This window comes from Antedon bifida, chromosome 8 (assembly GCF_963402885.1).
Source record: "Antedon bifida chromosome 8, ecAntBifi1.1, whole genome shotgun sequence".
In the NCBI taxonomy this organism is placed as follows: domain Eukaryota; kingdom Metazoa; phylum Echinodermata; class Crinoidea; order Comatulida; family Antedonidae; genus Antedon; species Antedon bifida.
This window is the reverse complement of record NC_136233.1, coordinates 3,709,897-3,770,844: the sequence shown is the minus strand read 5'-3', so window position 1 is coordinate 3,770,844 and position 60,948 is coordinate 3,709,897. Positions and strand designations below refer to the sequence as shown.

Below are 60,948 nucleotides of genomic sequence, written 5' to 3'. Positions count from 1 at the left end.
ATCAAATGAGTATAAATAATATGTAGATACAAATAATATACTGTGTACATAAACCACGTCATGTTTGCGAAATGCATTGTGGGTTGTAGGCCTATGGATTCCATTGCGGTTAAAGACTATTGCCTGAGGGCGTGTCCCTCCAAATATTACTATTATTGAAGGATTTTATCCAGAAATCCGGTCTTTCAGGAAAATTGATAATTATACTCGGTCCTGAATTATCAATGCACGTTGAACAGTGAATACACTTAGTTTGTGAGCCGACTGTTTGTGAACATTGGCTATTATTTGAAACGAAAATTTCGAAGGCAGACGACAAAATTAAATTAAAATAATTGACAGCAGACTAAAAGTTTAGTGCAAGATTGTTTTTCTTCAATTTTTGGTGTGATTCAGGTGTGAACGATTGTGTTAGTAGGTGTGTATAAAGTCGTTGGAAAGACAGTGAGATGAGTAAGAATCGTCATTTAAAAAAATCGAATTTTGTAATAAACAATTGTTAGGTTCAAATTCAAATCATTTATTTACTTTCTTTTAATATTTAAACAATGGAATAAATAAGAAAAGAGACAATAACAATAAATCTGCGGGGGGGGGGGGGGGGGGGGCTGTGAGAAGAAAAAGAAAGGATCCCAGAAAGATGTAGTATCCTGAGCCGAGTCTGCCTGGGACACAACAAGAAGGGAAATATAATATAATTGCAATAATGATTGAATGTGATCCAGGCTTGGGCATTTAATGAGCAGATACTTTGTATTTTGCTTACTGTAACAATATTATTAACTTTTTATTATTAATATATTTGATAACAACAATGATGATCATTACCGAATTAGTATGGCTAATGTTAATTTCCTTGTACCAGTTGATTTTACATTATTTACTGCAGCCATCTAATTTATAAGAAAATGAAATTTAATATGTATTTTATTTTCTATAGCACCAGGCGTTTTGCCTACAGGCATTTAATACTCTCAACTGTAGAGTCCCATTATTTCATATTATAAATCGCAGGTAAGTTGATTTGACCTTGTAACAATAATACACATTGGGATTTTCAGTAAGTCCTCTAAAATAATTCCTAAAAATAGACCCATACAATTTCATAATTATGCATAACAATGTTACAGAAATGTGACTCTGATAGGCCCACATGATCTATTTTAACAGTGACTATTTGGGACGATGGAAAGAGCCAGGAAATGGAAACGTAAAAGGTAAGAATAATAACATAACATTCATGCAACTAGAAATAGTTACAGATTATTTGTTGAAGTTGAAGAACTACTGTATACCTCAGTATGCAAGCAATCGTGCGAAGTTAATCTCATTTCTTTTATTCATAACTTTCTTCATCTGGTCTTATTGATAAAAGTTTATTAGTGGAATGGGGAGAAGAATTTATGAGTTGACACATTTAGGCCTACTGGCAGAGAAGCCAAGTTGAATACTATGTAAGCTTGTAGCGAATGGAATTATTCTTTCCGAATAGAAAACATTTATTATTTTGTTTTATAACAATCTATTTTTGTAGATTAAATTAACATTCTTAAATACTTATTCGTTCCACGGTTTGAAAAGAAAAATACAGTCATTCTACGAGTCAAACCATCGGTTTTAGTAGATAAACACATACAAAAAAAAAGGAAAATTACATCTATATTAAGTGAGAGAGTTTGTACGTCTGTCTCTCTGTCTGTCTGTCTGTTTGTTCGTTATATACAAATTGTTGTTACTGCACGTAATCTTACATATGGGGTATCAAAATGACCGCAATTGTACCGGGAATGTTCTAAGCTATATTTCAACATCATCCGCCACCTAGGATCCAAGTTAGGGACCAAAATGTGGTAAAACCCCCACTTTCGATGTTTGTTCGTTATACAAATTTCTGTTTCTGCACGTAACCATACGTATGAGGTATCAAAATGATGGCAATTGTACCCGGAAGGTTTTAAACTACATTAAAAAAAATCCCTCGACTCCTGGGGTTTTTGTGGGAGGGGGTGGTTTGTGATGTCATTTTTGCTTGGGCTCGGGGTTGTAGGCTATCGAATTGTAAAATTATACTACAAATGTTTTACAGTTTTTAATTATACTTAGGAAGGCGTTTGGGGAAATATAGATATAGATATACATATTTTAATCATTAACCAATATGACACCAATTCATTTACATATTTAGCAAAGTACTTTAACCATATCCAGCTACGTATCGGTCTCTTGGATATCCATTCCTGTGTTAACATATACACGTTCTTTACTGTTACTGTGTTCTACTACTATATTTGTACATCATCTGCCATCTAGGATCCAAGTTAGGGGTCACAATGTGGTCAAAATGGGCCACTTTCGATGTTTGTTTGTTATACAAATTTCTGTTTCTGCATGTAAGAAGATGTTAAAGTATTTTAATTATCCCTGGAAAGTGGCTGTGAGTTTGGGGTGAGGATGTATAGAGGCCTATCACCAAGACCGAAACAGTATTGGGAATGTTTTAAACTACTTTCGAAAACAGCCACTGAGGGATTATGGGTTAGGAGTGATGGCTAACATAATTTTTACTGGAACCTTCTTAAACATATCACCCAGTATCTTGGGGGAGGAGGAGGACTCAAAATACTGGCGTAATGGAGTAGCCTATATGATTTGAATTGTAATACGAAAGTTACTACATTTGAACTGTCCAGAGGAGGAGTTACGGTTTGTTGATTGTGGCTTGGATGGTGAGAGGAGAATGAAGGCTAGGGGGCCGCAGTATAAAAATTAGATATTTTAATTATCAGCCAATATGACACCTATTTATTTACACAGTTTACAACGTACTTAAACCATATCGTAGCTATGTATACCCTCTCAATTTGAAGTTGAATTGAATTTGTACTGAGAAGAATTTGTTTTTAGAAAGGAGTGTGAGGTGTTATTGAAGAGGGGTGTGGGGTGTTATTGAAGAGGGGTGGGGGTTGGTGAGTATGGGAGGTAGGCCTACTGGCGTCGGGTGTTATTTACTAAGAAGGCTTTAAACTAATTTTAAAACCCGCCCTGGGGCGGGTATAATTGCTAGTCTTATTTATTTAATATTTGAACATCATCCGCCACCTAGGATCCAAGTTAGGGACCAAAATGTGGTCAAAACCCCCACTTTCGATGTTTGTTCGTTATACAAAGGGGATAGTGGGGATTTTGCTTAGGCTAGGAATAGTAGGCTATCAAATTGACCAGAATTGTAGATGGAAAATGTTACAGTATTTAATTTAATGGGAGGAGGAGCAAAAATACTGGCGTAATGAAGTAGCCTAGGCCTATATGATTGAATTGTACAACGAAAACTTACTAGGCCTACATTTGAACTGTCCAGGGGAAGAGGTAAGGTTTGTTGATTGCGGCTGCGATGGTGAGAGGAGAAAGAAGGCCGGGGGACCACAGTATCAACATATATATTTCAATTATCAGCCAATATGACACCTACTCATTTACACAGTTTACAACGTACTTAAGCCATAGGCCCATCAAAGCTATGTATGCCCTCTCAATTTGAAGCTAAAGTTTAATTGAATTTGTCCTCCACTGGAAAGAGTGTGGGGTGTTATTGTGGGGTGTTATTAAGGGGTGGGGGTTGGTGCGTATACGGAGATACTGGCGTCGGGTGTTATGTACCGAGAAGGCTTTAAGCTAATTTTGAAATTGTTGGGGCGGGTACAATTGCTAGTATACAATATATGGGTTTATACTAAAAAAGAAAAGGATGCCACCAGTTATTTATTTATTGTTTAACGGAGCTGCACCACATGTTAACCTCACGCGGCATTACAAGATACATACCGCAATATTTTGCAATACAATAATCATCGCAAAAAAGTGCTTTGCTTATAAGTATGAAAAAGTAATATGTAAAAATGCAATTTAAACTATATATTCCAATAAGTTAAATCAGGGAAGAGTTAAATTATTAACTCTTCCCTGGTTAAATAATATTAATATTTTAATTTTACAGTAATGCTGATTATAGGCTTAGAGACTTTTGTCAAGAATTCAGTAATGCTTATCCAGGGAATAAAAGACACGAGTTAAGATTTCTTTTACATGATCATCTACCGGTTGGTGTATTGGCAAATGAACACTACACGGGAATGGATTTATTTAATGAACTTAAGGATAAAGGCAAAATCTCATACGAGGATGTTAAAATAATGTCAGAAATTGCAGAGGTGTCAGCAAATGCCAAAGCAAAAGACAGTGTAAAGAAATATAAACGAGACGTCAGTAAACAGTATGACAATACCGGTCCGTGTAAAGCAAGTTTGTCTTCAAAGCGTAAAAAATTTTATAACGCTATGAGTGAAATCACGGAAGATGCCGAAGGTGATTTGCACAACTTGATTGCGTACTACAAATTGGCTCCACGTGGATTTAAAAATAAATGGGATTTAGTATTTCATCTAGAGAAAGAACATCAATTAAACACAAAGCTGCAATTGGTAAAATTTGCCAATCTGTTGAATGTAGGTGCAAATAGAATATTATTGAGTAAGTATTCAAAACTATACTACTGTAAAATTATTTCCACATGTCATTTGTTGTTGTCTCCACTATACTGCTACATGTCTGAAACAAATACTTATTAATAGAAGAGACGTACTTAAGTACTAGAGTTGTCTCGCACTAGTGATCATGACTGTGCTCTTAACAGTACGTAAACCCAGAAAAGGGTAGAGCTTTCTGACATTTCGACAATGAAAGTTTTAAGTCTGATCTAGCGGGTGCACCCTCTTCAAAAACCCTCTTCCGGCTCTATTATTTTAATTCTATTTTTTATCAAATCAAAATCACACTGCAACCTATGAAACAAGTCTATTCATTTTGTCTCTTCGACAGAAAGCTAAATATCTCAAAGGCAAACGTAGGACTTCATCTACTCTCTATTGCAAATTTTATCGCTCAATTTGGCATCGTGGTCTATAAAAATCGAGTGACCAGCTACATTATAATTTTCGGCTACAGGTTGATAAAGCTTTAATGTTTTGATCGCTGCCATTCTCATCATACGGAGTGTTTTCTTGGTTTCTCCCACGTACTGTTTTACACACACGTAAACGGTGGTTGCCCAAAGAACACGTATACCATTACGATAACAAGTTGGGTTGTTATTTCATTTCATATATTCAATTAAATCTCTACTAAAATAAAAATAAAAATATTCTTTATTGGTTTATTATATTATTGTACAGGTAGACCACAAGTTCGTAAGGATAAAATTGAAGACTTTAAATTATATATACCTTCAAATACAAAAACAGGTATGTTAGAAATTTTTTTGACTGACCATATCAAGTAACCTAAACTGATATAAATCAATTGCAGTGTGGATTTAGGGCCAGTTTAATGGGGCTTTAAATATTAAAATGAATTAAATACCTAAAAATATTTCACGTTAGTCTAGTAATAAATATTATGTTTTTCTGCAAATTTCTTCATTATTATTGATTATGCTGAATTTGATTTCGTTACTGTAGCCCTTTTTATCGATTTTGGCAACATTCAACAGCAAGGACGCGTTCATTTCAGTTGAAGCAAACTCATGAGTTTTTAACCAAGTTTTCTTACCATGAGTCCAACATAGTATTGGCCGTGAGAACATCCATGGACAGATAAACGCCATATAACCGCCAAACAATTCAGTATAACTACCAAAAAAAATTGATGTTTTTGTTTCTGTATTTCTTTTTGTATATGTACATTTAATGGCTTGTAGGTTTTATAATAATCTCCTAATTCATTCGTTTTAAAGTCAACTCCATTATTATACATCGCCTGAGACTAACATGCAGTATATGGTTTGTAATGTAAAAACAACAATTGTAATAATGTCAATCATAATAGCAAATTACAACTTTCTCTTAATTTCCCTTTTGTTTCTTTATAGCATTGATTGTTGTTGTTTTCTTAATCTTGGTTCTAGACTGTATTTCAACTTAATAATAGAAAAAATATATATATTTTGGTATACATGGCGTTTCATACGTATTATAGTTGAGTTAGAAATATGTATTTAAATTTCCAGGAAAAAATCGAAACGTCGGCTGGTGGACAAACATAAAACAAAAAACACAGTCTACTGTTTGTATTGCTATCGTAGCTATCTTCATCATAGGCCTACTATATTGGTATATTTCCAGCAATCCAGAAGGTAAGTGGTATTTCAATCCAAGAGGACCTGACATGGAACAGAAGGAATCTACTTTCTGAAGCCAAGAAGCACCCAAGCACAAAGAGCGTATGGTCAATCGATAGAAAGGTGATGGCGACAGTAGTCAGAAATGACAGGGAAGTAAAATTAACCATTCTTACATTGGCTGAAGTAAACAATCTATAATAATTATGTTATTAAATCCAAAGAGAGATATACGATGGTTATGCACGGAAATTTACAATACCATTTATAACTGTTTGTAATTTAATTTTTAAAAGAAATGTATTATCATTAGGTATATTCACTAAGCACGATTTTGAAATTGAAACTAATGTGACCTCGATTATTATACCGTTAGCATCACTTTTCGATATTTTTTTGTTTCTTTTTATTTTTTCTTTTCTTTATTCTTAACAAAACAAATGAACAACATAGAAAATGAAATTAATATCTTTAATGTCAAGCATTCAGTTCAAAATGCATATAACTTTGATCAAACCTTTATGAATTAATATCGAGATAAAGCCTTTTCCGCTTCACACGTTAATATTCGCTCCTTAAGTAAAAATTACGACAATCTCAATTTATTTTATGAAACCTATATTAAATATAAATTTAATATTATTGGTATTTCAGAGGTATTGAATATTTCCCAACCTGAGCTTTACCGGCTACAGAATTATAATTTAGAAGTTGTATGTCGAGAGGATTCTCGTGGGGGCGGCGTAGGTGCCTACATTCATTCTTCTTTAAATTATAAACTTGTAAAAGCCAATGTTACCCATGCTGAGTCCTTGTGGTTAAAAGTTGCAAATAGTAATAATTCTGAAATCCTTGTAGGTGTTATCTACCGAAAACCAAATACTAATATTAAAGAATTTATACCTTAATAGAAACTTGTCTACATGCACTGACTAATTTGTTCCTATGGTTAAGTGAGCTGGTTACAGGCTTGCATATGATATAATATAGTATTACAGTTAACAATAGACTGTCCAGGAAATAGAGATGTGTTGTACTTGCTAATTAGCATACTATTGTTCACATAAACAGTTTGCCTTACAACTTCATTATAGCTTTTTGTATTCACTTGTGACTATCATTCAGAGCCAAGCACCTGAAGATTGAGTTCATACTCATGAAACAGCATGTAGTGCAATAAAATGTTCAGTTGGTAATTTACTAGCGTCTTTCATTTATTTATATATATATATATATATATATAAAGGGCTAGTGTTGCCCGAAAGCTCTGCTAACTTTTCTGGCTGTTTACTTTATCGTTTTGATTTAGCTTTTCGCTTTTTTATTTGTATCTCGATTGAGATCCAGCCACTGATACCCACAGCATTGTAATTTTTTTCAGTAATTTGCCTTTGGATTTATATATATATATATAAATCCAAAGGCAAATTACTTAAAAAAATGACAATACCGAAAACCAAATACTAATATTAAAGAATTTATACCGTAATAGAAACTTTCTCCTATGTCTACATGCACTGACTAATTTGTTCCTATGGTTAAGTGAGCTGGTTACAGGCTTGCATATGATATAATATAGTATTACAGTTAACAATAGACTGTCCAGGAAATAGAGATGTGTTGTACTTGCTAATTAGCATACTATTGTTCACATAAACAGTTTGCCTTACAACTTCATTATAGCTTTTTGTATTCACTTGTGACTATCATTCAGAGCCAAGCACCTGAAGATTGAGTTCATACTCATGAAACAGCCTGTAGTGCAATAAAATGTTCAGTTGGTAATTTACTAGCTGGATTTATATATATATATATGAATCCAAAGGCAAATTACTGAAAAAAATGACAATGCTGTGGGTATCAGTGGCTGGATCTCAATCGAGATACAAATAAAAAAGCGAAAAGCTAAATCAAAACTGTTTATGTGAACAATAGTATGCTAATTAGCAAGTACAACACATCTCTATTTCCTGGACAGTCTATTGTTAACTGTAATACTATATTATATCATATGCAAGCCTGTAACCAGCTCACTTAACCATAGGAACAAATTAGTCAGTGCATGTAGACATAGGAGAAAGTTTCTATTAAGGTATAAATTCTTTAATATTAGTATTTGGTTTTCGGTATTGTCATTTTTTTCAGTAATTTGCCTTTGGATTTATATATATATATATATATATATACACAACAGGCAAAGAACATTAATTCTAAACCGCCCGGTGATATACTGAAATTTAATTAATTAATTTGAAACGACAAAGATGAGGAAATCTGTGAGAATGAGAAAAAGTCGCCCCAACCGAGACTCGAACTCGGACCGCCTGCTTGATATGCAGATGTCCTAACCATTAGACCACTGGGGCTTTCATGGTATTGTTCGAACTCGATTGGATAGCGACTCTTTAACACTCTCAGCGTATATAAATCCAAAGGCAAATTACTGAAAACAATGACAATGCTGTGGGTATCAGTGGCTGGATCTCAATGGAGATACAAATAAAAAAGCGAAAAGCTAAATCAAAACGATAATGTAAACAGCCAGAAAAGTTAGCAGAGCTTTCGGGCAACACTAGCCCTTCATCAGTGTATATATATATATATATATAAATCAATGATGTTGCGTAGCACTGTGTAAATTATATATAAATCATACTGTAAATTATAGAAACAGTGCTCATATTCGGAACATGATCTCATGAGATCATGTTCCGAATATGAGCACTGTTTCTATAATTTACAGTATGATTTATATATATATATATATATATACATCTATTATTATTATTACTATTATACCATTATTTATTAGTAATTATATTCTATCATAATATGATTTGTTTGATTTAAATAAAATTGAAATCTTTTAGTTATACAGGGAGTAGAGCTAGATAGGCATGAAGTTGCCTTTTCTCTTCTTCCTTTTTATCCAATTATTTTAATGTTTATATTATAATGTTATGTTTATGTATTTTTTTTTGGATGAATAAAGAAAGAAATCTAAAAAAAAAAAAAACTATTTAGGACAATAAGTTCAAGATACACTTAAGAAATGGAATTACAAAACCGTTATAAAAAATACTATATTCACACATTGTCTGCAATGCTTTATATTATAGTTGTTATTTTCAGATTCCAAACATTATGAAAAAAAAAACCATATGAACAGATTAAAATAATAGAATAAAGTGTTACTGTGGAATGGGGAGGTGGGAGGAGGTCACACGGTGTACAACAGTATAATATGCTTTATTTTCAGAATCCAACATAATGTTTTCAACATTAATACCTACAATATGTGACTTTTCAATTAGTGATAAATCTAAACATTTGATTGTCAAAAATATAAATAATTTCATACTGTAATAAATATAAATCTACTTTTTCTTTTCTCTTAAAAACAAAGTCTATAAATAATTTGTTGTCAATTTTTTCTTTTATAGCATATTTCAATTAAAAAATAATTTAATTAAACATAAAACTTTCTTATTCAAATAAATAGTTGTTACTTACTAAATAATCAGATTTCAATTTTAAAAATAGCTTAAAATAATAACACTTTCTTATTAATAATAATATACAATATACATTTCTCTTAAGAACAAAATATAAATAATTTCATAATGTAATAAATATAAATCTACTTTTTCTTTTCTCTTAAAAACAAAGTCTATAAATAATTTGTTGTCAATTTTTTTTTCTTTTATAGCATATTTCAATTAAAAAATAATTTAATTAAACATAAAACTTTCTTATTCAAATAAATAGTTGTTACTTATAAATAATCATATGATAAAAGTCTATAAATAATTCGAGATTAAAAAACATTATATAAAAAACAGTACTAAGTTTTTGTTTTTTTTTAATGCAAAGTTACCAGTCAATAAGTTCATGTTTTTCCAAGAAAGGACTCCATTTGTTTAAATAAGTATGATGCTCCCCTTTAGTTTTTAAAATATATTCTTCTTGTTTAACGTGTAACCTAATCTCATTCACGAATCGAACAATATTAGGCTTAATTTTTCTCATTTTATAGCTATATATGTAGTGTCGACAGATTAGTAAAATCAGGGAAGAGTTAATAGTATTTAGGGCTTTAAATGTTTCTTTTCTAACTCCAAAAAGGCATAATTCGGGGTTAATAATTACATTTATATTAAAATATGATTTCAACCATTGTTTAATCTTTCTCCAAAATATTTTAATTTCACAGCATTGTGTTAATATGTATTAAGGTTTCTGTTTCTGCTTTACATAAAGCACATAAAGGTGAGTCAATTTTCCCAATTTTAAACAAAAAGGAGTTATTACCTAAAATTCTATGCACAATTTTATATTGAAACCAGATTAGTGGTGTGGACATAGTAAGTGAGAAAAACATGGTATTAATAATTTCCCATTCTTTATCACCATATAAAGTATCCAATGCCTTCTCCCACTTATTTTAGCTTTCGATTGTTTTTTTTTTGTAGTTGATTAGAGTATTATAAATTAGCTTTGATCCTTTTTTATTTTTAATAACTACACTAAGGTTAAAAGGTAGTAGTGGACTATTTATTTTTCCTTTTGGAGAAATTTGATTTAAAGACGTATGTTGTCTGACCGCATTTATTAGGCCTTCATATTGAAGAAAGTTGATGTTAAGGTTATGGTGTTTACTAAGTTGTTTAAATGGAGTTATTCCATGTCTATCAACTAAATCATTTATAAAATTCACCCTATGATTACTCCAGTTTTTATAATAGATACTTTCCCCGCCGACTTTAATATTGTCATTCATCCAGAGTGTTTGTCTACATATCGATTCGGTGCTCATAGGAGTGTTGTGTTTCACAAATACGCACCACGCCTTTATTACATCCAGCCAAAATGCATTGTAAGGCTTAACCTTCGCTAATTTGATTAATTTCGATGATCCGCCTTCTATGAGCCAAGTTTTATGAATATTCAACAAGAGTGGAACTAAAAGAGCCCAGCCCGTCTCATTGGACGTTACTAACCGTCTAACCCACGTGATTTTTACCGATTGAATATATGCATTTATATCGACCATTCGTAAGCCTCCAAATTTATTTTCTTGTATAAGTTGATCTCTGGATATTCTATCCACCCCTTTCCATATGAAACGATATAGTTCTGACTTAAGTGATTTTATTACATTTTCAGGGGGATCGGGTAATGTAGAAAGGATATAGGTAAGTTTGGACAGTAGTAAAGACTTAACTACCGTGATTCTTCCCAAAACAGTTAAGTTTCTTTTTGACCAATGTCTCATTGTAATTTTTATTGATTTATATGCGTCTTCATAGTTCAGATCTACCATTTTATTTAAATTTGTACTGAACCGAATACCCAATGATTCAAAGGGCTCTCCATGTTTAATCCATTTTATATTATAGTTTTCGCATATTAAGTCACCTCGGTCTTTAAACGAGCCAACCCAGACAGCATTTGTTTTGTTCACATTCACTTTTAGCCCGGACAATTTGGAAAATACATCGAGAGTCTTAAATGCTTCGTGCATTCATACTTTTCTGTCACAGATAATTCAAAACTCAACACATGTGTTACATGTACATCTATTGAAAAGACATGCACAACTGGATGTGAGACTATTTCCTCCTTTGGTATGGAAAGTGTTCTAAATTTAGGCACTTAATAAATTATTTAAAAAAATTCAAAATACCAACCCTTTGCATGGCATACCTCAAAACCATAGTGCTAATGATAGCCAGATAGCTGGATTGGATATTTTTTGCAGAGAACATTCCTCCGACTTAGAACAAATGGAAAAGTGCAAGGCAGACACATATAGGGTGGTTGTAGTTAAAAATAATTAAAAATTGTATAAAATGTTATAATTAACAATGAGAACATGCTGTTTTAAAATTATGTTGATGAGTCGTAGGGCCCCTCGGAAGAGCAGTTTTATTGTATTACTGAGAGGGCTAGCCTCTGAAAGAAAAACGAAATAAATAAATATGGGGTTAAAAACTAATGCTCCAACCCATTCTTCCAATGAATCTGGGAAAATAGAAAATGGAGATTGCACCCGGACCCATAATGGGCTTGACAAGAACTTATTCATTGTGGCTGTAAAACATGTGTAATAGTGGAAATAGTGGAAAACGAGTTCTAAACAAACTCAACTCATACAAGTATTTTTTTTTTTTGTTAACAGACAATCGAATTTGGATAAAGATGCAAAATACGATTGATTAAGTCAATTCTGCTTGATTTTTTTGATGATACCGAACACGACAATATTTTTTTTTAATGTGACATTGTGACTTTTTAAGGTCACATGACTTGTTTTATTGTACGATATCTCCGTAAATTATAATCAATTGTGTAATGCAATTATTTCCTTTTGATACCCGTACCATACATCACCATATTTGAAGATTTTTGCTGGCCATCTTGTTTTTCAAAATGGCTGATCATAATATGGGAAATCGGATGGGTCTGAACCCAATCTTTTTAAGTGCCTCTAATACCACATGTATGCCAAATCTGATGCTTTTATCACAAAATGAATGATTTTTCTGAGCTAAGAACCCCAACTAGTATTCCCAATTCTAACGTTGCACATATTACAGGAAAGAAAGATAGTATAGACAATAAATTACATTTACATACAGTGCATTTCGAGATTAAAATGGTATCCGCCGCAGCTTTTTCCCTTATACAGCTGACCCTGGGCCACGGAGTCCGTCGTGCAAAACGTGCGTATGTGAAAGCAGCGCTCGGAAAACCTAACTAGCACGGATTTTTCTCCGGCCACCGGACCGAAATCCGGGCTCAGTGTGAACGTAGCTTTAACCATTTAACGTTTGGCCCCTGTCCAATATAGTACCTAACAATTGGGTGTCTAGAAAACTCAGATTTGTCTATTGTGAGAAATAATCGATAATCTTAGATACAGTATGGCATACTATACCAAATACAGTATTGATATCATTATGTGGAGCGTGCATGAACTATCCGTTGGCATTCTAAGTCTTCATATGCAGCCCGCCCGCGATTTCTTTTTTCGTACATAAGTCGGGGACCTCTTATGTGAACTACTTCCTAAATATTACTAATACACTCTCTAAATAATTTCTATCTCACTATAAAGTTTTTAAAAAAGTTGCTCGTGGAATTCGAACCCCATACATCGACATGTATTTAATAGGTATTTATTTACTTATTCATAAAAAACACATAAATAATACAAACAGAAGGCAGCCAATGGCTGAATAATTCTGCAAACAACGTACAAAGTAAAAATTCAAAAGAATCTAACAACAATATAATATATACAAGTACACAGTAAATCAAATCATTAAAAAGCAGTTAAAATTCCTTAAAATGCCAAAAGACCCAGATTCAGTCATAAACCAAGGCATGCGGTATAATCATTAATTCGTTCATTATTATTAATGTTATAAACCTACAAAGTTTTAGTTTTAGAAGCTTCATTCATTCTATCAATGTTATGGATCTCCAACGATTAGTTTTACACAAGGGGGGCATCCAACCAATTAATATTTCTCAAATTGCGACCGCGGTTACGATAAGGGGAAGCATATCACAATAGAGTTTAGAGTGTATAGTTCATAGTTTAATTCACTCGACTACAAAGACGGCTCGACAGAAAACGTTTGCATATGTAAACAACAAGTAAAGATAATGATACTGATGGGGTTGATTATGATTGCAGTAATGAGATAATGATGACAATACTAGTAATGATATTTATTATTTTTTTAATATTGATGGTACAGTATTATGATTATTAATTTTTTTTTATTTTGTTTTTTTTAGGGTTTTATTCTCATTGCTACTGACATCAACTACACAGTAGCCATTGAATAATGCTACTTTCTAAGCAGCAGAGGAAAATTTCCACAAATATTAGTCTACAAAAAGCACAGAAATCATGATAAATACAATTTTATATGAGAAAAGAAAGTATTTTAATAGCACATACTCTTATAGTGAATGGATTTTTAGGGGACATTTATACCAAAAGCACAAGTTCTTCCAAAATATTTTTTTATTTTAACAATTGTAGATAACTGATGGTTTTCAAATTATATATTTTTTGTGAAGTAAGAAATCATGGAAAATACAATTTTATTGGAGAAATGAAAATATTTTAATGGCACATATTCTTATAGTGAATGGTTTCATATGAAGTAAATGTGTGTGTACATGCTGGTTGTGTCTTGTTTAGTATGTTTAAATAGATGTTTTGTATTGGGTATGTGGTAATAACAAAATTTAATGGGTTTTTTTAACTTCAGAGGTGCAAATAATAAATTGACATGATGTTATTTAATTAATAGTGAATATTTTATGAAGCAACATTATATATTTTTAATCTAAATTGTATATTGTTGGAATAAATAAAAACAAATATATAAATGTTAGCCTATATTTAATTTTAGACAATTGTGAATTTGGAAAAACACCTCAAGACAAAAGTTTCTGGTTACTGAAAGTTTATCGAACTTTAAATTTGCCCAGATACTAAACTAAATACAGATCTCTCTCTCCCCATTAAACTAAGTACCAAAGTCAAATAAGCACGAGTATATTTAATTAGACATAATATAATCAAGAACCTAATCTAATTTATAGGTCCATGATATAATATATACAAATCTTGATCTTAATTATGTAATTGAAGAACTCCAACTGGAGTATCACTTAATGTGTAGATAGAGGTTGAGAGGAGGGAAGAGCTAGCCAAAATTAGAGATTAGCTTAGGAAAGAAAGAGCCCCTGGAAACTTGTTAAAATTGTAACTGAGACAACAATAACTTCTCTATTGGTTAATGAAATACCGAACTGAAATTTGCTTAGAATCTAACTGGGACCGTTCTCCCTATAGCTACTTCGGATTAATGGGATTTGCTATAGGCATTATCCTTTTAATCTTCACTGCAAATGCCAAACCAATTTGATTGAGGCCCCATGAATTTCTAACTACCAGTGCACTGATCCAGATTCCTTTTGACAACACAAATAAGTTTGTTTCGATTATTCCCCATCAAACGCCGAACATTAATTTTGCCTCTAAATACTGAGCAGCAACTCTCGATCTCCAAACTAAGTACCGAATTAAATCAGCACTTAAGCATATAAATATAAACAAGTAAAATGAAACAAATATCATTCTGGTATTAAGCCTTAACTCCCTCCCCCTTCCCGTCCCCCTTTTAAATTCTTAACTAATATATAGGCCTATGCACACATTATGTACTGTGTAATTCATGGATTTTGTCGAAAAATGTACAGAATTGATGTAATTATCAAGAGGGGCTTATAGGCATAGCCTAGCCTCGACTCCGGACCCAGCACCGCTGAGCTCCGGAAACAAGTAAACAAGTGTATCTTAATCGTCTTTGATATCGCACAGATCTCATTAAAAGTTCAAAATAAGCAAAAGTAAAACAATTACAAGTGTATAGTTTTAGATACATACAATATACGGCAGCGACTGTTATTGGACAGTTCGGAAAGCACAGTTAATCCAAAAAGGAAACTTATTTACTTACCTTTATTCCATGGGTTCGTCTTTATAAATCCAGTAAGTTGTTTATAAATCCAGTAAGTTGTTTATAAATCCAGTAAGTAAAATATAAAGTGTACACAATCATCGAACAAGTTTTAGTCTGATAAAAATTACATGAAATCTCCATAATTCAAACATACAAACACAATATACACAGTACCTGTAAGATACCACACTACTACTCAACAAGTCAAACTGAACAGCTCAAACTGAACAATAGCACATACCAAAATAGTAAATAAAACAAAAGGACAACGGCGTAGTTTTGCTGGAATGCAAATTAGGAAAAATAAATTGAATATTCATTAGTAAAAGACACTTTTTCATGAGACACGAGAAGTTTGTATTCGTTATTGAACGTTGGGAAAAGGGTACAGAAAGGGGGAACGTCATTATTGCAATAACATGCTATATATTGTGATAATTAATAATCATTGACATGATAATGATTGACATGATACTGATTGACATAATAATGATTGCATAACATAGTAATTATGATGAAGATGGATTATGAAACTTAGATTAGATTATATGTAGTAATAAATATAGGCCTGTTCATTATATTTTTAGTGAATTATTTCTTGATGGAAAGAAGTTTTTTTTGCTATTATATTATTTTCTTTACTTGCTACATAAATACTGTTGTTATTCATTCTAATGAAATAAAATCCATTTAGTTTCCAGTTTCCTTATTTTCTCTTTGGCGGGTGAACCACCACATTTATTAATAAAAATATAAATATTTCTACAAAATATCATAAATAAGTATATACATAATCACGTGTTTGAAACTATTGACGATAAAATTATTAAAACATATTGCAATTATTTAGTAAGCTGAAATGTCCATTATTCTGGAGGTTTACTATATATTTCCGTTGCCTTGGAATAAAGACCATTGTGATTGTATGTAAGATGGCGGCGGTGATTCAATGGAAGACTTTATTCTATCGTCTATCATAACAGAAGCGTATGATGGGGGAAGGCCTTGAGCAGGCCCAGGGGATGATGACGTCACTACTGAGAATACGTTGGGTTGATATTGGTACACAACACCTTCGTTAACAACTCCTGTAGGCTGAGTTGTACTTGCATTGTTTGTTGCTGGTGAGGTAGGCCTATTTCTCTTCTTGGCGCGGTGGCATATGCAGACGTAAAAGCAAAAGTAAAAAGCGAAGATTGAAACAACAGTAATAATAACAACAGCCGCACTAGTTCCACTATCATCATCAACAGCAGAATTATCAGAAGTATCATCTTCGAAGAAATCTTCATCAGAAAAATCGTCATCATCATTCAATTCTAGGAATAAAGGGGATAATATATATTGTGAATACAGTATGAAGTTCATATTAAATGGCTGTCAATCAATGAATGTTGGTATTAAAGGTTTTCAATCACTTCAAATACATCCGTTACATCATGGAGAAATAATGGTTACACACATATATCCGGGTGAAATGTTCAGTTCGGTTTTTATTATAAATGCCACAACAATGGGTGTTTGTTTGTTTTTGTAAGATGTACTGTTACAGATTTAACTAACTTGATTGCACAGGTACCCTACATTTCTATTATATTGCTTAGTAATTTGGATTTTATGATGCCTAATTGACAATTTTTTGGGATAATTTCGCCAGCGTTCCAGGCGTCTTGTAAACTCATTCAACAAGGGCTTACCTTCATAACACCTTAATTTTACAGGATGGAAACAGAACGCATCGTTATACAAATTCTGCTTACAGTACTTCAGACTATCTTCAAATCCATTACATGTAAATTCAACCTTGTAGTTTACTGAACTGTCTGGCACGTAGTCGCTGTACAATTGATAACCTCTTGAGTATTGTAACGCCAAATGAAGTGACATTGCCAAATGAGGTGCGCGTGGTCTGTATCGCACAAGGCTAGGTCACTTAATTTGGCAGCACGTTTCTGGCGAGCTAATCGTGTTATTAAATATTGATATTATTTATTTCCAAATAAACACAAACTGAAAATTATTAACCTGAGTATTTCTAACCTAATAATCTTTATTCATTGTATGAAATTAAGCCATTATAACTGAAACATACGACGAAAATTTACGATTTTAGTGTAAAAAACGAAAGGTACTGCCATCGAAAAATATAGAAAACTCGACATGCATGATGGGAAGCCTACCGACCCCTTTCTAAGCAGCTGGAAAAGAAGACTACTCGTTTTAGCGCCAAAGGGAAGTGTCTGAAGTCACGTCTGCATGTTATGCGGACATGGTCTGGGACAATTTGCCTTTAGCGCTAAAACGTTGATTGTTTGAGTTATGGGACGCCATTTCTGCATTATTTCCTAGTAATATTTTGATTTGACGTTCCTTTCGTCGGTACATTATTCCCGTTACTATTTTGTTCGTTTTTATGAATTTCTATGTTTATGTTTTTAAATTAAAATGATTATTCGTTGAATATGAATGTATCCCGTTATTCTATTGATTATATTGTATATATTTTTTTGTTTAACATTGCTTAACTATACAGTTTCCTAACCTTTTAGTTTCATTTTTAATCAATTCCGTTTTTTTTAAATGTATAATGTTATTTATGTTTTTTATTTATAAGTTCTTTAAGAATATGAGTTACATGATCACTATTATTTCACTTATTATACCTACAGTATAACACTATATTTACTTTGATGTCTGAAACATTAAAACATAAATTCGGAATAATGGCGAACCTAAGTCGCAAATTGTTAGTTAGATATTTGTTATAATTTCATCATCTCATTTGTTACACGTGTGTGTGTGACCTATAATAAATAAATAAGGGATGGCAGACTACAGGTAGGCCTACTTCGAGGGGAAATTCATCAAATTGTTTCATCAAAACAATAACTCATAAGGTCGGAAACATTTAGAACATAAATAGATAATGAAACCAAATTTTGAGATATTGCGTTGTTCTCTTTTGTTATCAATCTTTTCATGTCACGTACCGTAATAGAAGGTAACAGTTGAACATGCATATCACAATAAATAAATAATGGTAATTAACTAATTAATTCACCAATCCTAATGGCATTTTCATCAAGTTTTAACAATCTTTGATGTCGGAAACATTCCCAATAATAGAGACTAATTTTGCAATATGTTAGATTTTTAATTCAGCTGGTACTTTTTACCTTGATGTCGGGAACATTTGAACATAAATTCGCAATAATGGATCATAATTGTGCAATGAAGTTGTGTCATCTTGTTCATATGATGTGGGAAAAAACTTTGGATGAGATATGGGGTGAGCGAAATTCTAAGCAAGCTAAATACATGATACTTATTTTGAGGTTGGAAAAAAGCACGTGAATTCGCAAATAATTGAACCTAATTTTGCAATGAAGTCGTCATCTCATTTGTTCATATCGATGTGAGAAAATGTTTGGACGGGAATGTGGTGAGTGAAATTCTAAGCAAGCTAAATACATGAGTTATTTTAAGGTTGGGAACACAACGTGAATTCGCAAACAATTGAACGTAATTTTGCAATAAAGTCGTTTGTTCAGATCATATTACAATGTGGGAAAAAAATTTGGATGGGAATGGGGCGTTGAGCGAAATTCTAAGCAAGTATTACTTCGAAGTCGGGGGAACAACCTTAAATTCGCAATAATGCAATGGAACCTAATTTTGCAATGAAGTCGGTCACCTTGTTTGATACGATGTTGGAAACACGTTTGGAGCGGTGGACGAAATTCTAGGAAGCTAAATACAGTTAGTTATAACACTAATTATTTTGAGGTCGGGAATATAATATTAGAATTTATACTTAAATGGAACCTAAGTTTGCAATGGAGACGGTTGTTCGTTCCATCAATTATACGTCGTACATAATGTGAAACATGCATGCACTGTTATACTTTGTGGGGTGATGAGAGTGGGATGCTACTGTAATCAAGTTAATATATTATTTATTGACATACAGTAATTTAATTAGCTATATCGATGGAATAGTAGATTAGGCCTATATTTACACATTTGCAGCCTTCACTATTTATAGAATAAATCAGCATTAAATAAGCCAGTGGGTAAATTTTTATGGAATTCATTTAAAAGCAATATGCTATATAACATTGAATCACGGTGAAACATATAACAATAAAGAAACAAGTATAGAAAAATGGGTAGATTTAAGAAATACTATTATGCTAATATAATTTCTAATTTGCTACGATTATCAGAAAAGGAATTCACTGTGATACGAGTTACAGATGGTACTGATCTGATTTTATTTCGTTTCATCTTGTATATAAATTACATTGTATAATCCGGGTTGTAAAATGAAAACAAACAAATGAAAATCTCACAAATTCTTTATGTGTAAAATATTTTAAAACGAGATATAGATGATAATGATGATCATTTTCAAGTGTATAGAAAAATATGAACATTAATGAAATAGGAGGTAATACGGAATTGATAAATGTAAAAATGTTACTGATGAATTGTAACGACATTGGGAATTAACAAATGTGGTAAATAATATGTTTGCGCCACAAAAGAGAGAAAAAAAGCTATCGATGGAATGGTGGGTACGAAATCCATGATAATTTAGCTACTTAGCTGAAATAAATTCGACGGGAACCTGATTTGACAAGAGGACCTCTTATATGAGTTTGTGAGGACTCCGTTTATAGAGGACATCTTAATATCTGTTCTAAAAACTCCTTAATATCAGTTCCAGAATTAACCTTAATATCAGTTCTTTTCTAATGAAGAATCTGGGCAATTTACAATCAAGCAACAACACCACATAATTCTACGTGAATTCTACTGTACGTGAACTAGCCTTAATACCGCCTGATTACGGTATATAGGCCTACAGTATTAGCTTCAGAATGAATGACGACGCATTCTACAGATATTAAATTGGCTTCGTCGAAATGTTGTACCTTGATAGACAGACCCCCAAGCACAGGTAAATCCTCAGATTCTGCTTGATCACAGACAATCTGCACTGCAGCATAACTAAAAAGCAGTAAAAAAAATTTGGCACACAAGGCGTATCATATAATTTGCGGACCATGACCGAAGCACTTCCGCTTCGATCTATTCGACGAAAATCAAAAAAGGATAACTATTTTCTGCTTTATATTTAATTTAATGTAATGGTGATCTAATAACAGGCGTAACAACACATAATACATATTTTAGTTTAATACTAGCTTAAATATGATTGTTTTATATAAACTGTATTTTAAAAAATGACAATAGAACTTCATTTTGCAATAGTACCTAATTTGGCGCCTTAGACGCCAAATTAAGTGCGGTACCTCATTTGGCAGCGGTACCTCATTTGGCGTGACACCTATCCAAGCTGCCTACAAGCTACTTGTGAGTTTTCAACTGTCCAATCATTTATGCAAATTCGACTCCACTCCCCTTGATACTTTATTTCTAACCAACCAATATTCGATGAATTTTCCGAGGAATCTCCAATAAGACGTATTGAATAATTTTCAAATTGCTGTTCATCTAGACCAATCAAATTCAATAACCATACATTAAAAGAAAAAAGAATTGAAATAACAGTTTACAAACATAAGCTTCAACACATTTTAATTTAATTCCCTGGTTTGTTTTAACCATGGAGGAAAATATGTTCTCCTTAATGGAAAAACGCAAGTAATTTGACAAATCACAAGCGAGTAGCCAGAATAGATATATGCCTAAAAGAGTGTTAAATGTATATGATTGGGTTTTTTTCCTCAAAATCATATCATCACTGAATTTATTTCTATACATTATTTCCTGATCGACATTACCTGAAGTAACTAAAATGATACACGACAAGGCGATTGTCCCTCTAATTGGAAGCATCTTTCACAAATAGGTCTGAAAAAGAAAAATAAATCGAACAAATGTATTATAATGCAAGTAAGTATGTTAATATCTATACATTAGTGGAGGATCTATCTTTATCTATCAATATAGGTCTTTACTAAAAAGTACTTCGAGATCTATACTTTTAGTAAATTCTTTCTAAAGTCCCAAATTCAGTGTAGCAAAACAGAGCAACGTGCATGAGGTTGATCAAGTGATTCAACCTTTCCAACGGAATGGTTCGCCCCGTTTAATATTATATGAAAACGATAAACTTAACTTACCGATGTTGTCTATAATGATCCTATCCAAGTTGTGATACGGATATTTATTAGACTAAGACTTAAAACGGTTCCTATATCAGGAAAATATTGTTTTGTATGTTGTGTAAATCATGCACGTCACTTTTACCTTGCATCCGTATTTGTGTCCGTTAATTATTTTTATCACGACTCATTGTGGTATTATATGAATTCTTTATGGAAATATCAACCTGTATATAACCATTTATTGCATTCTCTATTTCATAAATCTCTGACATTTAAAAATCTGGTATTACATTTCAAACAGGACTTAAATACCAATCAAAGAGACTTGATCAGGAAGTTAAGCATAACTCTACGTCATATTTTCAACTTCATTATCAAGACTGTGGCTACTTTAAATATACATAAACTAATTCATTCACAGTGGCTATCATGTTCACAGGACAAACATATACACAAGATACTCTGCATAAACAAAATATTGACCAGGTCTTTGGGAGTTGAGTTTAGTCACGTGTCATGAGAACAAATCCAAATATCTGACGATATTTGAACCAAAGACCCTTGGATTGGTAGCCGACCAAATTATTGCACGGTTTTTATACAGAACTGAAAAATTTGCAGTAATATCTCAAGTGAAACGCTTAAAGATGTATTGTCCCCCAAAATCATGAAAAATAAAGATTTTAAAAACGGGGGAAAAAATTATTTCACCTATAAAAAGACAAAATAAACAGTTAAATTACCAAAAAACTCATTGTCTTCCAGACAATTTGACCATTTTTTGCTTTAAATTACATTTTTCTCAGGTAAATAAATTTTTTTCAGACCCAATTTTTTGTGAGAGTGAATAACTATTATGTGACATTAAAATAACATATTCAACAAAAAAATTTAAAAAAATATGTTTTTTAGGGGGACAATATATCTTTAAAGGCCCAATTGAATAAAGAATATGCACGTGTTAGAAGATCTTCCTCGTGCTGATTTAATGAAGAAGCGAGCTCTTCGGGATGTCATGATTAAAGCATTCAATGAAGGAAAGAAACCAGTATTTAGAAAGGGTGACCTATATATTAACAGTGTTCTTTACAGAAGTCCCAATATTTAGAATGTATAACTTATAATAGAAGTTACATTATATGTTACACATATTTTTTTTTTTCTTAAATTTCTTTATTATTTAAATGCCTAATCTTTATCACTGTAAACCATCCATGGATGTCTACGTTGTTGACGCGTGCTATGCCTATTTTATGTCTATGCTATTATATTATTAACATATCCATAGCGCGTATGGTACCTAATTTGGATGTTCCGGAGTAGGTGTGTATAATACTGACGCGCACATGCTCTGTCGCAAACGTCTAAATATTTATATTTTAAGAAAGAGTTTTTCTGTTTTGTTTTATTATTGTTTTTTTGTTTATGCTACATTTAATTCATATATTTATTGTATAAGAATATGCATCTGGTCATTACTCATACTTGTATCATACCTTAAGAATTCTTCTAACAACTGATTGAAATATGTATGATTTGTAATAAGTACACTACTGCTTTAGCTCTTGAATGCCTTATCTGTAAACAGTCATTCCATAAAAATTTTTTTGTTAACAGATATTTTTTAAGATCGAATTTGGATAAAGATACAAAATACGATTGATTAAGTCAATTCTGCTTGAAAAGGGCTTTAAAATGATACCAAACACGACAATATTTGAACACCTTTTAAATGTGACCTTTTGACTTTTTAAGGTCACATGACTTGTTTTATTGTACGATATCTCCATATTATATTCAATTGTGTAATGCAATTATTTGATCGGTGTGCCTTTCCTTTTGATACCATACATTACCATATTTGAAGATTTTTGCTGGCCATCTTGTTTTTCAAAATGGCTGATCATAATATGGGAAATCGGATGGGGTCTTCCTCCAATCTTTTTAAGTGCCTCCAATACAACATGTATGCCAAATCTGATGCTTTTATCACAAAATGAATGATTTTTCTGAGCTAAGAACCCCAACTAGTATTCCCAATTCTAAAATTGCACATATTACAGGAAAGAAAGATAGTATAGACACTAAATTACATTTACATACAGTGCATTTCGAGATTAAAATGGTATCCGCCGCAGCATTTTCCCTTGTACAGCTGACCCTAGGCCACACGGAGTTCATCGTGCAAAACGTGCGTATGTGAAAGCAGCCCTCGGAAAACCTAACTAGCACGGATTTTTTTCCGGCCACCGGACCGGAATCCGGGCTCAGTGTGAACGTAGCTTTAACGTTTGGCCCCTGTCCAATATAGTACCTAATAATTTGGTATATAATAACCTAATTTGACATATTTGTCTATTGTGAGAAATAATCGATAATCTTAGATACAGTATGGCATACTATACCAAATACAGTATTGATATCATTATGTGGAGCGTGCATGAATTATTCGTTGGCATTCGAAGTCTTCATATGCGGCCCGCCCGCGATTTCTTTTTTCGTACATAAGTTGGGGATCCCTTATGTGAAAGATAGCCAAACTACTTCCTAAATATTACTAACCCTCTAAATAATCTCGATTTCACTATAAAGAATTCGAACCCCATACATCGACATGTAGAGTTCATAATAGTCTAATTCACTCGACTACACAGACGGCTCGACAGAAAGCGTTTGCATGTAATTAACTCAATTCTTACGTCACACCTTATGGATAAGACTAATGAATATTCATGTTAATTTTGTGACGTTTCATGAGGGATCCCAACTTACGTACAAAAAGAAACATCGCGGCCCGCCCTTCCTAGCAACGAGATTACATACATTAATTAATTAATTACGCCTCGAGACAGAGGAGGGAGAGATACTGCCGGTCGTCGTCGTCTTCGCGCAAGGGTGCGTAACTAATCAAACGGCTATGTTGACTGTATATTATGATTTTACGCTTAAGCGAACACAGGATATTCGTCGTCCTCCCCTAACCGTCGTGTTTCGTAAAGTCCATAATATTTAATTCCAGACGACGGTTAATTGTATTATTAGAAAGATTGTATCTAATATCTTATAAAACAAGTTTCATTGTTTATGTTGTATCTATGTTTACAATGTTACCTTTAGTGGAAATGCGTTACCATTAGTGGAAATGCGTTAATAAATCATACAAACACGTTTTTGACGTCTATAACCTTTAACATTGGCTGCAAACACCAAATCAATATGTGTAACTTACTGATTGGTTTAAACTTAATGAGATACAACGAAATATGTTGAAAGCAATACATCGTCGATGATCCAAACATAAGTGTTTGTAATTTGTCGGATACCAATATTTTATGGAGTTTAAATAAATAATAATATTATCGGACTACATCTGTTTTAATAATTTAAGCCACCAACTCGACAAATTTTCTATGAAATTAGAAGTGTATTTATTATTATCTCCGAGAGATTTAATGTACACGTATTATCAGTTTGTGGTCCATGGTCTTGTATTATTATTGTTTTGTTTTATTATGTAATTATGTATATTAGTTAAAGAGCTTTGTATCTGTAATATTGTATATGTAGGCCTACATTTGATTACGAAATAAAGAATAAATGAATGAAAATGAATTATTAATCTTTATTATTATTATTATTAGGCCTATTATTATTATTTATTATTATTATTATTATTATTATTATTTAGGCCTAGTCAATTTACTTCTTTTTCTAAAATTTAATATGGTTTTTGTTTGCTCGTCTGATTTCGCTGATGTCATCATCTGACAGGGATGAATATTTCTATTTGTACAAATAAAATAAAATATTTCGTTGAGACAAGAACTAACCGATTATTCAGGGATGTTGATAATCATTCATTCATAATAACATTCTTTCTCTTTCAAAGTGAACAAAATAACAATTTAAATATAAAAAATTAAGAGGCAAAACACAGGAAGTAATAGGGCCTAAGATTTGAAGATCTCCTTCCAAAAAAACTTGTGACGGGTAGCCAGTTAAGAAAAAAAGTTTTAATCATATTGAAGTTTGAACATATTTTGAGAAAGTGTTGCCTAACTCAATGGTAGGCCTAATCCTAAACGAATGAGTCCATCATACAAAACCGAAGTGAAAACAATTTTGACCGTATAACTGTGTTTTTTTAACCTAAAATTATATTTTAATTTATGAGTGTCCTTTTGTGCTATTAAAAACTAATTTTTTTTCCATTCATATCCAAAATTTCAACATACTAAAATTGTATTATCTAATTTATATTTAAATTGCACGTGGTCATAATTAACCCACTCCTTTGTAGATTCATCCTCACTCTAAGAGTTTTGTATTTTCAAAAAACAGTGCAAAATCCACTCACCTACAGATTCATTATAATCCCAAAAGTTTTTATTCTCAATTTCATTCCTAGAACTTTAATTACATTGCCTGATGCTCAACACTGCTTTGCTTTAAGTATAAATACTGATTTTGAATTCAGTATAACAACTAGATTCATTTCAGCCACAACAAGCGGTTTTGTTCATATTTAATTCTGAGTAACAGACGGAGGTGATGCTTCAAACTTTTTGCGTAATAAAACTATTTTCTGCAACAAGATACAAGAAACTTTATTTGTCTTCGTAAAAACAAAGGAATGTCGGTTGTCAGCAAATCCCATTAAAAATATACATATACATAAACGGACTAAAGAATGACAATTAGTTACTTAGACTACTATTTTTTTTATATGAACAATGACATCTTATTTTTATTAATTAACAAATATTGTTTGATTTAAAGATGTATTGTATTGTACCCCAAAACATAAAAAATGAAGATTAATTTTTTAAAGATTTTTAATAGGCCATTTCGCAGTGTTAATTGAGTTAATAACTTCTGTAGAAAAAAAAAGGTTATAATAAAATAATGTTTTCACATATAAAAAGACAAATTAACGGTTAAATTCAACCAAAAACCCATTGAATTCCTGTCAATTTAAAGATATATTGTCCTCTCAAATTTGTTTTGTTGAATATACCATTTTAATGTCACATAATAGTTATTCACTTTGACCAAAAACTGGATAAAAAAAATTATTTTCCTGAAAAAAATGTAATTTAAAGCAAAAAAAAATCTAAATGGCTTTGGTTACAATTAACCATTTCTTGTCTTTTTATAAGTGAAATAAATATTTTGTTGATTTGTTTTCTAAAGAAGTAAATAGCTTTATTAAAACATTTTCAGGTTTTTTTTGCCGGGGGAGGGGGGGGGGCGGGGCAATACAACTTTAACTATTTGTTTGTTTTAAATTAGGGGCCTACGGGTTTTTTCAAGTAAAAATTTTTTTTTTAGATCCAATTTTTGGAATAACTACTTTATTATGTGACATTAAAATGGCACATTCAATAAAAATATTAAACAAAATATTTTTTCAGAGAGACAATATCTTATCAAAACCGTTAGTTACAACAGTAAAATACATGGAAAAACAATGTTCAATAATTAAATCATATTTCCCACAACCTGGTCTGGTAATGTAATTTAATACACTTTAAGTGAATGTCATCTTAAAAATTAATGAAGAAAATCATGAGATAATTAGGCCTAGGCCTATGCATTATATTAGTGAGCTTTTGACAAACTAACGGTTTATTTCTATTACCGATTTGATACGTATATGTAAGAAGATGTTCATCTTTAAAGACGCAAGAATACTAGTACTAGGCCTAGTACTAGAACTATTGCCATTCTGTCTCACAAATAATGCCAGACCTGGTATGTATTAAATGCATTTACAATTTAGAATTAAAGATGTATAGTCCCCCTGAAAAAATAATTCCTACAATTTTTTTTTTAATATGCCATTTTAATATCACCTAATAGCAAAATTGATTTTATTAATATTTATTTTTCATGTTTTTGGGGGACAATACATCTTTAAGTGACTGTTTAAACATTAACTCTCATATCTATTTATTAAAGGCCTGCGTCTTAATACTCATGGGCAATGTCAGATATTGTAGAGTACTATATCTGTTCTGTGACCGTCTTCTCACAGTAGGTTAGTGATCATGGACATTCATCTATTTCTGCATTCTTATAATAACTATTATCTTTTGTTCATGTTTTATGTTTGGGTGATGTTATGAGTTTTTAATACTGTACAGTATTAAACATATTTCGGTTTTTGCCGATTGTTCTCAGGTTTTGTGAAATTGTCAAAACTGTATACGGATAAACCGCATCTCAAGGGATTCAATCTTGTTTTAAAGTGTTTTTCTGTTAGTGTTTGTGTCCACGATACAACAGTATTGACAACACGTAACATTGTGTTAGTGTTTGGTTCTGTTAGTGTCCATGTTTCCACCATACAACAGTTTTGACTAACATTTTGTTAGTGTTTGGTTCTATTAGTGTTCAAGTTCCAATTCATACATGTTGAAAACATGTAGCATTTTGTTAGTGTCCATATTTCCAACATACAACAGTGTTGAACACACGATCATTTTGTTAGTGTTTGGTTCTGTTGGTGTCCATGTTTCCACCATACAGTAGTGTTGAGAACACGTAACATTTTATTAGTGTTTGGTTCTGTTAGTGTCCATGTTTCCGCCATACAGCAGTGTTGAGAACACGTAACATTTTATTAGTGTTTGGTTCTGTTAGTGTCAATGTTTCTAACATACAGCAGTGTTGAGAACACGTAACATTTTGTTAGTGTTTGGTTCTGTTAGTGTCCATGTTTCCACCATACAGCAGTGTAACATTAATGCATTGTGTGCGTGTATGGTGAAGCCTATACGGTACCGGACACAGTCGAATACCTTGGTTTAACAACTTATTAAATTATTATTAACATGGCCATATACATGACTGCAGTCGCGTGCTCAAGTTAGTGTTTACCGATCGACCGACCGAAATTGCTGAACATGTTTAAAAACATTTATATTTTTACACGTGCTTAGCCTGTCACTTATGACGTGCTCGTATAACGTAATTTGAATTGGAAAGTGAATCAAATATGATGACATTATTAAAGAAAGGTTGTAAAACAGAAATGGGGCAAAAAGAGTGCGTATTAACGTTTAACGTGCAGCGCGCGTGCAAAAAATCTGCGCACTCATTAAAACGCTTAACATTGCCTGAAACGTACTCTAATTTCATCGAAAATAAATTTGACAATTTTTAAAATTTTGAGCGTGCGTACGCATGCGTTATATGCGCTACGCACGTAATTGTATTGCCATATGATGATATATGACCTGAAATTTATTTAATTGTGATTCATGCTTGTGAAGATATGATTACAAACGTGATTTCGTTAAATCGTGCGTAGACCGCGTAATTTTTGATTGCGCACACTGAAATTATAACCAATTCGAGTCCTGGCCATAAGGAATATACTCTGAAAAATTGACCTAGCTAGATGAAACTGATATCAAGACAAGGCCATATACAAGTTAGTGTTTACCGACCGACCGACCAACCGACCGACATAGTGAGCTGTAGAGTCGCGTTGCACGCGACTAAAACGCTAAAGCATTAAACTACTGGAATACTAAAACTCATGATACAATCCATTTCAATTGTTTATGATGATTTATTCTTTCTTTACTTTAAATTTTAGGTTGTAACCGTATGTTATGTTGAATACAAAATTATAAGAGGATAATTATTATGAAAAGTTTTGCAAATTTACCATCTATGAATTATTCTAAAAGTTGTATTCATGTAAGCATAATGTTTGATTTATACATACCTACTATACAAATTAATTTTTGATTAGTGTTTTTTATTCGTGAACATCGACTTTACATACACCATTTTCAGTTTATCCACAGGGTTGCCTTGGAGTAGGAGGATTTGATGAAGTATATTGTTGGCCATGGAACATGAATACAGTTACAGAACTCATTGAGTATAATAAACAAAGCACCATATCAGGATTGTAAGTATTGCAGTGTACATGCGGTTGCTTTTAAGTAAATACAGAATTTACTTTTTTTGGTGATAAACCGCTAGATTGGTTTATTTCTCAATGTAAAGGGTATTGCTAAACCGCAAACCTTTTAAAAAACATAGCGAACCCCATCGAACCAACATAAAAGCATGACGTTATCCAAATCAAACATGAAGATGACAATTTCGGAAAATAATGATTCGAGCTAAAAGATATATGATTTGGATGAAAATTGAACACGTAGAAGAGCGGAGCGCGCTGTTTTCTTTCTTTCTTTATTTTACTCATATATATAAATTATAAACATTGTAACATACAAATAATAATAATTATACCAAGGGAAGGGCTAAAGAATAGTTAAAACTAATCAAGTTCAGCCCCTAAACATTGAAATATAAATAGTTATATAAACAAATTAGGGCTACCTGTCTAAAACAATTAATACACATAACATTTTTCTTAAACACACTTTCTCCCAAATATCAGTATAAATCTGTTATGAAATAAATACATATCCTAAACAAATAGTATAAAAAAATTTGATTGGGGTACAACATATTTAACTTTGTACAATAAATCAGCCTTAGAACATGTTATTAACCTTATTAGAATGCACTTTCCATGTAAGTTTATTATCTATATCTACCCCAGTGTAAGTTGTAGATTCAACTTCATCTAATTTTGATCCATTTATGTATATCCCCCTTTACCTCAATTATTGTATGCTGACTACGAAATATAATATAATTTGTCTTTTTAGAATTAATTGTCAACTTATATCACACCATTCTACTATATGTTTCAACTGCTTATTTACATTTGTTAGGTCAACAATTTCATGATGATTAAACGAACAAAATAAACTAGTATATCATCTGCAAATAATCGTGTATCAAAAAAGTCAGAAAAGTTTACAATATCATTTACATAGACAAGAAACAATCTCGGTCCTAAGACCGACCCTCGCGGTACTCCATAAGTTATTGAATTCTCATTAAACTCTATTCCATTTACACTGATACATTGTTTCCTATTATATAGATAATTTTTAAATAAAGCTAATGGCAACCCTCTTATCTCATATGCACTTAACTTATCCAGTAGTATTTGATGATTGACTGTATCGAATGCTTTCTTTAGATCTAAAAATATTCCAACAACTCTTTTCTTTATCTAATTTCTCCGACAGGTTTTGTGCTAACTCAATAATAGCAAGTTTTGTGCTGTACCCTTCTCTAAATCCATACTGTTGTTGATATAATAAATCAAATTTACTTAAATAACATAAAAGTTGCTTATTTATAATTTATTCAAATACTTTACTAAATTGTGGCAATACAGATATTGGTCTATAATTCCCTGGATCCGATGGCAGACCCTTTTTAAATAATGGAAATACCTTTTCCTTTTTTTAAGTCATCAGGGAAGATTCCAGTAGACAATGACAAATTAATCCTATACGTAAAAGGTCTAGATAATAATCTGCTGCATATATGATTAATTTAGGATTAATTTGGTCCACGACTACAGCCTTATTCTTATCTAAACCCTTTAAGATATCATTTACTTCTTCATCAACAACATAATAAAAAATAATGAATTTTGGGGTACAGTTGATAAATATATATTATGATTTACATTTGGGTTATCAATACATTCTTCTACAAGATTTGTTCCAATTGAAACAAAATAATCGTTGAAACCAATAATTATTGCTGTTTGATTAGTTTCTATATTAACATTGCCATCACATGATTTAATTTCTAATTTATTAGGTAATTTCAATTTCTTCTTACCTCTTCCTAAAATATCATTAATAATTTCCCATATTTTATTTGTATTACCACACTTTTCTTCAAATTGATCTGAGTAATATTTCTGTTTTGCTGTTCTTAAGGTGTTTGTAAGACAATTTCGATATCGTTTATACTTTGCTAACATATCTACATTGTAATTACTTTTTATTACCTTTGAAAATAACCTATGTTTATGCTTAATTGATTTTTTTATACTAGAATTAATTCATGGTCTCTTTAGTTTTTTTCTTGGGTTAACAGTTTTTAAAACTATTGGTGCATGTTTATTACAAACTTCTAGAAATAACCTTTTAAACTCTGTGTAAGCAGAATTTACCTCTTGCCTATCAAATATTTCAGACCAATTTACATTCATAAGATCATGTTGGATATTAAACTTGGAAAAGTTTCTAAATTTGATTTGATCAGTCTGTTGGAAGTAGTCATTAAAGTTCTCTAACATACAAAAAATAGCCAAATGGTCTGATATATCTAATTCTATGGTTCCTGATGTTAAAAATCTAGAATGGATATTTGTATATACATGATCAATAGTTGTTCTTGAACTACTATACTGGTTATTCGTGTATATACATTAATAAGTTGTACAACGTTTAAGCAAGACAAGCTATTTTTGATACTTAAAGCATTTGCAGCGCAGCATTTAAATTACTTGCATTGATATTTAAATCCTCAATTAATATGCACTCAGTACCTTGTTGTTTAATATTTGCAAGTGACAATTCTAGGCTTTCAATAAATTCCTCAACTTTTGTATTTGGTTGCCTATATATAACGCCAACTATGAGGGATTTATTTTTATCAACATCTATTTCCAGCCATAAAGACTCAGAATGACATACATTATAATCAATAACCGTATAATTAATTGAATACTGTATATACGCTCCTACTCCACCTCCTCTTTGACTAATACGACATTTAGTTTCTAACGAGTAATTATTCATTCTAAACAAATCCTTATTTGTAACTTGCCACACTTCCGACAATGCTATAATTTTAAATTTACTTTGAACCAGTTCCTCATAAAATAATTTAAATTCTTCAAAGTTTTTGTTAAGCGATCTAATATTAATGTGAGATACTTAAAACATTGATTGAGATTTATTACAAAATTACAAAAATTAGATGACGAATATGGCTTACGGCTATTATTGATAATCTAGATTTTGGTTAGCCATTAAAACCATATAAATAAATATTTAAGTACAGAAAAGCTATTAGCATCATTATACAATTTTACCAATGTCATCTTCACTATTAATAACAATCAACAATGAACCCTGTTGTTTGCGTACATAGATGCGCCCATTGTATGTCCACATATACTTATAGTTCTTTGTCTTCCTTATATCGTTTGTTTTTCCCATAAGACTACGTTTCTTTTGAGTTAAGTTTTCATTAATATATATGTGGTTTTTACCTGTGTATCCAAGCATATCAGTAGTTGTATTCCTAATCTTTTTCCTGTCATTATAAACTTGATCACGTTTCTTTCTGCTGCAAAATTTGACAATTATTGGTCTGTTTGTTCTATCTCGGTTACCAATCCTATGTGAAGCATCTATGTCCTTTTTTTATATACTACTGTCGATTTCCTTTAGAACTTTAAGTGCAATATCTTTAGTATTTTCATTTGCAATTTGTGATACACCTCTTATTTCAATATTCTGTCGTCTGCTATATTGATTCTTCATCCTGCTCTTTTTCTAATTTCCCCAATCTTCTCGCTTGATCTTCATTATCTTTTTTCAGTTGTTTATTTTCTTGCTCAATGCTTTTCTGAAAGTTAAGCTTAAGTGAAATTACGCGATCAATGTTGTTCAAATTTGTAGGCGTAATGACGTCATCAAAATGAAATTGTTGGAACTACAAGATTCAGAAACTTTTATGTTAGTTAAATGTTTTTTGGAAGTTTGCGGGATTTTGTAATTATTTTAAACCAAAAGATAATGTTTTACCCCAAAAATAAGTAGTTAACAACAATTTTGTGTTTGTTTAATTGACACAGAAAGTGTGTAGTACACTACACGACTCAGGAACTTTTATGTTGGTTCGATAGGGTTTTCTGTGTTTATTAGGTTCGCAGGGTTTACGGAGATTAGCAATACCCAATGTATACATTTGTCAAATAAAGCAGAAATGGCCTACAGATCTGTCAAGAGCGTCAAGAAAAACAATCAGAGTTGTAAATCGTCCAAGATAGACCATGATTTATTACTGAAGTTTTTTCAAAACCCGGGTGAAATTGACTGATTCTGCTAAGTAAGAGAAATGCCTAATAAAGTCTACTTTAGTTTTATTATAAAAAAAAACATTGCATTTTTAATTCTCACACTCTAGGCCCTCAATGTTTATTTCTGTTTGTTTTTATATTTATTTAATGAATTATTTAGCAGAATAGTATAGTATAATGAATAAACTTTCTTTTACATTTAACAACTTTTAAGGAGTCTGTACGGCAATCAAATTAGTACATTGACAGAGAATGCATTCGCTGGTTTGGACTCATTAATAGTACTGTAAGTGGCGTTGTTTATGTTTACATTCATAAAGTTACTGCACAATATACACATTATTGTTTAAAAACAATACTGTAATTTAAAACTAGTACATAAATATAGGCCAATGCTTATTGTGTCATATTCTAAATTAAATTCGTCATTATTATTGTATGAAAGCAAATTTAAGCCTAAAACTGTAAAGACTTTCCGTTGCAAAATGTAAAATTAAATGGTGAGTTTAGCAATTATTTGCTGATATGCTCACATTGTATAAAAGTGTTATTGTTCGAAATCTTAATAAAGCTGATATAGTAATTGAAAAGCATCCAAATCAGTCTATTATTCATTTGAATAATTAAAAAAATGTTGATTGTCTTTTAATTGTTTAATGAATTATTTAGCAGCATATTATTATTATTCATTATATTATTACTGATATGCTCACAATGATTGTATAAATGTGTTATTGTCAGAAATCTTAATAAAGGTGATAATTCATTGCAAAGCATCCACATCAGCCTATATTTATTTATTTGAATAATTAAAAAAAACTGTTGATTGTCTTTTAATTGTTTAATGAATAATTTAGCAGTATAATATGGTATAATTAATCAAACTTTTATATTTCACAACTTTGAAGGGGGTTGCACAATAATCAAATTACTACATTGACAGCCAATGCATTTGCTGGTTTGGAATCATTGGAAAGTCTGTAAGTGACGTTGCTTATGTTTAAATACCTATAAAGTTAATCCTAATGTTATTTACTGCACAATATTCACACATTTAAAAACAATATTTTAAAACTAGTACATTAAATATAGGCCTTGAGCCTGAAAATGTAAAGGCTTTCCGTTACAAAATGTAAAATTAAATAGTGAGTTTAGCAATTATTTGCTGATATGCTCACAATGATTGTATAAATGTGTTATTGTCAGAAATCTTAATAAAAAGGTGATAATTCATTACAAAGCATCCACATCTTCTTTTAATTGTTTAATGAATTATTTAGCAGTATAATATGGTATAATTAATCAAACTTTTATATTTCACAACTTTGAAGGGGGTTGCACAATAATCAAATTACTACATTGACAGCCAATGCATTTGCTGGTTTGGAATCATTGGAAAGTCTGTAAGTGACGTTGCTTATGTTTAAATATCTATAAAGTTAACCCTAATGGTATTTACTGCACAATATACAGTCGACCTTCTCATTTACATACCACTTGGCCTGAGAGGCGTTCGTAAATGAAAAAGTTCGTAAATGAGAAGGTTCGGAAAAAGCGCCCTCTATTAAAATAAAAAGTGGTAAAAACATGTCCAAACAAATGCCCTATGTAAAACTTACTGTGCATAGTACAGTAAAAGAACAAACAGTATTACAAATACAAAAAGGTATATGGTCACGCAAAAGGTGTATGGTCATCTTGAATATCCAAATAACTATGCTAGATTATTATTTTTAGATTTTTCTGCAGCGTTCAATACAATTCAGCCTCATTTACTTACAGATAAATTATTAAAGTTGGGAATAAATCCACGATTAAATCTCTGGATTTCTGATTTCTTAAATGAAAGAACACAGATTGTTAAGTTTAGGGGTAGCGTATCTAAGCAGTTAACTTTTAATACAGGTGCACCACAGGGATGCGTTCTCTCACCCTTACTTTTTTCATTATATTCTGATTTTTATAGTGATATTGATCCAAGTAAATCATTTAATGTTAAGTTTGCAGATGATACTTGCCTAGTTGGTTTAATTTCAAATAATAATACATCCCTGTTTAATGAATATGTTGAACAATTTATAGTCTGGTGTAAACAAAATTTTCTTGAACTAAATGCCAAAAAAACTAAAGAGGTTATTGTCGATTTTAGAAGGAAAAATAAAACTAATCATGTAAATATTGAAATTGACAATGAAATTGTTGAAATAGTAGAAAGTCATAAGTACTTGGGATTAATAATTGATAATAAACTAAATTGGGAGAGCAACACTAAAGAACTCCGTACCAAGGCTAATAAGAGAATGTACTTTATATACAAAATGAAACGGTTTAATGTTAGTTCTCATCTCATTCATATGTTTTATTCCTCTGTTGTTCAATCAATCATTTCTTATTGTATTATTGTTTGGTTTTCTCATATCAATGTAAACAGTAAAAGTCAAATTCAGAGATTAGTAAATAAGGCCAGCAGAGTTATCGGTGTAGAAGTGAAACCTTTAGATGAAATGTTTAATACATTCATACTTCAAAAATTTGACACAATTATGCAAGACCCATCAAACCCATTCAGACATCATTATAAGTAGATCAGGAAGGGTTAGACTGACACAGAAACAAATATCCACAAACCGTTTCAGATTTTCACCAATGTACATAGCATGCAATTTATTTAACAAAAACTTTTCAAGATAGTCACTTGTATCATTTGTATTTATTTTTATTGTTATCACATCATATTATTTATTCTACTCAGGTACAAAACATATCTCGAAATTGTTAGCAATTTTGTATCTTGAATCAAATGCAGTTTAAAACAATTAAATTCAACATGTAAATTAACACCTTAACTGGCAAAAAGATTGATATTTCTGCTTACATTCTCTGTACCAAAATTCCATCAGTTACGGTACTTTTTATTATTGCATATTTTGATACAAACTGTACTGTACACACATTTAAAAACAATTTTTTAAACTAGTACATAAATATAGGCCAATGCTTATTGTGTCATATTCTAAATTAAATTCGTCATTATTAAACTGTATGAAAGCAAACTTGAGCCTGAAACTGTAAAGGATTTCCGTTGCAAAATGTAAATTAAATGGTGAGTTTAGCAATTATTTGCTGATATGCTCACAATGATGTAAAAAAGTGTTATTGTCAGAAATCATAATAAAGCATCACATCAGCCTATATTTATTTATTTGAATAATTAAAAAAAATGTTGATTGTCTTTTAATTTTTTAATAAATTATTTAGCAGCATAATATGGTATAATAATAAAACTATATCTTTTACATTTAACAACTTTGGAGGTGGTTGAAAGACAATCAAATTAGTACATTGACAGCCAATGCATTCGCTGGTTTGAAATCATTAAGGGAACTGTAAGTGACGTTGTTTATGTTTACCTATGACGGTAATCATAATGTTATTTACTGCACAATATACACATATTAAAAAACAATATTTTTAAACTAGTACTAGGCCAGTGCTTATTGTGTCATATTCAAAATTAAATTCTTAAATATTAAATTGTATGAAAGCAAACTTGAGCCTGAAACTGTAAAGGCTTTCCGTTGCAAAATGTAAAGTAAATAGTGAGCTGGGCAATTACTTGCTGATAAGCACACAATGATGTAAAAAAGTGTTATTGTCAGAAACCTTAATAGATGTGATATTTAATTGAAAAAATCCACATCACTCTATATTTATTCATTTGAATAATTTAAAAAAATGTTGATTGTCCTTTAATTGTTTAATGAATTACATAGCAGCATAATATGGTATAATTAATAAAACTATATCTTTTAAATTTAATAACTTTTAAGGTGGTTGTACAATAATCAAATTAGTTCATTGACAGAGAATACATTCGCTGGTTTGGAATCATTGAAAGAACTGTAAGTGACGTTGTTTATGTTTAAATATCTATGACGTTAATCCTGATGTTATTTACTGCACAATATACACATATTTAAAAACAATATTTTAAAACTAGTACATAAATATAGGCCAGTGCTTATTGTGTCATATTCTAAATTAAATTCCTCAATATTAAACTTTATGAAAGCAAACTTGAGCCTGAAAATGAAAAGGCTTTCCGTTGCAAAAATGTAAATTAAATGGTGAATGGTGAGGTTGCAAAGCAATCAAATTAGTACATTGACAGCCAATGCATTTGCTGGTTTGGACTCATTTTTCTTCATCATCCACATACCTCTTCTTCGTATTTTATTAGTTTGTTACCAAACAAATGTAACAATAGAGGAATATTTAGCAGTGTATAGCATATGAATCAAATTTAAGTAAGTAAGCTATTAGATTAAAAAATAAATTTTAATTATATTCGTATTTATTCATTCATTTTGACACACCAGCCCTGGTTTTTATTCTTACAAAGTTATTACAATTTAATCTCACTCTTATTTGGTGTGACGAAATACTTCTACTCATATGCCTACTAAAAGAATTGACGAATAAACATTAACTATTAGCTTAATTAAACAGGTATTTGCAGGACAACAATATAACTACTATTGATCAAGGCGCCTTCTTTGTTTTTGCTTCATCACTTGAACTTCTGTAAGTAATGTATTCTGAAATTCATATGCAGTTTCTCGAAATGATTAATCACTTAATTTAGGTACTTTTGTTATGTTATAAACATGTTATCCAAGAAAATAACGGTATCAACATTTCTCAGTATTATACTTTTGACAAACAACAATAATGCATACATTTTTTAAACATGGGTAAGTTTTTACATTCATTACGTGTATCTGGCTCATTCCGAGGAGTTGAACAAACAACTTAAGTGGATTTACACTAATAATTACTTTGTATCTGTAACGTTAAAATATATACCAAGGATAGGTTTAGGAAGTAAGCCTTTTATATAATTAAACATATTAGAAGAAGGATTATCGTAAGTGCCGAAGGTGATAACAATATTATTGTGAGACTACATTGCATCAGTTAGGCACTATCTTGATTGTGGTATACCTTCATAGACACGATATCACTAAAAAGACATCGGCGCTATCCAAATGAGACTCGTAGATTTTCTTTAGAGTCCACATCGTCCACGTAATCTGAACGCTTAGAGCGCCGTCACATTATTTATATTACTAATCGCAATTTTCTTTGTATGTTTGACACTAAATGGCTCTATACATTATAATATTCATTCATTCAATCTCTTATTTCGGAAACTCTGGACCATAGAAAGTAAAAATTACATATAAATGAAATAAAATAAACAAGACTAGTTACTACTACAGTACTCATCTCAGGATGGCATTCCACCTGGAGAGCATCTTCGACTTACCTAAGACTTAACTAAGAATATGATGTAAATGTTTTTAGATGTGTGTCTTTAATGGGAGCCATTCCAATCGTTTCGCTTTTCTGTTTACAATCTTTTTGTTAGACTTTAAAAAAATATCTCTTTGGAAATCCAAGATCAATTATCAATTAATTTCAACTAATTCAAACGTGGTCTTAAGAAATATTTTACTCATTTATTTGAAATTATATTATTATTCTCATGCAATTTTAACCAAAAAGATAATTTTCTTAAATAAAGTTTGATATTCGGAAAATGTTTATTTGTGGAGAGCCTCTTGACTGCTATTTTGTTTAATTATTTATTCCTGTCTCATTGATTTACTTTTGTTCAGTACGTGAATATCAGTAATTTTAAGAAGACCTGATTTCTTAAATACATGGATGGGAGTTTAAAGGGGGCTAAGTACGTACATTTTTTAAACTTAAATAGCTGATCAAGTGAATTGAACAAGAAACCGTATGATGTGAGAACAAGTTTATTTATGACACCAATAAAATTAGAAATCTTATCTATATGTTCAGTTGTTGATGTATTAAAACCCCCTAATTTTCTGTTTTTCTAGTTATTTTATTTTAAGTAAAATAGTCTAATTGCATCATATCTTTTTTTTTAATATAATTATTTAGTTACATGCGAGCTACACTCATTGACACTGATTTGATATCCGTTTCCATTTTTTTTTTCAGAGACATCAGACGCAACAATTTACAAGTTTACAGAGAAAGTACTTTTGAACAATTAACAAATATAAAAGAATTGTAAGTAATATCGGATTCTGTCAATCTTTATCTTCATTAAATTATATTTCTATTTTTTTTATTACAAAGTTACCACTTCCACATGCATGCCGACAGTGGCCCAACAAAATAGTTTATGTAGGCCTACAGGTTTTATGGTCATTTTATTCATTCTCCTTCCACTTCTATCTTTTAAATTTGTCGTACACGTCATACTTTTGCTATACGAGTAGATTTGATTGGCTGTAAAGCAGTCGTTATTCCACCTCTGTTATAGAAATAAAACCATTATAAACATGATTACAGTACTACTGAATCTAACAACTTCCATTAAATTCAATTTTTTAACATAGATATTCAGATTTGTTTCGTCTCTGTTGCGTTGTTGGAGAAATTGAAGTATGTGAGCCTACTGATGCTTTTGCGTCCTGCGCTGACTTACTAAAGAGAGAAGTTCTTAGGATTTTGATGTTAGTTATTGGACTGTCATCTTTGATTGGTAACTTAATTGTCATCATATCGCGAAGGATAAACAAAGAAAATAGGTCTACAGTTGATTCTATTCTACTCACTAATCTTGCCGCGGCTGACTTGCTGATGGCAATTTATTTGCTGATCATCGCAGGTGCGGATATACACTACAGAGGAAGGTACGCGAAGGTTGCCAGCGAATGGAAAAACAGTTTTCTCTGCTCTTTTTCCGGTGCTATTTCAACACTGTCTGGGCAGTGTTCCGTGTCAACCTTGATGCTTATGAGTATTAACCGTGCTATAAACATCGTCTATCCATTCAGCACCAAACGGCTCAAACGTACGAAATGCAAAATTATCATCGGTATTGCTTGGCTGGTATGGCTTTTTATTAGTTTCCTTCCACTGGTAGCTAACAAGTCACATGTCGGCATACCGTATTTTGGCGAGAACTACTACGGAAAACAAAGTGTGTGTCTCGCGTTGCCACTAACACGACATCGATTACCAGGCTGGGAGTACGCCACTGCCATATTCATCGCATTCAATGGCTTGGGGTTTTTTGTTATCGCAGCAAGTTATTTGACGATCTTCCTCTCCGTTAAGAGATCTGCAATCACGGCTAACAGAAGGCAGAGACGAGAAGAGGAAATCAAAATGGCCGTGAAACTAGGGTTTATTGTTTTCACCGATTTCTGTTGCTGGTTTCCCATCATAGTAATGGGAATTTGTTCAGAGATGGAGTGGTTGAGAATTCCTGATGATATATACGTTTGGGCAGCAACATTTATTATTCCCATTAACTCATCAGTAAACCCATATCTTTACACAATTATCTATATGTGTAAAAGCGAGCGCAGGCCATAAAGCGCTGACATTCCCCGTGCTTTCTCAGTTTATTTATTTACTACATTTATTTATTCAATTTTGATTCACAAGGGTAGCTCTAACAGGCCCTTTTAAAAACATTATACAATTATACACAAAGACATTCAAACATCAAATTACAAGTAGATTCATAAAGCCTGTTTTCCTGTCGATCGTTAAGTTGCGTTGAGTTGACATATTCAACGATTTGACAGGAAAAGGGGGTAAAAAATCAACGTTACAAATCGTTAAAGTCTGAAATCATCAAATTACAAGTAGATTCATAAAGTTAAAATTCAGGTTTTTAAAAAGTTAAAACATTACAAGTTAAAATATTAAAATTTACGGAGTAATTTATTTTTGCAAACTACTCCATCAAGAAACTAAAAGAAAATTAATACATTTGAGTTTTGAACTCTGCACTTTTATTTTTTACTTATTATTCTTGATTCTAGTGTTTTTATCAGATATTATTCGGAGTTTGTATTGGGTACACTGTGACGGGTACAAGTAGTACCATTAGGGTGTGTTCCATGTATATATAGGAATTATAGGTGTATAGGAATTATAGATATATTTATTTCAATAAACACCATTGCAACAAAAAAAACAAAAAAAAAACATTATGTTTAAATTTTGTTTTTTGAGCTACATTGTTTGTCTGTTGATAAGTGTGTAGTTTAGAAAGATTAGGTTGGTTGATTGTAAAGTATAGTAAATTATCAAATTGATTTATTACAAATTAAATATTATATTTGTTATCTTTGTGAATATTTTGTATATAAAGATACATTTGCATAATTAGTTTCATTATTTATTTAATTTGTTAAGATATTGAGTGTATCTCACAAAGGACAAACAAAAAGATTTAGTATAGATTGGCTAGTAAGATTTACTATCAGTCTGTGTTTTGTCTTTTAACTTTGTAACTGTGTGTTTGTCTGTATTCAATTCATCCTATGTACGTTTAATTATTCACGTTTTTATTCAAACTTTGCATTTAGATCAAAAAAATACTTTCTTTATTATCTGTAATAAACAGCTATATACTCTGTCGGAATACTAATAAATATTAGATGGAAAAGAATTATTGTATCTTTATAATTATTTGGTTCCTACATTGGTTTAAACTTAATGAGATACAACTGAATATTGGAAGCAATATATCGTCAATTAATAGATGATCCTATAACATATGTTATTTGTAATTTGTCGGATACCACTTTTTCATGGAGTTTACATAAATAATAATATTATCTGACTACATGTGTTTTTGTAATTTTGCAATTAGTGATAGTTAAATCCAATGAATAATTAAAATCACCAACGCGACCAATTTCCTAAGAAATTAGAAATGTATTTATTATTCTTATTACACTGTAAAATATTGTTTAGATCTTAAACATCTATTTTGTACCCACTTTTTCATCTTTATTTTATTATTTATTTTATTTATTTTTATTTTATTCAGTTCACAACCAACAGCGATGAAACCGCCACTAACAGGTTGAATATAAATATAATAAACTATAATAATAATGGTACAAATAGATGTTTAAGATCTAAACACTATTTTTACAGTGATAATATGATTTTTGTTTGCTCGTCTGATTTCGCTGATGTCATCATCTGCCAGGGATGAATATTTCTATTTGTACAAATAAGACAAAATATTTCGTTGAGACAAGAACAAACCGATTATGTTGTATTCAGTGATATTTGAGAAAGTGTTGCCTAACTCAATGGCAATCCTTAACGAATGGGTTCATCATAGAACAAGGACATATAACATGGCTGCAGTCGCGTGCTCGATCAAGTTAGTGTTTACCGACCAACCGGCATAGTGAGCTGTAGAGTCGCGTTGCACGTGACTAAAAACCGAAGCGAAAACCATTTTGACCGTATAAATGGTTTTTTTTAACCTAAAATTATATTTTAATTTATGGGTGTCCTCTTGTGCTATTAAAACTCAATTTCTTTCCATTCATATCCAAATTTTCAACATACTAAAATGGTATTATCTAATTTATATTTAAATTGCACGTGGCCATAATTAACTCACTCCTTTGTAGATTCATCCTCACACTAAGAGTTTTGTATTTTCAAATAACAGTGCAAAATCCACTCACCTACAGATTCATTATATTCCCAAAAGTTTCTATTCTCAATTTCATTCCTAGAACTTACATTGCCTGATGCTCAACACTGCTTTGCTTTAAGTATAAGTACTGATTTTGCATTCAGTATTATAACAACTAGATTCATTTCAGCCACAACAAGCGGTTTTGTTCATATGTAATTCTAGTAACTGACGGAGCTGATGCTTCAACCTTTTTGCGTAAAAAAACATTTTCAGCAACAAGATACAAGAAACTTTATTTATCTTCGTAAAAACAATGAAATTTCAGTTGTCAGCAAATCCCATTAAATACATTATACATAAACGGACTAAAGAATGACAATTAGTTACTTAGACTACTATTTTGTTTATATATAAACAAAGACTTCTTATTTATATATTAAATAACAAATATTGTTTGATTTAAAGATGTATTTTACCCCAAAACATAAAAAATGAGAGATTAATTTTTAAAAAGATTTTGAATAGGCCATTTCGCAGTGTTAATTAAGTTAATAACTTTTGTAGAAAAAAAAAGTTTATAATATAATAATGTTTTCACTTATAAAAAGACAAATTTAGATATATATATTTTCCCATCAACTTTTTTATTTATTTTTTTGTTGAATATGCCATTTTAATGTCACATAGTTTGACCAAAAACTGGATAAAAAAAAAATCCTGAAAAAAATGTAATTTAAAGCAAAAACAAGGCCATATACATGGCTGCAGTCGCGTGCTCAAGTTAGTGTTTACCGACCGACCAACCGACCGACCGACATGAGCTGTAGAGTACCTAAATGGTTTTGGTTACAATTAACCGTTTCTCTTGTCCTTTTATAAGTGAAATAATTATTATCTTGATTTGTTTTCTACAGAAGTAAATAGTTTATTAAAACTTTTCCAGGTTTTTGGGGGAGAATACATCTTTAACTATTTATTTGCTTTAAATTAGAGGTCTACAGTTTTTTTAGGTAAACATTTTTTTTTCGATCCAATTTTTGGAATAACTATTGTATTATGTGACATTAAAATTGCATATTCAACAAAACATTTTTTCAGGGGGGACAATATCTTATCAAAAACGTTAGTTACACCGGTAAAATACACTCTATACATGATAACGTGTTTACGTTTGAAGCTCCACAATTATATATAAGACATAGGATAATCAAAAGAAAAACAATGTTCAATAATTAAATCATATTGCCCACAACCTGGTCTGTTAATGTAATTTAATACACTATAAGTGAATGTCAAATTAAAAATTAATGAAGAAAATCATGAAATAATTAGGCCTAGGTCTATGCATTATATTAGTGAGCTTTTCACAAACTAACGGTTTATTTCTATTACCGATTTGATACGTATGTAAGAAGATGTTTATCTTTAAAGACGCAAGAATATTAGTACTAGGCCTAGTACTAGAACTATTGCCGTTCTGTCTCACAAATAATGCCACGAATGGTATGTATTAAATGTATTTACAATTTAGAATTAAAGATGTATTGTCCTCCTGAAAAAATAATTCTTACAACTTTTTTTGTTGAATATGGCATTTTAATGTCACCTAATAATTATCAACTTTGAGAAAAAATTAGATCAAAAAAAAAAAATGTATTTACCTAAAAAAATGTATTTTAAAGCAAAAAATATGTTTCCACCATACAACAGTGTTAAAAACACGTAGCATTTTGTTAGTGTTTAGTTCTGTTTGTTTCCATGTTTCCAACATACAGCAGTGTTGACCACAAGTTACATTTTGTTAATCTGTATCCTGTGGTCTACAGCCTCAATAACGTATTACTATGTGCGTGTATGGCGAAGCGTTTACGGTACCACCCACAGTCGAAACCTTAATTTTTTTTAAATATTAATTTTGTAACTTATTACATTATTATTAAAAAGCTAAAGCATTAAACTATTGGGGATACTAAAACTCATGTTACTATCCATTCCAATTAATTGTTTATGATGCTTTCTGCTTTCTTTATCTTTAATTTTAAGGTTGTAACCGTTTGTTAGGTTGAATATAAAATTAATTTTAAGAGGATAAGTAATATTTAAAGTCTTGCAAATTTACCGTCTTTGAATTATTTAAAAAATAATGTTTGATTTATACAACAGACCTACTGTACAAATTAATTTTTGATTAGTGTTTTTTTATTGGTGAACATCGACGAATAGGTCTGTATGCCTATACTTCACATACAAAATGTTCAGTCTATCCACAGGGTTGTTATAACTATGGCATACTACTTATTGAAGTAAGTTGTTGGCAATGGAACATGAATACAGTTACAGAACTCATTGAGTATAATAAACAAAGCACTATATCAAGATTGTAAGTATTACAGTGTATGTACTTATTGTGTAGCCATAGAATATATACAGTATATAATATACACAGTGAAATTACGGGTTCCATATGTTCTAATGGCATGATGACGTTATCCAAATCAAACATGAAGATGACAATTTCGGAAAATAATGATTCGAGCTAAAAGATATATGATTTTGAAGAAAATTAGACACGTAGAAGCGCGAAGCGCGCTGTTTTAGATTTGTATAACTGACAAAAGCTTTCAAAATAAGTTATAAACACCAAGGTCACCTCTAATTACTGAAGGGCTAAAAATATACGGTGTAAGTGAAATTACGCGATCAATGTTGTTCAAATTTTTAGGCGTGATGACGTCATTAAAATTAGATTGGTGGAACTACACGATTCAGTAACTTTTATGTTGGTTCAATGGGGTTTGCTATGTTTTTTAGAGTTTGCGGGGTTTGGTAATTATTTTAAACCAAAAGGTGATGTTTTACCCCAAAAATAAGTAGTTAACAACAATTTTGTGTTTGTTTAATTGACACAAAGTTTGTAGTACACTACACGATTCAGTAACTTTTATGTTGGTTCGATGGAGTTTTCTATGTTTCTAAGGTTTGCGGGGTTTACGGTGATTACCAATACCCAATGTATACATTTGTCAAATAAATCAGAAATGGTCTACAGACCTGTCAAGAGTATCAAGAAAAACAATCAGAATTGTACATCATCCAATATAGACCATGATTTATTATTTAGGTTTTTCCAAAAAGACTACTTTAGTTTTAAAAAAAAAGAAAACAAAATTGCATTTTGTAATTCTCACACTCTTGGCCCTTAACGTTTATTTCTGTTTGTTTTTATATTTATTTAATGAATATTTAAATTTTCTTTTGCATTTCACAACTTTATTAAATTAATTATTGATGGTGATTTTGATTGAATAATTAAAAAAAATGTTGATTGTCTTTTTAATTGATTAATGAATTATTTAGCAGCATCATATATGGTATAATTAATAAAACAATATCTTTTACAACTTTTAAGGGGTTTGCATAACAATCAAATTAGTACATTGACAGAGAATGCATTCGCTGGTTTGGAATCATTGGAATGGCTGTAAGTGACGTTGTTTATGTTTACATACCTATGACGTTAATCATAATGTTATTTACTGCACAATATACACACATTTAAAAACATTAATTTAAAACTAGTACATAAATATAGGCCAATGCTTATTGTGTCATATTCTAAATTAAATTCCTCAATAATAAACTGTATGAAAGAAAACTTGAGCATGAAACTGTAAAGGCTTTCCGTTGCAAACTGTAAAATTAAATGGTAAGTTTAGCAATTATTTGCTGATGTGCTCACAATGATTGTATAAATGTGTTATTGTCAGAAATCTTGAAATGTGATAATTCATTGCAAAGCATCCACATCAGCCTATATTTATTTATTTGAATAATTTAAAAAAAATGTTGATTGTCTTTTAATTGTTTAATGAATTATTTAGCAGTATAATATGGTATAATTAATCAAACTTTCATATTTCACAACTTTGAAGGGGTTTCCACAACAATCCAATTAGAACATTGACCGAGAATGCATTCGCTGGTTTGAAATCATTAAAAAGTCTGTAAGTGACGTTTATTATGTTTAAATATCTATGACGTTAATCCTAAAGTTATTTACTGCACAATATACACACATTTAAAAACATTATTTTAAAACTAGTACATAAATATAGGCCAATGCTTATTGTGTCATATTCTAAATTAAATTCTCAATAATAAACTATATGAAAGCAAACTTGAGCCTGAAACTGAAAAGGCTTTCCGTTGCAAACTGTAAAATTAAATGGTAAGTTTAGCAATTATTTGCTGATATGCTCACAATGATTGTATAAATGTGTTATTGTCAAAAATATTAATAAAGGTGATAATTGATTGCAAAGCATTAACATCATCCTATATTTATTTATTTGAATAATTTAAAAAAATGTTGATTGTCTTTTTATTGTTTAATGAATTATTTAGCAGTATAATATGGTATAAATAATCAAACTTTCATATTTCACAACTTTGAAGGAGGTTGGACAACAATCAAATTAGTACATTGACAGAGAATGCATTCGCTGGGTTGGAATCACTGGAAGGACTGTAAGTGACGTCGTTTATGTTTACATACCTATGACGTTAATCATAATGTTATTTACTGCAAAATATACACATATTTAAAAACATTATTTTAAAACTAGTACATAAATATAGGCCAATGCTTATTGTGTCATATTCTAAATTAAATTCCTCAATAATAAACTATATGAAAGCAAACTTGAGCATGAAACTGAAAAGGCTTTCCGTTGCAAACTGTAAAATTAAATGGTAAGTTTAGCAATTATTTGCTGATATGCTCACAATGATTGTATAAATGTGTTATTGTCAAAAATATTAATAAAGGTGATAATTGATTGCAAAGCATTAACATCATCCTATATTTATTTATTTGAATAATTTAAAAAAATGTTGATTGTCTTTTAATTGTTTAATGAATTATTTAGCAGTATAATAATGGTATAAATAATCAAACTTTCATATTTCACAACTTTGAAGGAGGTTGGACAACAATCAAATTAGAACATTGACAGAGAATGCATTCGCTGGGTTGGAATCACTGGAAGGACTGTAAGTGACGTTGTTTATGTTTACATACCTATGACGTTAATCATAATGTTATTTACTGCACAAAATACACACATTTAAAAACATTATTTTAAAACTAGTACATAAATATAGGCCAATGCTTATTATGTCATATTCTAAATTAAATTCCTCAATAATAAACTGTATGAAAGCAAACTTGAGCATGAAACTGTAAAGGCTTTCCGTTGCAAACTGTAAAATTAAATGGTAAGTTTAGCAATTATTTGCTGATATGCTCACAATGATTGTATAAATGTTTTATTGTCAGAAATATTAATAAAGGTGAAAATTGATTGCAAAGCATTAACATCATCCTATATTTATTTATTTGAATAATTTAATGTTGATTGTCTTTTAACTGTTTAATGAATTATTTAGCAGTATAATATGGTATAATTAATAAAACTTTCATATTTCACAACTTTTAAGGTGGTTGCACAACAATCAAATTAGAACATTGACAGAGAATGCATTCGCTGGTTTGCTTATTGTGCTTATTGTGTCATATTCAAAATGAAATTCCTCAATAATAAACTGTATGAAAGCAAGCTTGAGCCTGAAACTGTAAAGGCTTTCCGTTGCAAAATGTAAAATTAAATGGCGAGTTTAGCAATTATTTGCTGATATGGTCACAATGATTGTATAAATGTGTTATTGTCAGAATTCTTATTAAATGTGATAATTCATTGCAAAGCATCCACATCAGCCTATATTTATTTATTTGAATAATAAAAAAAAATGTTGATTGTCTTTTAATTGTTTAATGAATTATTTAGCAGTATAATATGGTATAATTAATAAAACTTTCATATTTCACAACTTTGAAGGTACTTGCAAAACAATCAAATTAGAACATTGACAGAGAATGCATTCGCTGGTTTGGAATCATTGGAATGGCTGTAAGTGACGTTGTTTATGTTTACATACCTATGACGGTAATCATAATGTTATTTACTGTACAATATACACATATTTAAAAACAATATTTTTCATAAATCTAGTACATAAATATAGGCCGATGCTTATTGTGTCATATTCAAAATTAAATTCCTCAATATTAAACTGTATGAAAGCAAACTTGAGCCTGAAACTGTAAAGGCTTTCCGTTGCAAAACGTAAAATTAAATGGTGAGTTTAGCAATTATTTGCTGATATGGTCACAATGATTGTAAAAATGTGTTATTGTCAGAAATCTTAATAAATGTGATAATTCATTGCAAAGTATCCACATCTGCCTATATTTATTTATTTGAATAATTTAAAAAAATGTTGATTGTCTTTTAATTGTTTAATGAATTATTTAGCAGTATAATATGGTATAATTAATAAAACTATATCTTTTACATTTAACAACTTTTAAGGTGGTTGTACAACAATCAAATTAGTACATTGACAGCCAATGCATTCGCTGGTTTGGAATCATTGAAAGAACTGTAAGTGACGTTGATTATGTTTACATACCTATGACGTTACTGCACAATATACACACATTTAAAAACAATATTTTAAAACTAGTACATTATAGGCCAATGTTTATTGTGTCATTATTCAAAATGAAATTCCTCAATATTAAACTGTATGAAAGAAAACTTGAGCCTGAAACTGTAAAGGCTTTCCGTTGCAAAATGTAAACTAAATGGTTTAGCAATTATTTGCTGATAATCACACAGTGATGAATAAAAGTGTTATTGTCAGAAATCTTAATAAAGGTGATATATTCATTGCAAAGCATCCACATCAGCCTACTTATTTATTTGAATAATTAAAAAAAAATGTTGATTGTCTTTTAATTGTTTAATGAATTATTTAGCAGTATAATATGGTATAATTAATCAAACTTTCATATTTCACAACTTTGAAGGAGGTTGGACAACAATCAAATTAGTACATTGACAGAGAATGCATTCGCTGGTTTGGAATTATTGGAATGGCTATAAGTGACGTTGTTTATGTTTACATACCTATGACGTTAATCTTAATGTTATTTACTGCACATATACAAATATTTACAAAACAATATGTTAAAACTTATAGTACATAAAATATAGGCCAGTGCTTATTGTGTCATATTCTAAATTAAATCCTCAATATTAAACTGTATGAAAGCAAACTTGAGCCTGAAACTGTAAATAAAGGCTTTCCGTTGCAAAATGTAAAATTAAATGGCGAGTTTAGCAATTATTTGCTGATATGCTCACAATGATTGTATAAATGTGTTATTGTCAGAAATGACGTTGTTTATGTTTACATACCTATGACGTTAATCATAATGTTATTTACTGCACAATATACACACATTTAAAAACAATATTTTAAAACTAGTACATACATATAGGCCTATGCTTATTGTGTCATATTCAAAATGAAATTCCTCAATACTGTATGAAAGAAAACTTGAGCCTGAAACTGTAAAGGCTTTAAGTTGCAAAAATGGTGAGTTTAACAATTATTTGCTGATAAGCACACAATGATGTATAAAAAGTGTTATTGTCAGAAATCTTACTAAATGTGATAATTCATTGCTAAAAATCCACATCAGTCTATATTTATTCATTTGAATAATTAAAAAAGAATGTTGATTGTCTTTTAATTGTTTAATGAATTATTTAGCAGTATAGTATGTAGTATGGTATCATGAATACAACTTTTTTTTATATTTCTCAACTTTGAAGGTACTTGGAAAACAATCAAATTAGTACATTGACAGAGAATGCATTCGCTGGTTTGGAATCATTGGAATGAATTATTTAGCAGTATAATATGGTATAATTAATAAAACTATATCTTTTACATTTAACAACTTTTAAGGTGGTTGTACGACAATCAAATTAGTACATTGACAGCCAATGCATTCGCTGGTTTGAAATCATTGGATAGTCTGTAAGTGACGTTGTTTATGTTTACATACCTATGAAGTTAATCCTAATGTTATTTAGCACAATATACACATATTTAAAAACAATATTTTAAAACTAATACATAAATATAGGCCAATGCTTATTGTGTCATATTCAAAATGAAATTCCTCAATATTAAATTGTATGAAAGCAAACTTGAGCCTGAAACTGAAAAGGCTTTCCGTTGCAAAATGTAAATTTACATGGTGAGTTTAGCAATTATTTACTGATATGCTCACAATGATGTATAAAAGTGTTATTGTCAGAAATCTTAATAAAGGTGATAATTCATTGCAAAAAATCAACATCAGTCTATATTTAATTTATATTTCAATAATCTAAAAATGGTTCATTGTTATATTTAATAAGTATTTAGCAGCATAGTAGGCCTGTGATGTAATGAATAAAACAACAATATACACAATAATATGTATACATAGATATATGATGTGTGCTTTTTTAATGAAATCAAATCGTTCAATCAAATAACAGGACATATTCAGGTGTTATATAGTATGCTATAATTAATAAAACTATCTTTTACATTTCATAACTTTGAAGGTGGTTGCAAAGCAATCAAATTAGTACATTGACAGAGAATGCATTTGCTGGTTTGGAATCATTGAAAGAACTGTAAGTGTTATTCTTCATCATATCCACATACGTATTTCCATATATATCATGTTTTATACACATTACACACATTGTACACACATCGTAACCTTATTTGGTGAAATACTTTTGTCGACATGGATTATTTTCATAGTAATTCATTGTTAGAAAGAGTAAATCAAACTGAGTATTTTATTAGTTTGTTACCAAACTAGTTAACACATGAACAATAGAGGAATATTTAGCAGTGTTATAGTCTGTGAATAAAATTTAAGTAACTAAGCTATAAGATTTAATAAGAAATTTTAACTTTATTCGTATTTATTCATTCATTTTGACACACACTAGCCCTGGTTTTTATTCTTACAAAGTTTTTACAATTTAACCTCACTCTTATTTGCTGTGGCAAAATACCTCTCCTCATATGCCTACTAAAAGAATTAAGAAATAACTATTAGCTTAATTAAACAGGTATTTACAGGACAACAATATAACTACAATTGATCAAGGCGCTTTCTCTGTTTTTGCTTCATCACTTGGATTTCTGTAAGTAATTTATTCTGAAATTCATATGCAGTTTCTAGAAATAATTAATCGCTTAATTTAGGAACTTTTCTTATCAACATGTTATCCATGCAAATAACGGTATCAACAGTTCTTATTATTATACTTTTGACAAACAATAATGCATACATTTTTTAAACAGTAAGTTTTTACATTCGTTATTGTATCTGGCTCATTCCATGGAGTAAAACATGAGAAAGCATTTTAAAAGTTAATCTAACAAGTAGAACAAACAACTTAAGTGGATTTACACTAATAATTACTTACTTAAAAGATATACCAAGGAGGTTTAGGAACTGAGCCTTTTATATAAGTAGAAGGATTATCGTAAGTGCCGACGGTGATTAAATTATTACTTTGAGACTACATTGCATCAGTTAGACACTATATTGATTGTGGTATACCTTTATAGATACGATATCACTAAATAGACATCGGTTCTATCCAAATGAGAGTCGTAGATTTGCTTTCTGAAGTCCACATCGTCCACGTAATCATTACGCATAGAGCACCGTCACATTATTTAAATTACTAATCGCAATTTTCTTTGTATAATGTTTGTCACTAAATGGCTCTATACATTATAATATGATGTAAATGTTTTTAGATGTGTGTCTTTAATTGGAGCCATTCCAAACAAATAGCGTAATAACTTTGTCGCACAAGCAGTTTCTTTTCGTTTTTCTGTTTACAACCTTTTTGTTAGACTTTTACAAAATATCTCTTTGGAAATCCAAGATCAATTATCAATTAATTTCAACTAGCCTAATTCAAACGTGGTCTTAAAATATTTTACTCAGTTATTTTAAATTATATTACTACTCTCATGCAATTTTAACCTTTTCTTAAAAATATAATTTTCTTAAATAAAGTTTGATATTCGGAAAATATTTATATGTCGAGAGCCTCTCGACTGCTATTTTTGTTGCCTCATTGATTTACTTTTGTTCAGTACGTGAATATCAGTAATTTTAAGAAGATCTGATTTCTTAAATAAAAGGGATGGGAATTTAAAGGGAGCTAATTACGTACATTTTTTATACTTAAATAGCTGATCAAGTGAATTGTAAAGATTGAACAAAATACCGTATGATGTGATAAAAAGTTTATTTATGACACCAATCAAATTAGAAATCTTATTTATATGTTCAGTTGTTGATGTATTAAGACCCCCTAAGTTTCTGTTTTTCTAGTTATTTTATTTTAAGTAAAATATTCTAATTGCATCATATCTTTTTTTAAATATAATTATTTGCGAGCTATACTCATTGACACTGATTTGATATCCGTTTATATATAATTATTTAGTTGCATGCGAGCTATACTCATTGACACTGATTTGATATCCGTTTATATATAATTATTTAGTTGCATGCGAGCTATACTCATTGACACTGATTTGATATCCGTTTATATATAATTATTTAGTTGCATGCGAGCTATACTCATTGACACTGATTTGATATCCGTTTATATATAATTATTTAGTTGCATGCGAGCTATACTCATTGACACTGATTTGATATCCGTTTATATATAATTATTTAGTTGCATGCGAGCTATACTCATTGACACTGATTTGATATCCGTTTATATATAATTATTTAGTTGCATGCGAGCTATACTCATTGACACTGATTTGATATCCGTTTATATATAATTATTTAGTTGCATGCGAGCTATACTCATTGACACTGATTTGATATCCGTTTATATATAATTATTTAGTTGCATGCGAGCTATACTCATTGACACTGATTTGATATCCGTTTATATATAATTATTTAGTTGCATGCGAGCTATACTCATTGACACTGATTTGATATCCGTTTATATATAATTATTTAGTTGCATGCGAGCTATACTCATTGACACTGATTTGATATCCGTTTATATATAATTATTTAGTTGCATGCGAGCTATACTCATTGACACTGATTTGATATCCGTTTATATATAATTATTTAGTTGCATGCGAGCTATACTCATTGACACTGATTTGATATCCGTTTATATATAATTATTTAGTTGCATGCGAGCTATACTCATTGACACTGATTTGATATCCGTTTATATATAATTATTTAGTTGCATGCGAGCTATACTCATTGACACTGATTTGATATCCGTTTATATATAATTATTTAGTTGCATGCGAGCTATACTCATTGACACTGATTTGATATCCGTTTATATATAATTATTTAGTTGCATGCGAGCTATATTCATTGACACTGATTTGATATCCGTTTATATATAATTATTTAGTTGCATGCGAGCTATACTCATTGATACTGATTTGATATCCGGTTATATATCATTATTTAGTTGCATGCGAGCTATACTCATTGATACTGATTTGATATCCGTTTATATATAATTATTTAGTTGCATGCGAGCTATACTCATTGACAATGATTTGATATCCGTTTCCATATTTATTTATTTTTACAGAGACATCAGACGCAACAAGTTACAAGTTTACAGAGAAAGAACTTTTGAAGAATTGAATAATATAACAGAATTGTAAGTATTATATCGGATTTAGAAATTCTGTTTTTTTATTTAATGATATTTTTTTTAACAAAGTTACCAATTCCACATACATACCGATAGTGGTCCAAAAAAATTGTTTATGTAGGCCTGCAGCTTTTATGGTCATTTTAAAATTCTCCTTCCACTTCTATCTTTTAAATTGGTCGTACACGTCATACTTTTGCTATACGAGTAGAATTGATTGGCTGTAAAGCAGTCGTTATTCCACCTGTTATAGAACTAAAACCATTATAAACATTGTTATAGTAGGCTACTACTGTATTTAACAACTTCCATTAAATTCAATTGTTTTTTAACATAGATATTCAGATTTGTTTCGTCTCTGTTGTGTTGTTGGAGAAATTGAAGTATGTGAGCCTACTGATGCATTTGCGTCCTGCGCTGACTTACTAAAGAGAGAAGTTCTTAGGATTTTGATGATAGTTATTGGACTGTCATCTTTTATCGGTAACTTGATTGTCATCACATCGCGAAGGATAAACAAAGAAAATAGGTCTACAGTTGATTCTATTCTACTCACTAATCTTGCCGCGTCTGACCTCCTGATGGCAATTTATTTGCTGATCATCGCAGGTGCGGATATACACTACAGAGGAAGATACGCGAAGGTTGCCAGCGAATGGAAAAACAGCTTTATCTGTTCTTTTTCAGGTGCTATTTCAACACTGTCTGGGCAGTGTTCCGTGTCAACCTTGATGCTTATGAGTGTTAACCGTGCTATAAACATCGTCTATCCTTTCAGCACCAAACGGCTCAAACGTACGAAATGCAAAATTATCATCGGTATTGCTTGGCTGGTATGGCTTTTTATTAGTTTCCTTCCACTGGTAGCTAACAAGTCACATGTCGGCATACCGTATTTTGGCGAGAACTACTACGGAAAACAAAGTGTGTGTCTCGCGTTGCCACTAACACGATATCGATTACCAGGCTGGGAGTACGCCACTGCCATATTCATCGCATTCAATGGCTTGGGGTTTTTTGTTATCGCAGCAAGTTATTTGACGATTTTCCTCTCCGTTAAACGATCTGCAATTACGGCTAACAGAAGGCAGAGACGAGAAGAGGAAATCAAAATGGCCGTGAAACTAGGGTTTATTGTTTTCACCGATTTCTGTTGCTGGTTTCCCATCATAGTAATGGGAATTTGTTCAGAGATGGAGTGGTGGAGAATTCCTGATGATATATACGTTTGGGCAGCAACATTTATAATTCCCATTAACTCATCAGTAAACCCATATCTTTACACAATTATCTATATGTGTAAAAGCGAGCGCAGGCCATAAAGAGCTGACATTCCCCGTGCTTTCTCAGTTTATTTATTTACTACATTTATTTATTCAATTTTGATTCACAAGGGTAGCTCTAACAGGTGTACTAGTACAGCTGTCTTGAAGAGGCCCTTTTAAAAACATTATACAATTATACAAAAAGACATTCAAACATCAAATTACAAGTAGATTCATAAAGCCTGTTTTCCTGTCGATCGTTAAGTTGCGTTGAGTTCCGCTAAGTTGCGTTGACATATTCAACGATTTGACAGGAAAAGGGGGTAAAAAATCAACGTTACAAATCGTTAAAGTCTGAAATCATAAAATTACAAGTAGATTCATAAAGTTAAAATTCAGGTTTTTAAAAAGTTAAAACATTACAAGTTAAAATATTAAAATTTACGGAGTAATTTATTTTTGCAAACTACTCCATCAAGAAACTAAAAGAAAATTAATACATTTGAGTTTTGAACTCTGCACTTTTATTTTTTACTTGTTATTCTTGATTCTAGTGTTTATATCAGATATTATTCGGAGTTTGTATTGGGTACACTGTGACGGGTACAAGTAGTACCATTAGGGTGTGTTCCATGTATATATAGGAATTATAGGTGTATAGGAATTATAGATATATTTATTTCAATAAACACCATTGCAACAAAAAAAAAACAAAAAAAAACCATTATGTTTAAATTTTGTTTTTTGAGCTACATTGTTTGTCTGTTGATAAGTGTGTAGTTTAGAAAGATTAGGTTGGTTGATTGTAAAGTATAGTACATTATCAAATTGATTTATTACAAATTAAATATTATATTTGTTATCTTTGTGAATATTTTGTATGTAAAGATACATTTGCATAATTAGTTTCATTATTTATTTAATTTGTTAAGATATTGAGTGTATCTCACAAAGGACACACAAAAGGATTTAGTATAGATTGAGATTTGCACAAACTCAGCTAATAAGATTTACTTATCAGTCTGTGTTTTGTCTTTTAACTTTGTAACTGTTTGTCTGTATTCAATTCATCCTATGTACGTTTAATTGTTCACGTTTTTATTCACACTTTGCATTTAGATCAACAACATATTTTCCTTATTATCTGTAATAAACAGCTATATACTCTGTCGGAATACTAATAAATATTAGATGGAAGAGAATTATTGTATCTTTATAATTATTTGGTTCTTATCGTATATTCATTATTACGATTGCTGTAATTCGAATGCGGAGTTCCATTCCGTATACTTTTAAGGTGCAGTATATAGTTTGGTACGGTAACCTAATGTGTCTGCACAAGACAGCGTAAAGAAATACAAAACAGAGGTTGGTGAAGAATAATATGATAATATCTGTCTGACGTGTGAGAAGAGTTTGTCTTCACATCGTAAAACATTTTATAATGCGTCGTATTACAGAAACCGATGTACAACATGTGATTGCTTTCTACGAATTAGATTTACACGAATTTCAAATGGGATTTAGTATTTCATTTAGAAAAAGAGAACTAAAATTTGACTCAACGGATAAGTTTGCGAGGTTTGCCAATCAGTTGAATACACGTACAAAAATATTATTACTGGGTACGTTATGGTCAAATGAAATCCTAAATTTAGGTCTATTTTTGTCTTTTTTTCATTCAAGAATAAATTATCCGAAACTTTGTAACAGCACAACAGAAAAGGAAATTTCAAAATCATTAAAACACCAAAACAACGTGGAACGCACATTTTGGGAATAATTACATTTCACAGATGTTTACTGATACAAAACTAACTGCAAAAAGGCCATATACATGGCTGCAGTCGCGTGCTCAAGTTAGTGTTTACCGACCAACCGACCGACCAACCAACCGACCGACATAGTGAGCTGTAGAGCCACGTTGCGCGCGTCTAAAAACAGGTATAAATACCTTCAGGGGTGTGCATTTTGTTAAACTGTCGACTGCAGAAGGGCGGATAAGAATGACAGAAACATAAACAGAAATGTTTTGGGGAATAATACTAGGCTTACTGAAAGATGGCAGAATTGCATGCAAAGATGTTCATTATTTTGTTCTATATGCTAGGCTTCATCATCATTCGCTATTCTAAATAGACCACAATAAATAAATATCACGCGACCCGCTTCGAATCTAGTTGTACAGTTTTGTTTGTTTGAGGAGGACTTATTTTATATCGTTAGCATCAGACAGCGTAGTACAATTATTACCCGGTATACCCGCCCTAAACTATGGTACATCACACAGCCAGACATACGTATCAACATGAATGTACGGCATTCGTCCCGTCACCGAAAATAGAGACAATGGGTTGTACGCCAATACATCTTTAAAACAGCATAGGCCTAACCGTAATGTTATTTCACTACAGGTTTTCCATAAAATTTAATTGCAAAATGTAAAGTATTTTCTAAATAGACCATCAACAATCTATTACATTATATTATATTCAAGATATATTCCTGTGAGGTTTTTGTCTACATATTGTTCAACGTTCTATACATCAAAAACTACAGTAAAGGAGCGGACTAAAACAAATTTCTATAGGATCTAGACCACCATTTTTGGAAGCCTATTTAGGTAAAGTAGGCTAAGAAATACAGTTATGTTTACAGTGTCTAACGGCTTTGGGGTTTGAATATAATAAAATGGGGAGACTAACAGTTATCGTACGTGTCAACTGTTTCATTGTACTATTATCAATGGAAAGCCTTATTGTCAAAAACTGTTTTATTAAATTGCATTGAAGCACAACGTACACGTATATGAACAGTTTAAAAGCTGGTAGATGTTATACTAATTTTAGTGTACTGTAGGCCAACCGTAGATTACATTGTATACATGGACATTATAAGTATGGCTACATAAGTACGCAAAGATCGAGTACATTATTACTTCTGGATGTCAAGTCAAGTCAAGTGTTTCTGTAAAAATACGGCACAGGGAGGACTGATTGATCTAAAGTTTCTATTAAAAGGCACAGGTAAGTTCATAAAATGATTATAAATGGTTAGTACGAGACAATGCTTAAATATTGTTAACTAAGGTTAAGCTAAACCACTCTAGACAACTGAATATGTATCACAGGTAAGTGTTAAGGTCTGCAATTATTAAAAAGTTGCCAGAGTTCTTTGCTTGCAATTACTGTAATCAATTTTCTATAAATATAGACCACTCCTAACAAAATTACGAAATGCATTGTGGGCAGTATGGCGGTGTGCATTGTGGACCTGCTCGCGTGCATAAGTTGGCGACCCCTCATGAAACGACACAAAATAAACATGAATATTCATTAGTCATATCCATAAGGTGTGACGTAAGAATTGAGATAACAACAACTTATGTACGAAAAATGAAATCGCGACCTGGTCACAGTGGGCCATAATCGGAATCATTATTCTATGAATATAATTGTACCTTTGAAATCGCATCAAGTTTGCGAGATGCATTGTGGGCGGTATGAGATGTGAATTGTTGAATTGCTCATATATGTAATTGTATAAAACAGACTATTCACGTCAAGTTTGGGTGGTATGGGATTGCGGAACAGTGATGGGTAGATGCAACTAAATTTGGAGTTCGTTATTTAGATTATTAGTGGGTCTTTTAGTCAGAAATACAATCAGCTATTACCACCAAATGTGTATGGCATTTTTAAGTAGGTATGTAGGCCTAGGTGTACCACAGTTGATTTTATCTAAGTATTTTATCTTGTATTTCTTGTGATAAACAAAATGGTAATCACTAGCAGGTACGGTGATGATGGTTTGAATTTACGGTAATTCATTCCTGCCTTAAAAAATACATAATCAAACATTAGGATGTATTGTCTAGCAAAACATGAGAAAAGTGAATACTTATTATGCGACATTAAAATGGCCTATTCAACAAAATCATTTTTTTTAAATTGTTTTTTTTTTGACGGAGAAATAAATGTCTTTAAAGTATAATGATGATGGTGATAATGATGCCAATGACGTCATGATAATGAAGGATTAATGTTCATAGATTAGATTAACATTATTTTGAAATCAGCGAAAAGGGCAATTCGTGCAATCCCGTTATTAAAACATATAGGTGCTAAGTAGTTTAATTTTGACCTTGTAACCAAAATAAAGGAAAAAATTATATAATTATTATTATATATAAAATCTAAGGAAAATTACATAATACATTAAACCATAAAACTGGTGTGGCACGGTTGAATGTTGATAAAGGGTAACATTTAAAAAGAATATGTTTTCAAAAAAGACCGTCAACAACCGTAAAATAAAGAGTTATTTTTCTATTTACACATATCGTCTCAATTATACAGTGCAACAAAGGAGCAGATGAAACGAATTTATATAAAATCACCATTTTTGGAAGCCTATGGTAAAGTACACAGATAGGCCTACAGTGAGCTATGTTTCACAATGTCTCTGTTTTACGGTTTGGATATAATAATATAGCTGACTTTAAGAATTATCGCACGTATCGACAGTTCCATTGTACTACAGTATTATCAATAGAAGGCCCTATTTTCAAAAACTGATTTATTAAATTGCATTGAAGCACAACGTATGTAAGGAATGGTTTATATATTAGTGTAGTGTAGGGTGACTGTATACAGAGAAA

The 60,948-nt window shown here is 31.0% G+C and overlaps 1 protein-coding gene across 1 annotated transcript; it reads right to left on the bottom strand.

The window, feature by feature from the left end:
* Positions 1–16,530: 16,530 nt before the first annotated feature.
* LOC144850372 (uncharacterized) lies at positions 16,531–17,610 on the bottom strand. The gene is made up of 2 exons (XM_078707648.1): positions 17,421–17,610; positions 16,531–17,042 (listed from the first exon to the last, which is right to left on the bottom strand). Exons 1-2 carry the CDS (start codon positions 17,608–17,610, stop codon positions 16,606–16,608), a joined length of 627 nt encoding a protein of 208 aa, XP_078563774.1. The 3' UTR covers positions 16,531–16,605.
* Positions 17,611–60,948: the final 43,338 nt, after the last annotated feature.

Excerpts from the sequence above, each read along its gene's own strand:
- LOC144850372 (XM_078707648.1), bottom strand. The coding sequence starts at position 17,610 with ATGTCACTTCATTTGGCGTTACAATACTCAAGAGGTTATCAATTGTAC. Across the intron at positions 17,043-17,420 it reads AAAATTAAGGTGTTATGAAG|AATTGAATGATGATGACGAT; the intron begins GTAAGCCCTTGT and ends CTTTATTCCTAG.